This window comes from Muscardinus avellanarius (genome assembly GCF_963383645.1).
Source record: "Muscardinus avellanarius genome assembly, chromosome: 15".
Classification (NCBI taxonomy): domain Eukaryota; kingdom Metazoa; phylum Chordata; class Mammalia; order Rodentia; family Gliridae; genus Muscardinus; species Muscardinus avellanarius.
The window spans coordinates 33447465-33519553 of record NC_137801.1 but is presented as its reverse complement, the minus strand read 5'-3'; the positions used below and the strand labels follow the sequence as shown (position 1 = coordinate 33519553).

Sequence of the window (72089 nt, the reverse complement as noted above, 5' to 3'; positions counted from 1 at the left end):
CTGATGAAGGAAATTGAAGACACAATACGTGATTATAGGATAACTGGACAGCCACTTGCAGAAGAATGAAATTAAACCCTTATATTTCACTATATACAAAAAGCAATGCAAAATGGATCAAAGACTTACATGTAAACAAAAAAACTGAAACTGTAAAGGTACTAGAAGAGAAATATGGGGAAATTTCTATGACATTTGGTCTGGGCAATGATAATATGTAATATCATATATATATGAACATAAAAGTACAGATGAGATTGCATCAAAATGAAAAGCTTCTGCACAACAACAACAAAAACAATCAGTGGTGTTAAGAGACAGGAGAGAACATTTGAAATCTGTACTTCTGATAAAGGGTTAATATTAAAAATATGTAAGGAAATCAAAATCAATAGCAAGAAAACACCCTGATTTCAAATTAGGCAAAGAACTTGAATGGACATAATCAAAACATCTCATAGAAATGGCCAGTAAGTATAAGAAAAATATTCAATGTCTTAATCATCAGAGAAATGCAAATTAAAACCTCAATAAGATATATCACCTCATGCAAATTAGAGTGGCTACTATCAAAAAGACAAAAGATGACAAGTGCTGGTGAAGATGTGGATTAAAAGGAACTTTACTACATATATATATATACACACACACACATCTATGGAATCTAAATATGTAGAGTAGAATGATATTTACCAAGGGCCAGAGGTGGAGTAGAGGTGCTAGAGATGTGTTGGTGAAAGAATTCGGAATTTCAGTTAGATAGAAAGAATAAGTTCAAGACATCCATTGTACAACATGGAACTAGAATTAACATGCTACAACTGTGAAAGTTAATGAGAGAGCTGATTTTTAGTGTTTTCTCCACAAAAAATAAGTTTGCAAAGTAAAGAATGTTAATTGACTCAATTTAACCACAACATATAGACATTTCAAAACATTATATTGTACATGATAAAAAATATAGTTTTTATTTGTTGACTTAAAATTAATCACGTAGCAAATTTCTTAAACAAAAAAAGGAAAGAATGCCTGTGGGGTAAGGGAACATAAGGTTGGAAATGAGTATAAAGTAGAATTAATTAGTGCAAAAAAAGCAAGCAGTGTAGAAAGGGACCTTGCAAGGACAAAGTAATATGAACTGGGGGATAAGATAATGCAACTTTCTCCATCTGTTTTCAAAGTAGCAATCCCAATAGGAAAGGAAGTCCCCGCCTGTCATTGTGAGCCTGCAATCATTCTCCCAGCCTTGCATCCTTGTCTCCCTTCATCATTTATGTGGCTTTTGTCTAGCATGTCCCTCTTATCCATCACTTACTCTCATTCTCTTCCTTCTACAGAATTCTCCTTCCATCCTCCATTTCATCTCCCTCCTCTTTCTTTTCTCTTTCTGTCCTTGTTTATTTCCTCTTTATCTCCTTTTTTTCTCTTTATTTTCCGACTATTTTCTTTTTCAGAATGAAGACTTTTAGCATGTAGATATCACAAATTTCATCATTGTAAACAACAATAGTTAGCATTTTGTGGCCGTGTTGTATTCGCCAAGCACCAATCCAAGTTCTTTATATATACTGATCCTCATACCAACTCCTAGGGTTTTAATTGGTACCATGCAAAATTCAGTGTTGCCAGTGTGACAGTATTAAAAAGTGAGGGCTGGAAAGAAGGGAAAATTAAATCAAAAGGCTCTCCCCTCGGGGGTGAGATTAAAGAGTTCTTTTGCCCCTCTCCCATGCCATGTGGAGGCTGGGGATTTTACCCTCAGCAACAAGGTGCCGTCTCTGGAGCAGATTGATGCCCTCATCACACAACCATACCCGCCAGTACCTTGATCTTGGACTTCAAGTCTCCAGAACTGTGAGAAATAATTTGTTCTTTATGAATTTCCCCATCTGTGGTCCTGTTATTGGAGCCCAAAGTGGACTTAGATGCCTCTCAAGTGTGCACTATCCTCAGACTCATTTAACTAGTGGAAAGTAAAGCACAGAAAGTTACAATAACTCGCTCAAGGACACATACCTAATAAGGAGCAAATAAAGAGTTCAAACTCCAGGCAGCCTGGCACCAGAATCCAGGCTATTAAATTACTATGCTGTGCTACCTGCCCTAATCTGCAGTTACACTCTCAGTAATCCTGAATAAGAAGGTACAGTGTAAGAATTTGCAAAATAGGGGAAACAATACTGATATTAATCTAAATGTTCACTAATAGCTATCTAAATGCCCCCATGTTCAGTATCCCAAAAGAATAAGCTAAATCAGCTTGTCTTCACATACAGACCTAAGATATTAAGGTGAAATGTGTAAGGTAAAAAAATTGTATAATATGATTTTTGTATAATTTCCATTTTAAAAAGATGTGTGTGCATATATGCATGCATGAAAAATTGTATGTATACCTGCAAAAATATCTGGGGGTATGATATCTAGGAATATGTTCTTCCAAATGTAACATGGAAAACTGATCTGTGGTCGAAAGAAAAATTTATTTTTTGTTTTCTTTCTCTTTGCTTAAACTTTCTAACCATACTCATATTATTTTGTCTTTTAAACAATAAATATTACAAGAATTATAAAGCTGTAGGCTATCTTTGGCCTATATTTTTTGTACTAAAGAAAAACCTAGTAAGCATTATTTGAAAAAATAGGTGTGCTTTTTGAAAAAAAAATGCATTGATGGCATAAATCATCAGTGTTTTCATAATCTAAATTTTACTTTGTGTTTGAAATTGATTACAAAACTGTATTGCTGGTGCAGAATACAGTTTCATGGAGGATTAAGAAAAAAGTGGCTTCTTTTCACAAAAGGCTTGCAGGTCCTGGCCTACTGATGTCGCAGGCAAGCAATGGCAGATCTCCAATAAGACAGCATGTAGGCTTTCAAATGGATTGATAGGGCTGAAAACACTCCTTTCTAATGAGACTATGAAGCTGGGGGAGGAAGGGAGGGAAAGAGGGAGAGAGGCTGAGCTGTGAGGGATTCAAGTGCTTCAAAAATCCTTTGCAAATCCATTTAGGGGATTTGAACACTTTATTTGCCAAAGACTCTTCAGGAAAAATAGATGTAAAGTATGAACATTACAAATGACCAGCATGATATCCAATGTCCAGGAAGCTTGGGCAGCCAACCCAATAATGGTCAGTGGTTCCCAATTAGCATTACACTCAGGCACAACATCATAAAACTTGAATTCAGGTACAAGACAGAACAAGACATCCAAATCTGTTCACTGTTGGTCAGTCAGAAAGAAAACTAAATAAATATACTCTTACCTTACAATCATTACATAATGTTCCTGGTGCCAATAAAAATTTTCCTCTAAGAAAGCTGGAAGGTGACCTTCTGTTTTTAGCTAACCTTTTTTCTCTGTAATATAATTTTAAAACTTGATAAATATTAATTAGTATGTTGTGCCTTTTTCAATGAAGTTTGAAAGAAACTGATTTTAGTATTTTAAGAATTGCCTTTAAATCCAACCAGTTAGAACTTATACTAGAAGAAAATAACTCCATTTTCAACTGCAACAAAAAAGACAAAAATGATTTGCAAAACATATTAAGAGAAAAAAATACCCCTAAAAAAAGATAAATAGAAAATATTTGAAAAATCAAAGTAAGTAGTAATAGTAATTATCTTCCAAGTTAATCTGAGACAATCTCCAACCAAAATACCAACTCTGTATTTGGAAGCTAATTAGAAAATGCTGTCAAAAACTTAAATGCACACACAAATTTTACTTCTGGGAATTATTATACAAATATACTAAATCACTACCCATTTTAAAGGTCATCCACTATGACATTGTTTATAAAGGCTGAAGATTGCAAACAACTTAAGTGATCATTACTAGGAAGAGGACTAGTTTAATGAATCACTGCATATTTATCCAGTGAAATGTTACTCAGATGATTAAAAGCAGTATTACAACCTTTTTAAAGTGTGATGTTTTATTATCAATAATAATGTTAATTTTAAACTGAAAGCACTCTTTTAGACTGATTTAGTTTAATTATCAATCGCCACTATGCATACATTAAAAAGTAAATAAAGTAAATTAGTTATGGGATTCAATTCTCTTTGCAAAATTCAACTTTTTTGAATTACTTTTAGGTGTGGAGTTGTAGAAATCTATGTTTTCTCATGGAAGATCATCCCCTGTGCTCCACTTCCATCTCCAAGACCAACTCCAAAAGTGCAGAGCCAGGACTCACTCCTGTAACTCCTGTAACCAGTACTGGGAAGCTGAGATGAGAGGATTGCAGGCTTGAGGCCAGCCCCAGCAACTTAGAAAGACCCTGTTTCAAAATAAAGAAATATTTTTGAAATATATTTCTCAAACATATATAATTCAGTGTAACTTGGAAGCAGAAGGCCCCTAGGTTTAAACCCTAAAACCAAAAAAAAAAAAAGAAAATATGCAGACACACAATATTATTAGCTTTGATACTAGAAATGTCTTAATTTTTATTAGAAAAGAAATTGACAAGCCGGGCATGGTGGCACACGCTTTTTATCCCAGAGAGGCTGAGACGAGAATCGCAGTTCCCAGCCAACCTCAGCAACTTGTGAGGCCTACCACAACTTAGTGAGACTTTGTTTCCAAATAAAGAATAAAATAGGGTTAAGATGTAGCTTAGAGGTAGATTACCTTTGGGTTCAATCCCCAGTACAAAAAAAAAAAAAAAAAATTGGCAGGCTTTCAGACAGACTAGAATTCACATTTCTTCTGAGTGGCCTTTCAGTGTTGTGTTAACTTAAATATCAAGGAGCCACAGCTCTTTGGCTCATGCCCACAGATAGCAATGGTCACATCGTGATTGCTGCCTATTGACGGTGTGTAAGATGCTGCTGATTGTCTCACCTTAGGAGCTGCTAAAACATGAACAAAGATTGCCTCATTCTTGTGGAATACACTAAAAGAACAAGGTGTCATATGATATATAATGTAAACCAAGTTGTGAAAATGGGATTAAACAATATTTACATATAATTATGAATGCATAAAATGTCTCTGGAAGAACACACACACACACACACACACACACACACACACACAATCTGATGTCTGGGGATGGGAGCATGATAACTAAACGTGAAATGGAAATGAGAAATTCATTGTAGAGCCTTTGCGTCCCACGAATCTTAAACAATGGGAATGTGTTATCAATTTTAAAATAACTACAGTAAAAAAATTACAGAACTGCTTTTGCTGTATTGAAAGTAAACTTGGAGGTGAGGTGTTATTTTTTTCTTATAGCATATAAAAGCAACTATTTTCAATGCTAGATAGAATGTGTTTATGTAAGAAGTTGCTAAATTTATTGCTTTATGCAGTTATTTCAAGAGCTAAGAGAACCCCAAAGGATATATTACCACAAGTAAAACCTGCAGAAAAGTACAAATCATTTGGTGAGTCACTCCAGGGCCACCATTTACACTTGCTAGTTAGGTTCAAAAATACACTAAAAAGCTGTGCACCACAGAGAAATCGAAAAATGCCTTTCCTCTGAACTATATGTACACATAAAAAAAGGGACAGTAGTTCTTCATTGAATAACCTACTGGATGGCTATTATGGGAATAGAAGGACCAAAGTACTGACCTCAAGGACCTCAGATTCTGGTGAGGTTAAAGGATAAGATCCTGAGATTCATCTCAATGGAGCAGTACACACAGTGCAGTAGGAACAAGAAGGATGTTTAACTTAGGAGTATATAAAGAGGCTTACCACCAAAGACTGAATGTTTGTCTCCTCTGAAATTCTTAAAACTTCCAATGTCTAATGTGATGGCATTACAAGGTGAGGCCTATGGGCAGTGATTAGGTCATGAGGGTGGAGACTTAATAAAAAGGCTTATACACTTATAAAAGAGGCCCCAGAAAATTCCCTACTGCTTCAGTAATGCAAGGATACAAGAAAACTTCTATGAATCACGAAACTGGCCCTCACCAGATATCAAATCTGCAAGCACCTTGATCTTAGATTTCCCAGTCTTCAGCACTATATCGGCTGCTATGCCTGCTGCCTTCACTCTCATTCTTCTTACCACCTCACCAATAAGTGCTCTTGCCCATGTAGCCAAAGTGCTCCTGACTGCCAGTTCGTTTAATCCCTTACCATATCTTCTTTGACCCCTTCAGCTCCTTTTTTTTTTAGCTTCTTGAAGTTTTCAATGACATTCTGCTGAATTTGTTGATTGGTTCTAAAAGCTTTCAGTTTTGCATTAAAATGAAGAGCTTCTGTGCAGCAAAGGAAACTATCAATAACCACAACTGAGAACCAACAGAATGGGAGATTTTTGTCCAGCTATTCCTCTGATTGAAGTTGAATATCTAGAATATGCATCTCAAGAAAGTAAGGCACAGCCAGAAAAAAAAAAAAAAAAAAAAAACCTAATCAAAAATGGGTAAGTGGCCGGGTGTGGTGGCACACGCTTGTAATCCCCACGCTTGGTAGGCAGAGACAGGAGTCTGGATCGCGCAGGTTCGAAGCCAGTCTCACTGGCTTAAGAGACCCTATTTCCAAATAAAAATATAAAATAGTTTTGGGAGTGTAGCCCGGATTTAGAAGGGTTCCATCCCCAGTATCACCCCCCCCAAAAAAAAAATGGGTAAGTGAACAAAATGGCCAATAGATATATATAAAAAAATGTTCAACACCATCAGCAATCAGAGAGAGGCAAATCAGATCTATCCTGAGATTTCACCTAGCCTTTATTAGAATGGCAATAATTAAAAACTCAAACAAGCCGGGTATGGTGGCACACACTTGTAATGCCACTACTGGAAGGCTGAGACAGGAGGATCCAGATTTGTGGACAGCCTTGGCTACTTAGTCGAGGCTCTTTGCAACTCAGTGAGACCCTGTTTCAAAATAAAGAATAAAAAACAGGGCTAGGGAATAGCTTGAAGGTAGAATGTCCCTGGGTTCCAACCTCAGTACTGCAAAAGAAAAAAAAAAAATCAATAACAAATGCTGGCAAGGATGTGGAAAAGTGGGAACTCTGATACACTTCTGATGGGATTAAAATTAGTGTAACCACTTGGAAAACAGTGCGGAGGATTCTCAGAAAAATTGGAATGAATCTATCATATGACCCAGCTACATCTATACCACTCCTGGGTATCTACCCAAAAGAATGGAAACCAAACTACCAGAGCAATACATGCATGCCTATGTTACTAGTTGCACAATTCACAATTGCCAAACTATGGAACCAGCCAAGATATCCATCAACAGATGGATGAATTACAAAACTATGGGATATACCTCAATGGTCATGATGTACATATACAAATTTATCACAGCCATCACTGTGGGAGAGGAGGGGAAAGAAACGGAAGGGACTGGGGAAAGAAAGGCTCAATGAGTACTGTGTGCATGTATGCCTCTATCTCCCTGAACTTCAACAAATTGTATGATTATAATGCACCACTAAAAAAAAATAAAAATAAATGTCTCACTAAAAAAAACTAGAAAGCTATAAAATCTATATTAAAGTTAGGGGTGATTAAAGTGAATGTCTGAAATATTTTCATGCTTTGTAAAGGCAAAAATAAGAGTGAGAGACAATAACAAAGGGTTAGAAGAAATAGAGAACAAAATGGCTAATAGAGAATTTCAGATGGTCTACAAGTCTTCCAAGACAGTATGTCTGTCTTTGCGTACATACTCCTAAAAATTATTAGTTGTACAAAAGCACTTTTTTAAATGGTGCATTTTTTCAGCTAAAATTAGAAGCCATTTCAATCAAAGGACTCAAATAGGGATAGGAAAGATACTATCTCAATCCATTAATCTTTTAAAATACCCCTAAGCCAGCCACCTGAGAAAGAGAAAAATACACCCTATTTCAAAGACCTCAAGAGAAAGATTTTACATGCCTTCTTGGTGATTAATTTCAGGACTTCTATGAATTAAATTAACTATCATTCAGAACCTTCAGCATTCTTTTTATAAGAAGAGAGAGAGAAAGAAAGTAATTTAACTTAAAACTTAAATCTTTTTTTTTGTTGTTGTTTTTTGTTTTTCCTCCCAAAAGACACAGGTATCGCTTGAGCTTAGAAGGTTGGCAGTATGGTGCCCTGTTAAACTCTCTAGCAAATCTCCCCACAAACAAACTTAGGAAAGTAGAAAGTTGCTGAAAATAAAAACAGGAAGCACATTGTTCTTTATCATCGCTGCTTGACAGTTCTGGTATGGGTGCAAGAGTTATGATGCCAAAGTGAATTGCTCGGCTTTGTGGAAATCAATGGAAGTAAAATTCAATTTAAACTTTTTTATTAAAACAGCATAAATTGTCAGATATGTCTTTCCTGTCATAGTAAATCATCAAGAGTGGTAAGGATGACTAGGCGTAGAATCAGAAAATCATCATTCACACACATAAATTATGACCCTGCAAGAAGACCATTGGCCGTTTGGGGCTTGTCGAGAAACCAGAATGCAAAGCAACGCCATAGACCACAGGCACACTAAACTGCAGTGTAGCATTCTGCTTGTGTTAGCAGTTGCTGGAGATGGTGATTGCTGTGGCCAAGTTAGACAGCTATGTGGATCAATTATCAACATTGCCAAAATTTGGAAAGCATCCATGTTACAGATTGTCCTTTTCAAACACAGTGGTATAGCTTATACAGACAATAGTATAAAGGATTTAGATTTGTGGCATAACACTGAACTAGACCGTGTTGCTTTCTTGAACCCAATCATAAAAAAGGAGAAATTAAATGCATTTTTAAAAACTAATATAAAACCTATAAAAGACACTTGAGAATTCAGGAGGCGGGGAGGAAATGCCAGCCTAAATTTTCTAGGGTTTGAGCTTGGATTCCTCTCCAAAGATACTCTCATGATGAGTCAAAGTAGCTGATCCTGTCAGCATTCTCCCAGCCGTAATCTAAAGATCTGACCACATGACTTAGAGGAGAGATTCCTTTTCTTATGGCTTTGGGCTCAGTTCATGTGAGGCCCGGGACCTCGGATCTCAGGGAAAGGTGGCAGGAAGCAGAGAGAGGGAGAGCACCTGGGCTGTGCTCCCACATCATGGAGACAGGATGCAAGAGAATGAGCTGGGAGCAGAGGGACCAAATATAACCCACAAGGCTGCACACCCTGTGGGTGTGCTGGGTACCTGGGTACCACCCAGGCAAATTCATTACAATGGATTTATCCATAGCTGGAATTATAACCATCAAGACTCAATTATATCAACACCAAACACCAATTTATTAGCTCTTCAAGGGGTCATTATGTATCTAACCATAACAATAGAAAATAGCCCCCAGAAGAATATAAGCTTTTTCCCCAGAAGGAAAAATGTCATATGAAGGACATGGCACTATAAACAAAATACAACAAGTAATAAGACAGGTGAATCAATGAATGAAACAGGTTAATAATTCAAGGTAAGTGTGAAATCACAAATTGGTTTCAAGATGCAGAAACAGGAATTTTCAAGAACCAGTGAAGAAACATGAAAGGAGCATGGACACAGTAAAACATGAACTTAGGTAGCTGGAAGCCAAGTAAAACAGCCATCGCAGAAGGACACAAGCATGAACTAACAGATGGGGTGGATGTGGGATATTGTGAATGTATGCACATGATATGAATGTGACCATCTGTTGAAGATATAATAAGGCCTACAGAATAAAGATAAGTCAATAGAAGAAAGTAAATATTTGAAGAATCGATGACTAGCAGCTTCCCAAGATTAAAGATGGAACACCTCAGAGTATAAAGTCTCATAGAGTTCCAAGGTTTGAATAAAAGAGAAAAAGGGAAAAGAAATCCAAAATCTAGACCTCAGTGGGGAAAATTCAAGGATTTCAAAGTATAAGAGATAAAAAGTTTCCAGAAAGAAATAACAATTCAACTATAAAGAATAAAGTAGATTGTTACCAGTCTTCTGAGACAAGAGAAAAAAATATTTTAAAGTGTTGCACAACAAGAACATGGTACATAGAACCTTATGTAGAGTAAAGCTATGGTTTAAACATGGCAGTACAGATATTCTTTGAAGGCAGAGTTTCAGGAGATTAACCTATTGTGAAAACACACACACAAAAAAAGTAGTGTAACCAGAAGAAAAATAAACAATGCCATATATATGAAAAGTTAGCATGGGCAAATGTCTCCGTAAAGTTATTTTATCTAGAAAAATAAGGGCAAAAAAACAAAAACAAATATAAATAATAAGCCAGAAGTGAAAACAGACGTTACTAAATGACTTTCTTCAGGGAAGAGGTGGGAAAGCTGGCGTTAGAGGAAAGTGAGACTCTGTTTCACAGATAAGGAAACTGAGGCACAGGAAGGTTAAGAAATCTCTCCAAGAGGCAGTGTCAAATTCAAAATCAGGTAGTATGACTCAACATCTATTGTCTACTAGGGGGGTGTATGTACAAAGACATTTATGTTGATATTTATAAAGCCAGGAACTGTGAAGGGAAAAATAAGCATAAACATAGGTTTTACTAAGTCTTCGGTAACTACCAGATAAAAAAAAATTTATAATGTATAACTACCTAACCAACCCAAGAAAAGTTTTTATAAAATGAGAGGAAGGAGCTGGGCGTGGTGGCGCACGCTTGTAATCCCCGCGCTTGGGAGGCGGAGACAGGAGGATCACGCAGGTTCGAAGCCAGCCGCACTGGATTAAGAGACCCTGTTTCCAAATAAAAATATATATACATATAAAAATAGGTCTGGAAGTGTAGCCCAGAGGTAGAAGGGCCTCCAGGAACCCCAGTACCACGAAAATAAAAGAGAGAGAGAGAGAGAGAGAGAGAGAGAGAGAGAGAGAGAGAGAGACTGACCCTGTTTCCAGGGTTTCCAGGAACCCCAGTACCACCAAAAAGAAAAAAAATGAGAGGAAGGAGAGGAGAAATAAACAAACGAAAGGATGATAATAAGATAATATGATTTAAATGACCTCAATAACTCCAAATATGACAATAACTAAAATGGTTAAACTAACCAATAAAAGATTATTGGTTAATCACCAGCCAGGCGTGGTGGCGCATGCTTGTAATCCCAGCATTTGGGAGGCTGAGATAGGAGGATTGCAGTTTGTGGACAGCCTCAGCTACTTAGTGAGGCCCTCTGCAACTCAGTGAGACCCTGTTTCAAAAAATAAAGAATAAAAAATAGGGCTGGACATGTAGCTCAGAGGTAAAACACCACTGGGTTCTACCCCCAGTACCACACACAAAAAAAAATAGGGTATCATATTGACTTCGAAACAACAACAAAAAAATAGTATGTGAGGATAAACTATCTACAGAAACACTTAAATACAGAAAAGTTGAAAATGAACAGGAGGAAAACACTATCAGAGGCTAGTATAGCCAAAAGAAAACCAGAGAAGCAATTATAATGTCAGGCAAGAGTGAATTCAAAGCCTAAATAGCATGGGAAAATATGTATCTTATATATGCATAAAAAGGATGCAAATAAAAGGTATAATATAGCTTTTATATACCTAGATGTATCAGCTCAAATAATTTATCATAAACAATATCATCTCACATAATCATTATTAGCATATATCAAGTGCTTGCCATATCACAAGCACTGTTTTGAGAGCTGTACATGTACTAACTCATTTAATCCTCAGTACCCCGATGGTGTAAATATTATTATTCGCATTGTACAGAGGATGGAACTGAGGCCCGAGAGCTTAAGAGACTTATATGAGGATGCTTTCAAACTATCTTGACTCAGAGTTGACCTTCCCAACCTCTATCTTCTCCTGATACTATAGATTATAAAGTAACAACTGAGCCGGGCGTGGTGGCGCACGCTTGTAATCCCAGCATTTGGGAGACTGAGACCGGAGGATCGCGGTTCACGGACAGCCTCGGCTACTTAGTGAGGCCCTCTGCAACTCAGGGAGACCTGGTTTCAAAACAAAGAATAAAAAACTGGGCAGGGGGTGTAGCTTGGAGGTCAAATGCCCCTGGGTTCCATCCCCAGACCCGCAAAAAATAAAATAAAATATAAAGTAACAACTGACAGACTTCTAAGAAGAGAAATCAAAAATAAATTATTAATTTACTTGAAAAATTTATCACACTCTGCAGAAATGGATAGATCAGATAGATAACAAATACACAAAATAATGGCCGGGGGCAGAAAAGAATGACTTGCAAGCTGATTGCCTGTTTTTGTAAATAAATTTTTATTGGAAGACAGCTATGTTCATTCACTTAAATACTCCCTATGGCTGCTTTCCCATTATCACACAAAGATGAACTGTTACAACAAAAACTCCACGATGTGCAAAGCCTGGAATATACTAACAGTTCTTTGCGTGCCACACCCACTGCAGAAAACTTACAACAAAATCACCTCAACCTCAGACATAGGGAGCACTTTACATGCAGAGAAAAGGGTCCGTGCATTGCCCGTAAAGTACATCAAATGCATTGCTGTAAAGCTCTTAATTCTACCCTCCTTTCACAATACCACAGCTATTCAAAATATAACCCTAGCCACAGTATTAGAGAATAAAACAAACAAAAGGACCAGGTAAATAAGATAAAAATCATACCTTCAGAAAAGGCATTTGAGTATAACAAAGATCTTAAATGCTAGAGGTCTAAATTAATAAAATCTCAGTGCAACTGTGAATACTTGCCAACAAATTTTAGTAAGCATTTTACTACAGAGTTACTTGAAGCCTCTATTGCACGTCTTATGTATGTGGTGGGGCAGGGTGCTGGAGATTGAACGCAGGGGCATATATTGCCAGACCTATTTTTATTTATTTTGTATTAATTAATTAATTAACTTACTTATTGGAGACAGGGTCTCACTAATTGTGAGTCTCCCTAAGCTGCTGAGACTAACCTCTTTTCTGTGATCCTCCTGTCTCACCCTCCCGAGTACTGGGATTACATGTGTGTGCCACCAGGTTCCTATGCACAGCTCTTGAAGGAGACTGAAGTGCAGTGGATAAGAGCTTGGGCATTAGGGTGGAGCAGCAAAGCCCCTTATGGAGTATGCCTTTGGAAGAAGTCAGCTGCCTCTGTGCCTCAATTTCCTGATCCATGAGATGAGGCTGATGATAGCACCCACCTGATTATAGTTATTAGGAATAACAAGTGAGATAATGCAAATGAAAAGGCCTTAGCATACTTCTTAGCACAAAGGAAGTTTGGGGTAGATGCTGTTTAATAGTGTCTACTACAGATACCATAAATAACTGAGAAACCACCATGACTTTAGAAACAATGTACTATGAGATTACTTTCTTTTATCCTTTTTTTTTTCTGATATAGAAACTGAACCAGCCATATTCTGAGAATGCAGGGTACCAGTATCCACTATGTTTTGTTCACCAAGAATATCAGTATATAGAAACATCAGATGCTCTCCCAAATATGCAGAAGCTAGGGAGGAAAAGGGTCATAGGAGTAACTCTAGATAAAGAAGAAACCATAGATGAGCAAATAAGGCGACCTGAGAGGGATGGGAGAGGGGAAGAGGGAAATTCCCTAATGTATATTCACAAAGGTATCAAAGTCAACCAAGCAAGGAGGGAGGGGAGAAGAAATGGGGTGGGAATTAAGGAAGGACTAAGTGAGTGACATGTGCATGTATGCCTCTACCATCTTGTATTCCATTAAGATGTATGACTATAATGAACCAATTACAAAATTTTAAAAAACTACTATTAACAAAATAAATGGAAGCCTTGCTAAAAAAAAACAATGTTTTGGATATTGGATCTTGTATTTCTACTTGAATCATTTTATAATTGAAAGTGTATATTATAGAAAGGTCTAATTCCATTAATAGATATAGTGAGATAGTTCCCTGTCCAATTTCCTCCTTCTAACCTCATAACTTTTTATACTTTTATTGGTGAACTGTAATTATATATCATACTGAGGTATAGATTAATAGGAATATAGATGCATACATCACTTGGAGCATTTAGTTTTCCTGGAGTGCTTGTCTGGGAGTCAGGACAGTGATACTGGGTCTGGTTTTGCCAGTCATTAGATGTGGGCTCTTCAGTCCTGCTGAGTACAGGTACTAGACTAGATTAGTTCAGCACAAAGGTTGAGGATCCACTGACCCCTGTGAGAATCTTATGGAAACTACAGACCCTTTCCCTAGAAAAATACATGTACACAGATGGACAGATCATTTGGAATACACATTCAAGAATATATCAATGCCAGCCTATTCAAGAATTTCAGGTTTAAAGTTATGTACATATGTGATAATATCAATGCCAATCTCAGTATAATGTTTGGAGAAAGAAAGGGAGTGAGGAAGAATTCTTGCAGGGGGAGCTCACCAAGTGCTGTGTACATGTATGTTACTAGCACTCTGAACTACATTATGATGTGAGACCACAATGTACAATAAAAGTATATAAAAAAGAAACATGAACACTTTGGGGATATATATAATATATATATAATATGTAATTATATAATATATAACATATTATATATTACTGCTTGACTCAAAGCTGACATTGTGTCATGGGTTTCATATGATCTTGGACTCCATGGGAAATATGGGAATCTCCTAGGACATAGCTGGGAACCTTTAAGCCCAATATTTTTCTAAAGCCTTTTTTCCACTTGTTATTCTTCACAGAGCTGCTTGCTTCATTAACTCATCAAGTCTAGTCAGTAATTGCCAGAATTGGTCATTTCAATTCAGACCATTAACTTAAAATTATTTCCAAAATAAATTATGAAAAATTAATAGCTTGAGTTGTATCATTGTTTTTGTCCAATGTTAGACTGCTTATATTACAACCTGTATTTAAATAAATTATACTATCAACTCCAAAGCAAAAAATAATTAGAAGTATTTCATTTCAACACCCCATCTACTGATCCACCTTTCTTAAGGTATATAAGAAAAAGATTTTCTTTGGTTTCTAAGTATTTTTACTGAAGTGGGCCTAGCCATGCACAAAATATATAGCTGTGTTCATTTTAAAAACCATAGGCACAACACCAAGCATCTTGGAACTTAACACAGATTTTGCTCTGACATTTATTTACTGAAGTATTTATTGAATAGTAAAAAAATAAAATGTCTCACTACAAAATCTCATTTCTGTGGGCAATGCTAGTGCTAATGCAAGCAAATGGAATAAACAGGAAAAAGCTTATGAAAAACAGTTTCCAGATTGATGGTTGTTTTGTAAGCTTGTTCCTTGGGTTGTATCTTATCACATTTCTGTTTACACTTTATCCAAGATGTTAGATTGGAAGATTTGCCTCTGTCAGATGTTGAAGCCTGGGTATAATAAACTGTTTTCATTTTGTACCATAAAACTTCAGAGCAGAAGGCCATCAAAATAACCAGGGATTAAAAACAAACCCCAGACTAGTCCAAACAGGACATTTTTATTCTTCTTTCACTTTGTAAGACCAAACTAGGCTGAAAACACACAGTCATGAACGCACCCTGGGAGAGGCTGGCCTCCAAAGATTCTGTTATTCTATGTGGTTTTCTCTTAAACAAAAGCAAGGGGGAAGCTAGAGAGTAATCAGGATACAAGAGGGACTTTAGATAATAGGAAAGAAATCCCAGTAGAGCAATGGAGGAGGTCTAGGAGGACAGTGAGAGGCAGAGGGGAACTAATGACATTGTGTGTGTATGTGAAATGATCAAAGCCAAAGTCAGTATCAAGTATGGGAAAGAGGAGAGAGAGGGGAGGGAGCTGAGGAGCTCACCAAGTGCTGTGTGCATGTGTGTCCCTACCATTCTGAACTACATTAAGATGTGAGACTGCACTGAACCAATAAAAGTATATAAAAATAAATAAAAAGCTAATGCATGCAAAAAAACCCAAAAGCTTATCATTATGAGTTGCCTAATGACTTTTTTTTTTTAGAAAAATAAAATCACAGTTAGCTAGTGAAGAATTTCCCCACCGGGTCCACTATAAGAACCTTAATGTTTAGATGACAGCAATAAAATATCAGCAATATTTAAGATAATGACTGTGTAGATCTTGGTATTTTTAAAAATAACTAGCTTTTACCATTGTCTTAAAAATTATTTTAAAAAAATCTTTTTAAAGGCTTTATATAAAAATTTAAAATTTATACACTAAAAATGTAGCTCTGAGCCAGGTGTGGAGGCACACATCTGTAATTTCAGTACTTAGGAGGCTGAGACAGGAAGGTTCACAGCCAGTCTCAACAACTTAGCAAGGTCTTCCACAACTTAGTGAGAACCTGTTTTAAAATAAAGAATAAGGACTTCTGGGAAGATGGCGACCAAGAAAAGCAGCATTTACGAGTCCTGCTAACACTCAATCTCTATTGCCACAAAATCAGCACTTTTCATAGCCAGAAAACACTATCAGCAGAGAAATAAAAAATGTAAACACAAGAGACAGAGAAAAAGAAGTCTAGAAGAAAAACTAGAGACCAGAAAAGAAACCAGCTCACAATGTGGCAGCGGAGCCGCACCAGCGCCATCTTCTCTCACAGCACCAGGCTCCAGAGAGGAAAGGTAAACATGGAGCTGAAGTGAGCAGCTGTGGATCATTCAGGTGTAATTCAGCAGTTCTTCCAGTGCAAAGAACGTCTAAAACTCCCAGTGGACAAGATCATCACACCTTCCAGGGACTCAGAACGGAGCTCAAAACCAGAAAAGAAATATGCCAGCCTCATGGCCAAGGGCGTGGCAGTGGCACCATATGGCAGCAGCGGCGGCAAGTTCACAAGGCCTGCAACAGCTCCAGATTGGCATGCACCATAACCGTAAGTAAAATTGTGGCCCCTACAGGAGAAATCCCAGCACTGCATGCCCAGGGACTTGTGCGTCTTTGATAATCTCCCTGTTCTGAAATTTTACAGACCAACCCAGTGAAGGAGTAGTAATGGCAGAGATCCCATACCCTAGTTGCAACTCCCCATGGGAAAACTCCCAGCCTGGCACCCCCACGGTCTCATGCAGCTTCTATTAACTCCCTGGGTCTGAGACTTTACGATAAAACCCAGTAAAGGAGTAGTGGCATCTGAGATTACCACAAACTCCAGATTCAGAACACCCTAAGTGAATTCGTGGTGACCAAGGGAAGAACCCAGAGAAGGCACAAACTTCCAAAATCATGGGAAAGGGGAACAACAATAGAGCAATGAATGCCCAAAACCCCATAATATCAGAACCTGATAACACAGAAATTCAGAGACCTCCAGAAGATCAAATCAGGAATATAACTGTAGAAATAATACAGGACTTTTGAAAAGAATTTAGAGAGAGTCTAAAATAAATAAAGGATGTAATCATTGAAGTAAAGGCATCAATTCAAAGTTGAAACAACAGATTAGACCACATGAAGAATAGAATCTCGCTCCTAGAAGATGATCACTCCAAAAGCTAACACATAATTAATAACTTAGAAAAAAAAAACCAGACAGCAAGAATCTGACATTGAAGAAATATGGGCCCATTTTAAGAGAGATAACCTAAGAATAATTGGAATAGAGGAGGGAAAAGAAGGTGAAACCAAGAGAATCAATAATCTCTTCAAAGAAATAATAGCATAAAATTTTCCAAACATAGAGCAAGAGGTCGATACACAGGTCCAGGAAACTTATAGAACTCCCTTTAGATAGGATCAGAGAAAAGGTTCCCCGTGCCATATAATTGTTAAAATGACCAAGGTAGAAGCCAAGCAGAGAATCTTAAAGGCAACAACAAACACAAAAGGCCAAATAACATCCAGAGGCAAACCAATTAAAATCACCCCAGACTTCCCAAACCAAGTCATGAAATTCAGAAGGGCTTGGAGTAACATATTCCAAACTCTGTAAGAAAACAAATTCCAGTCAAAAATTTCCTACCCAGCAAAACTATCTATCAAATTAGATGGGGAAATAAGAAGCTTCCATGACAAACAGAAACTGAGGGAATTTATGTCTTAAAAACCAGCACTAGAGAAAATACTCAAAGAGATTAACTACAAAGAAGAAATAGGTAATACATGCCAGAACCAAATAAACAAGATTTCCCATCCAGCAGACAACTAAGCAAAGAAGAATAAACAGTATCTCAAAAAGAAATAAAATCTTAACATGTTAGGAATTAAAAGTTATCTCTCAATAATCACACTGAATGTAAATGGCCTCAATTTCCCAATAAGAAGACATAAAGTGGCAAAAATGGATTAAAAACCAGAATCCATCCATCTGCTGCTTACAAAAAACACACTTTAGAAGTAAAGATAGTAAAAAAAAATTCAAGGTAAAGGGCTGGAGCAAGGTAATTCATGTTAAATAGCCATCCTAACAAATGTAAATAATTTTTAGGATTTCTATTTGGAATATTAATATACCTTCAGATATAGCATTTGGAAATATTTTATCCCATTCTGTCAGTAACTTTTAATTCTGTTTGTATTATCTTTGGATGTACAATTTTTTTTTATTTTTTGGAAGTTTGTTTATTCTTTTGTTGCCTGTTCCTTTGGAATCATATCTAAGAAATCACTGCCAATTTCAATGTTGTGAAGTTTTATGACCCAGGTTTTCTTCTAAAAGTTTATATTCTTAAGATATACATTTAGGTATTTAATCTATTTTTATTATAAACTATTTTTAAGTTCTTATTTTTTTAATTTTTTATTGGTGCATTATATTCATACATCATATTGGGGTAAAAAACGTGTGTACATACATACATATACACATCACTGATTTAACCCCTACCCAATTCCCACCCCATTCCCTCCCCGTCCCTCCTTCCCTTGCTTGGCTTAGTGGTTGACTTCGATATGTTTAAGTACATTGTGTGTTTTAGAGATTTTCCTCTTTCCCCTTCCTTTCTCCTCCTTTAGGTTGTCTTGTTTGCTCCTCTATAGGATTTCCTTTTTCAAGAGTTCCTTCTATGACCCATTTCTCCCTAACTCTCACATATTAGGGAAAGCATCTGATTTCTTATTTTTTGTGACTGACTAATCTCACTTAGCATAATGTCCTTCAGTTCCATCCATTTCCCTGAAAATGATGTAATTGAGTTTTTTTTAATGGCTGAGTAAAATTCCATTGTGTACATATCCCACAGTTTTGTAATCCATTCATCTGTTGATGGACATCTTGGCTGGTTCCATAGTTTGGCTAAGGTGAATTGTGCAGCTATGAACATAGATACACATGCATTAGTTTGGTAGTTTGGTTTCTTTTCTTTTGGGTAGATACCCAACAGTGGTATTGCTGGATCAAATGGTAGATTAGTTCCCATTCTTCTGAGGATTCTCCATACTGTTTTCCAAATTGGTTGAACTAATTTGCAATCCCACCAACAATGTCTTAGAGTTCTTACTTCTCCACATCCTTGCCAGCATCTGTTGTTGTTTGTGTTTTGAATGATTGCCATTCTAGTTGGAATAGGTGAAATCTCAGGGTAGTTTTGATTTGCATCTCTCTGATTGCCAGTGATGTTGAGCATTTTTTCATGCATATATTGGCCATTTGGATTTCTTCTTTTGTGAAGTGTCTATTTAGTTTTCTTGCCCATTTTGTTATTGGATGCTTTGTTTTCTTAGTGTTGAGTTTCTTGAGTTCTCTGTATATTCTAGATATTAGTCCTCTATCGGTGGTGTAGGTGGCAAAAATCTTCTCCCATTCTGTTGGCTCTTGATTGAGGTTCTTGATAGTTTCCTTTGCTGAATAGAAACTCTTCAGTTTCATGCAATCCCACGTATTGATTCGCCTTTTAATTTGTTGTGCCTTTGGGGTCTTGTTGAGAAAGTGTTTATCTGTGCCTATGTGTTGCAGTGTTGGACCTATGTACTCTTCAAGGAGCTTCAAGGTCTCTGGTTTGATTTCCAAGTCTTTGATCGATCTTGGATTGACTTTTGTACAGGGTGAGAAAGTGGGATTCATTTCCAATTTTCTGCATATAGTTACCAACTATGCCAACACCATTGTTGAACAGGCTATCTTTTCTCCAGTGTATGTTTTTGGCTTCTTTGTCAAAAATCAATTGGCTGAAAGTGTGTGGACTTGTTTCTGGGTCTTCTATTCTGCTCCAATAGTCTATGTATCTTTTTTTTTTTTTTTGCCAGTACCATGCTGTTTTTATTACAATGGCTTTGTAGTATAGTTTAAAGGCAGGTATTGTGATTCCTCCAGCATGGTTTTTGTTGCTGAGACCTACTTTGGCTATTCTGGGCTTTTTGTTATTCCAAATAATTTTAAGAACTGATTTTTCTATGTCTGTGAGGAATGATCTTGGTAGTTTAATGGGCATTGCATTAAATCTGTAGATCACTTTTGGAAGGATGGCCATTTTAATGATATTTATTCTGCCAATCCATGAACATGGAAGGTCCTTCCATCTTCTAAGATCTTCTTTGATTTCTTTTTTCAGTGTTTTATAATTTTCTTTGTAGAGATCTTTTACCTCCTTGGTCAAGTTTATTCCTAGGTAATTTATTTTTTTGTGGGAGATCCTGAGTGGAAGCGTTTTCTGAATTTCTTTTTCAGTGGATTTATGGTTGGTGCACAGGAAAGCTTCTGATTTTTTTAAGATTGATTTTGTATCCAGATACTTTGCTGAATTTGTTGATCAGTTCTATAAGCCTTTTGGTTGAGTTTGTTGGGTTTTCTAAATATAGTATCATGTCATCTGCAAATAGTGAAAGTTTGAGTTCTTCTTTTCCTATTTGTACTCCTCTGCTTTCCTTTTCTCGCCTTATTGCTCTGGCTAGGGTCTCTAGTACTATATTGAAGAGAAGTGGTGATAATGGACATCCTTGTCTCATTCCTGTTTTTAGGGGGAATTCTTGAAGTTTTTCCCCATTTAATATGATGTTGGCAGTGGGCTTATTGTAGATTGCCTTAATAATGTTGAGATATGTTCCTTCTATTCCAATTCTCTGCAGTGTTTTTATCATAAATGGATGTTGAATTTTATCAAATGCTTTTTCAGCATTTATTGAAATGATCATGTGATTTTTGTCTTTGATTCTGTTTATATGATGAATTACATGGATTGGTTTTCGTATGTTGAACCAGCCTTGCATCCCTGGGATAAACCCTACCTGGTCATGATGTATGATTTTATTGATGTGGTTTTGAATGCGTGTTGCTAGTATTTTGTTTAATAGTTTTGCATCTAAGTTCATCAGAGATATAGGCCTGTAGTTTTCCTTCCTTGAACTGTCTTTATTCGATTTGGGTTTTAGTGTGATATTGGCTTCATAGAATGTATTAGGGAGAGTCCAGGTTTTTTCAATTTCATGAAATAGTTTGAGTAGTATTGGGGTTAGCTCTTCTATAAAGGTTTTATAGAATTCACTTGGGAAACCATCTGGTCCTCCTGGGATTTTCTTTGATGGTAAGGTCTTTATTGCTGTTTCAATCTCTTTGATTGTTATTCATTGGTTTAAGTGTTCTATATCTTCTTGACTCAATTTAGGAAGGTTGTATTTATCTAGGAAGTTGTCAATTTCCTCCAGATTTTCCATTTTGTTGGAGTATAGTTTTTCAAAGTAGTTTCTGATAATCCTCTGGATTTCCACACTGCCAGTAGTAATTTCTCCTTTTGCATCCCTTATCTTCATAATTTTGGTTGATTCTCTCTCTTTGTTTTTTTTTTAGTTAGGTTGGCTAGTAGTTTATCTATCTTGTTAATTTTTTCAAGAAACCAGCTTTTGGTTTTGTTGATTTTCTGTATTTTTTTAATTCTCTATTTCACTAATTTCTGCTCTAATTTTAATAATTTCCTGTCTTCTACTGGTTTTAGGGTTCAATTGTTCCTGCTTTTCAAGGGCTTTGAGGTGTGTCATTAGGTTATTTATTTGAAGATTTTCTGTTTTTCTTATGTGAGCACTCAGTGCTATAAATTTTCCTCTTAATACTTCAAAGTGTCCCAGAGGTTTTGATATGTTGTATCTTTATTTTCATTTGTTTCTAGAAATTTCTTGATTTCACCTCTTACATCCTCTATGACCCATTCTTTATTCAAAAGTGTGGTGTTCAGTCTCTACATGTTTATGTTATTTCTCTGGGTCTTCTGATAGTTGATTTCTAGTTTCATTCATTATAGTCTGAAATGACACAGGGAAGTATGTAACATTTTTAAAATTTGCTAGTGCTCATTTTGTGTCCTGCCGGAGCCAGCCAGCAAAAGTAGGGGTTCTGAAGTGAGGCGTGAGGATGAAGAGTTTTTAACCCTAATGTGAGAGAGCAACCAGCCTACACTCTCTACTGGTCGACCCCTATTCGTGGGTCAATATTTCCTATGGGTCGACGACTATGTCTTGGTCAGTATTCTCTATTGCGCGGACACTCCTTGCCAATGCAGCTTCTGGGTCAATCCTGTCTTTATAGCGCCAACGCCGACTTTGTTTTTCCAGAGGTATTTATACACAGCTACAAGTCAATCAACATTCTCATGCTACCACCACCAGAATACAATAAAGACCAATACAAAACACATATTACAGATAGGCCTATCAGTACCCTCATGTGATCACCACCTGATCCTCTCTCAGACCTCTTTGAACTTTCCATAGCTCCAAACCTTGTTGACGCTGGGCGAAGGACAGTCAGCTGAGTCAGAGACACCAATATAGGGAAAGGCCTTAATGGCTCCCAATAGTGTCCCAGAATGTGATCTATTTTGGAGAAGGTTCCATGAGCAGCTGAGAAAAATGTAAACTCAGCTGTAGTTGGGTGAAATATTCTATATGTGTCCAACAGGTCCATTTGGTTAATGGTGTTCTTTAGTTCTGAGGCATCTTTACTGACCCTTTGTCTGGAAGATCAGTCTAGTGTTGTGATAGGTGTGTTGAAGTCTCCCAGTATTATTGTAGTGGGATTTATGTGTGACTTCATGTCACAAAGAGTTTGATTTATGAAAGTACCTGCACCTATATTTGGGGCATAGATGCTGATTATTGTTATTTCCTCTTGCTGGATTATTCCTTTTACCAGTAAAATATGACCTTCTTTGTCTCTTCTAATAAGTTTAGGTTTGAAGTCTAACTTGTCTGATATCATAGTTGCTATTCCTGCTTGTCTTCAAGTTCCATTAGCATGGATTACCTTGCTCCTGCCCTTTACCTTGAGTTTGTTCCTATCTTTACTTGTAAGGTGTATTTCTTTTAAGCAGCAGATGGATGGATTCTGGTTTTTAATCCATTTTGCCACTTTGTGTCTTTTTACTGGGGAGTTGAGGCCATTTATATTCAGTGTAATTATAGAGAGATAATTTTTAATTCCTAACATGTTAAGTTTTTATTTCTGTTTGAGATACTGTTTATTCTTCTTTGCTTAGTTGTCTACTTGATGGGAAATCTTGTTTCTTTGTTTCTGGCGTGTATTATCTATTTCTTCTTTGCAGTTAATCTCCTTGAGTATTTTCTCTAGCTAGTGCTGGTTTTTAATACATAAATTCCCTCAGTTTCTGTTTGTCATGGAAGCTTCTTATTTCCCCATCTAATTTGATAGATAATTTTGCTGGGTAGGAAATTTTTGGCTGAAAGTTGTTTTCTTTCAGAATTTGGAATATGTTACTCCATGCCCTTCTGGCTTTCATGACTTGGTTTGGGAAGTCTGGAGTGATTCTAATTGGTTTGCCTCGGAATGTCACTTGGCCTTTTGTTTTTGTTGCCTTTAAGATTCTCTCCTTGGCTTCCACATTAGTCATTTTGACAATTATGTGTGGGGATCCTCTTCTCCGATCCTGTCTGAAGGGAGTTCTATAAGTTTCCTGGACCTGTGTATCGACCTCTTGCTCTATGTTTGGAAAATTTTCTGCTATCACTTCCTTGAAGAGATTATTGTTCCCTTTGGTTTCACCTTCTTTTCCCTCCTCTATTCCAATTATTTTTAGGTTAGCTCTCTTAAAATAGGCCCATATTTCTTCAATGTCAAATTCCTGCTGCCAGATTTTTTTTTCTAAATTAGAGACTATGCATTCATTTTTGGAGTGATCATCTTCTAGGAGCGAGATTCTATTCTCCATGTTGTTTAATCTGTTGTTTATACTTTGAATTGAGGCCTTTACTTCAATGATTGCATCCTTTATCTCTTTTTGACTCTCTCTGAATTCTTTTTGAAATTCCTCTATTATTACTACAGTTATTTTCCTGATTTGATCTTCTAGAGATATCTGAATTTCTGTGTTATCAGGTTCTGATGTTGTGGGGTTGTGGGTATTCATTGCTCCATTGTTATTTCTCTTTCCCATGATTTTGGAAGTTTGTGCCTTCTCTGGGTTCTTTCCTGGGTCACTACAACTTCACTTAAGGTGCTCTGGATCTCAAGTCTGTGGTATCTCAGTCACCACTACTCCTTTACTGGGTTGTATCACAAAGTCTCAGACCCAGGGAGTCAATTGAAGCTGCTTTAGACTATGGGGGTGCCAGGCTGGGCGTTCTTCCATGGGGAACTGCAACTATGGTGTGATATCTCTGCTGCCGCCACTCCCCAACTGGGTTGGGCTGCAAAAATCTCCGGCCCAGGGAGGCTATCTGTGCAAGTCCCCGCGAGTGCAATACTGGGATTCCTCCTCTAGAGGCCGCAATTTTACTCATGGTTGTTAAGTACACTGATGGAGCTGTAGTGGACTCGGTGAACTCGCTGCTGTCACCACTGGCAATGTGGCACTGCTGCCACACTCTCCGCTGTGTGGCTGGCATATTTCTTCTCTGGTTTTGAGCTCTGCTCTGAGTCCCTGCAGGGTGTGCTGAGCCTAGACCCTGGGAGCTTTAGATGCTACTTGCGCCAAAAAAATTGCTAAATTCCTCCCAGCTCTTCTGCAGCTGCTCACCTCAGCTTGCTGTCCACCCCTCCTCTCTAGAACCTGGTGGCTTGTTGAGTGCGCTGATCTGGAGCCTTCTGGTGAACTCGCCGCTGCTGCTAGCAGTATGGCACTGCTGCTGCATCCTTGGCTGTGAGGCCGGCATATCTCCTCTCTGGTTTTGAGCTCAGTTCTGAGTCCCCCTCTTCTCTGGAGCCTGGTGCTGTGAGGGATGATGGAGCCAGCGCAGCTCCGCGCCGCGGCTCTCGCCGCAGCATTGCAGGCTGGTTTCTTTCCAGACCTCTTTTTCTCTGTCCCTTGTATTTACAGTTTTTATTTCTCTGCTGATGGTGCTTTCTGGCTATGAAAGGTGCTGATTTTGTGCTAATAGAGATCGATTGTTAGCGGGACTCGTAAACGCCACTTTTCTCCATCACCATCTTTCCGGAAGTCCGTATTTAATCTATTTTGAGTTAATACTTGTATATGGTGTTAGGTAAGGGTCCAATTTTATGCCTTCTCATGTAATTGTTATTTTTCAACAATATTTAGAGAAAAGATTATTATTTCCTTCACCAAATGTTCTTGGAAACCTTGTCAAAAATAACTTGACCACCCGGGCATGGTGGCACACGCTGTAATCCCCATGCTTGGGAGGCAGAGACAGGAGGATCACACTGGTTTGGAGCCAGCCTCACTGGCTTAAGAGACCCTGTTTCCAAATAAAAAATATAAAATAAGTCTGGGAGTGTAGCCCAGAGATAGAATATTTTAAGGACAAAACAATCTGTTTTGTTCACTAATGCTTTCTACATGCTTATCTAAAACAGTGCTGGCATAGAGTTAACGAACAATAAGCAATTGCTCAATGTATGGATTTTATTTTTTAAAATTAGATATGCCAGCCAGATGTGGTGCTGCACATCTGTAATCCCAATACTTGGGAAGCTGAGACAGGAAGATACAGGTTGAAGGACAGCCTCAGCAAGTAGTAAGATTCTCAGCAAGCTAGCAAGACTCTGTTTCAAAATTTAAAAGAGAGAGAGAAAGAGAAAGAGAGAGAGAGAGAGAGAGCGCGCACTGGGGAATGTAGCTTGAAGAGAGAATGCCCCTGGGTTCAATCTCCAGTACCACAAAGAAAATAAAGTAAAAACAAAATTATAGATGCCATTCCATTATGTTTACAATAATAACTAGAAATATGAAAACCTAAATGCAAAACTTAGTAAGAATTACAGCATTGCCGGGTGTGGTGGCACACGCTTGTAATCCCTACACCTGGGAGGCGGAGACAGGAGGAACATGCAGGTTCAAAGCCAGCCGCACTGGCTTAAGAGACCCTATTTCCAAATAAAATATAAAATAGGTCTGGGAGAGTAGCCCCGAGGTAGAAGAGTTCCATCCCCAGTACCACCAAAATAATAATAATAATAATAATAATAATAATAATAATAATAATAATAATAACAGCATAACCCACCATGGTAGTTTTATAGTAGCTTCAGAGTGCTCTATGAGAAATAAAATGGACGTCTTAAATCACAGTTATATATTTAGGCAAATTGTTTTAGAGTTTGGGCCAGGTTTTCTGAAAAACATTTCACCTTGAGGATTTATCATCCATCTTTTGAGTTTGGTCTAGGATAATCTTTATTTCAATTCAGAATGCTTTTGTAAGCAAGAAATTACAGAAGACTTAAGGGGATTAAACCATAATGACCTTTATTGCTTAACAAGAAAAGGTAGGCAGTTCCAGCATTCAGCAATATTATTAAGGCCCCAGACTGCAATTTTCTTTTCCCATTCTTCACTTGTTAGGGATTTGTTTTGTTTTGCTTTACTTGGAGCCTCATGGTTCCAAGATGGTTACCATGGCAAGGGCATAGGCATACTCAAGACAAGAGAAAAAAAAACGAGGATGGTGCAGCACCATCAAGTTCTCTGGCATCTGTCTGTTTTTTTTTTGTTGTTTTGTTTTGTTTTGTTTTGTTTTTTGCTGGTCTGGGGATGGAATCCAGGGGGATTCAACCTCCAAGCTACACCGCCTGCTCTATTTTTTAAATTATTTATTTTGAAACTGGGTCTCACTGAGTTGCAAAGGACCTCACTAAGTAGCTGAGGCTGTCTTGTGAACCATGATCCTCCGGTCTCAGCCTCCCAAATGCTGGGATTACAAGCGTGCGCCACCACGCCCGGCTACATCTGTCTATTTTAAAAGAAAAGAAAAAAATCAGAAGATCCAGTAAAGTAACACTTGCCAGAACTAGGTCACATGGCCACCCAGAGGAAAAATATTATGAGGCAGAAGTATTATCTGAGTTGATGAGAATAACAGGGCAATAGAGACACAAGTAGTAATTGAAAATGCAAATGTTATTATCTGTTTGTGACATAAAGTTCAACTGGCATAGAATAATTTCAGGTATTACATCCTATTCTGAAGTTATTTTTTGAAAGATTCAAACGATTGCCTAAAGTGATGCCACAGGTTGCATGCTTTCATTTTTATCTAAACTGTTTTCTGCTTAGCCAGCTGACTCATACTTATTACATAAAGTTATAGCATTAAGTATAAACATACACGGTATATTTAAATCAACGTTTCAAACTTTTTAAAGGGAAATTGTTAGAAGATAAATCTGACTATGTGTGAAAATGTATTAGAGAGATGTTTTCAATGATGCTAAAATCTCTTTTCCAAAACAGAACAAAATGTGTGTGGGCAGCAAGGAATTATCACCCTTCAATAAAGAGGAAAACAGAAAGAGATGAATAAATTTATAGTGGGTATGTTTGCTTGTGCTATACTCTATGTTCAACCTTTCAGGACTCCAATGAGAGAATCAATTACTCTAGTAAAACAGTTATAATAAATTGTTCACATCTACTCTGTCAAATACCATTTACATAAGCAGGGTACTCTCTATGCATTTTTTAAGAGAATAAAACCTACCCCTTGGTTGTTTTTATTTGCAGACCACATCTTGAGTTTTAAGGTTATATATTTTTTCAATTACCTTAAAGAAAAGATGCTAAATAAATGATCATATACTAGAAAAGAGTGAGACTTACAGGAAAATAAAAGGGGGAAATACCTGACTATGGGTAACCTTGCTGGTTTTGAATACTCTGAGGCTTTCTTTGGTCTAAGAAATAAGAAAAAGAACTCTGCACTGGTGAGCGCTTGTAGTTCAATCTACTTGAGAGGATGAAGCAGAAAAATTTCTTGATCCCAGGAGTTAGATGTCAACCTGGGTAACATAGTAAGAGCCCATGAAAGAGGAAGGAGGAGCCAGGCTTGGTGGCACATGCTTGTAATCCCAGCATGGGGAGGATTGAGGCTGGGGAGGCTGAGGCTGGAGGATTATGGCTCATGGATAGCCTCAGCTACTTAGCAAGGCCCTTCACAACTCAGTGAGACACTGTTTCAAAAATTAAAAGACTAAAACATAGGGCTGGGAGTGTAGCTTAGAGGTACAATGCCCCTGGGTTCCAGCCCAAGTACCACACAAAAAAAGAAAAAGGGAGAGAGAGAAAAGGAAAAAGATAACTTCAAATTTCTAAAGGAAAATTATTCATATAATTATAACCACAAATGTTGCAAGATAAAAGGAATATTAAAATAACAGCCTGAATACAGTGCACCTAACTGCAAGAAGAAAATAGCTTTATTTTATTTAGGTAATATAGTTCATTCAAGTAAATTGAAGAAAATTGCAGATTCAGTCATTCGCTCATTCAACAAATATATTGAAGAAACAATTTCCATACTCCCTTCCAACTGAGGCATTATAAGGGTCTATCAGAAATAGATACAGTTTTATGAGCTCAAAATATATTTAAACAAAATTACATCAAACAGCTTAGTGTTTTAAAATATTCACTAAATACATGGCATGCTTTTCAGAAAAGGCACCTGAAAAACTCCACTGTGTTTGTACATCAAAATAATTTCATTCATTGCATAACCAAAGCCAATTTAACACATAAGAAAGAATTGTCTCTCCAGAACAGAGCATAAAGTTGGCGTTTTTAGAATTTTGATGCTACCTTAAAACTACTGTGATATAAACACTAGTTAACAAGTACTTTTTTTTTAAAGATGGCATTTACATATAATATGCAACTATTTTCTGCTGAATTTTCTCTTTTTGACTGTGTGTTCAAAGAAACGCCACTCGAAGTGACTGTGAGCATTTAAGTGGTTTAAACAAGCGATACGTGATGTGTATCCTTCTCCCAAATGGCCTGCAATCACAGTCATAAAAATATGTCGAGTCTCTTTTTCACTGACTTGGTAGAAATGTGACTGTTTGATAGATTTGTGCATCTGCATCTGAGTCTTTACCACAAGGTCACAATGCAATTGAATTCCAAAAATTTTTATAAAGTCCTACTCTTTACAAGTTACTCTGGCCTTGTGTGGGTAGGCATGCTTACAAACAAATGTAGAAGAGATGTAGGCTAACACATGTCACAGTGAGAGAAGAAACTCAACTGCTCCTACCCAGAATGAGTGCATGCATACACCAGTCAATACTCCTGTGGCAATAAATAGATGCTGTCTCCAACTGACAATGCAAAAGAAAGCTGGTTTTTTTTATTATTATTATTAATTGTATGACTAAATTGCTGGGCAGGCTGGAAAGCCAACCTAGAGGCTGAGCTTTCAGAAACTGGCCTGACCAGAAAGTCTCTACTGACAGGCTACCCCTAAAGGTCAGACGCCCTAGCCAGCGCCCTAAGAAATCAACATTGATGGTGGGGAAGACCCTTTTCTCCCAAGTGGGTCATGCTGAGTCATATGAGCTTGACTGGCAACATCTAGATAACATGACTATATCCTGGCCACAAAAGAGGCTCCACTTTGAGCAGGTGGGCTTCATAAGCACAATACCCAGACCTGGCAAAGATGCTTAAAGAGAAAAAGGCAAAGGCTCATGAAGCTTCAAAGCAGATTTCTGCATTTAACCTCATCTATTAAGTGGTTCAGTTCCTTGCCTGGGTTCCCATATATCACATGGTCTTCATATCCTTTATATATATCAAGGTGCAGCTCCATCACCATTACCTCCTGTTAAACTGGAAGTTTCTCAAAGGCCTTGTTATGTAAACTGATACACTGCCATGTAATCATAAATATTTAAGAATGAATAAATAATTTATTAAGGGGTAATATTATACAAATAAAAGGGCGCAAGAAAGATAGTAAAGAGCATCACAGAAAATGTGTCATCCTAGCTGAGGCGTAAAGAGAGGAAGAAAGCAGGGGAAAAGAAGAGTGATCCTGGCAAAGGGGCATTCCAGGTCATCGTGAGAAAATTCCTGGCTATTCTTATTAATGAACTATTAAGTGTGGGGCACGGATGAGGAGGGGGAAGTAGCAGGCCAAGTTGTGAAGGTCATGTTTGAAGTCCTCTTACAGCTTAATTCCCTGTCTTTCCTTCCGGGTTGGCCTTGCTGCCTTACCCTTATTCCCACATCCTTCTCGCAGAGTCCCCGCTACTATGAAGAAGCACAACAGTCCTCCTAGGTGAGGGAGACTTCATGTGTTTCGTCTTCCATTCAGTTATATCCAGTTAATTCAGCTCACACTGACTAAGAGCCAACAGTGTACAACTATGGGTAACCAGATGATGTCATCCATTCCACAATCAAAATAATCTGAATTCTAAGTATATACATTAAACACTTTTCAGAAGAACTGCCAATCACATAAAAATAAGGAGATTACCTTGAAGTAATGGTCTTGCCCTTATTCCCAAAACACCCCACCTAAATGTCCATCTATCCTAAAAATTTTTTTCTTGTTCCAATATGTTGAATATGTAATATTCAAAGAGCAAATCACAGCTGGATATGCTGAATTTGTCTATACGAATCAATGGCTCTTTTGCAGTAGAGACTTTTTTTTATTATACAAGAAGAAAAAATGATGGAAGAAAGAGGATTTGAATAATGGGGGAGAGAGTTCCAGGAACTCTCCTCCTAGAAAACCATTTATCTCCTTGCTAAGTAGGCAGAACCCCACCAAGTCCTACTCACTGCAAGCATTTGTGAAAGGCACTGGTGATGTGCTACAACAAGATCCAAAGGTGAACAAATATGAAACCACAACTGGAGCAAAAGCAGCCCCTGATTTTGCTGACCCAAGCCTCCTGCAGAGAGGACATAAGAAGAAGGACAAGAGGAAGGTTGGCTCTGTAAGACTTCAGCCTCAGCTCAGGTGTGGTTGCATCCAGGAGCCCACACTGCTGGCCCATGCCAGGCTAGACAGTCATTCTTTGAGCATCCGAGGATCCTTTGGCACTGACATAACCGGACCCTCTCCCTAACTGTGTTAGTCAGCTTTCCATCACTGTGACAGAACACCAGAGACAAACAACTTAGGAGGAGGAAAGGCTTATTTTGTCTCATGTTTTCTGAGGTTTCAGCCCATGGTCACTTGGCTCTGTCACTTTGGGCCTTTGGTGAGAGAGAACATCACGGTGGAGTGTGTGGTGGGGCAGAGCTGCTCACCTCATCATAGGTGGGAAGCAAAGAGAAATGGAGAGGAAGGAACCAGGCTCCCAATGCACCCCTCAAGGGCACATCCCCAGTGACCTACTTCCTCTAAGTAGGCCCCATCTCCTAAAATTTCTACCACCTCCCCACAGTACTGCCAGCTGGGGCCCAGCCTTCACACATGGGCCCTCGGGTGACGTTCCAGATCCAAACCATAACAACACTTCGCCACCTTTATCTCTACCTATCCCTCAACTCCTCTAATTGATGCTCTTTTGACAGCTAACTGCTGCCCTCCACCCCACAGCCTCAGACCCCCACCTCTGCTCCCTCTCCCACATCCCCGGGGCTGGGCCCAGGGGTGCGTTTCTCTAGGAAGCTCTCCCTGCCTCCTCCTTGGCAGTGCCTCTGTGGCTCCCTGGGTGGGTCCTTGGGAAGTCAGTGAACTCCACCATCCTCTAAGCCTCTAAAATTCCAGACTCTTCCTTATCACCTCCAAATCCCCGAGATAGCCTGGTAACCACAGACAGTAGCTGTCCCAGATTTGTTGAACTGAACCGAACGTGTTGTATCTGTGTGTTTACCCTCTGAGATACAGACTGTTGGGAGTACTAAGGAGGTTTCAAGATCCTCCTAAGAGGCATTTGAGAGTCAAAACAAAAAAAATAGAGAATATCAAGTGAGGTATGGCAACAGCCACCAGAAAGAGAACAAATTGAGAGGGGGAAGAAATAATTTATCAAAATGGAAGGGTCCAAGAAGTCTTAGGACTGAACCTTTGCACGTTTATGTCATAGGACTCCATAGAAAAAAAATTTTTAAATGCTGCCCCAGTAGATCAAGAGCTGGGAGAGTGGGCAAGAGGTCAGGGAGACTAGTTATCCATTTAGTCTAGTTATCCATCTAGCTTCTCGTGGAACTCCACTGAGAAGCATACGGAAAGCACCTGCCAAAGAGAGAGAGTCATTGAACAGTTTATCTCTGATTCAATATATAGTTACAGAGCTAATTTAAGGTTGTCTGTTTAGTGATCCTACTCTTTTCAAGTATTATTTTCGTTGTTTAAATTTCAGATGTTGCTAGGAGACCCATTCAAATCAGGTGGCCTAAAGGAGAGGGCCCATTCATTCATTGCCAAGCAAAGATATGGGATCTGTTTTAGGAACAAAAAGGCATTTTCTCTGAGAACAGGAGTCTCTGCTCTTGGAGCTGGTTCGCAGGGTTAGCCCCATTCTTGGTGAAGACAGAGCAGGGCTCCTTGGGTGGGGATCTGAGAAGAGGTGATAGGAGAGGAGGGAGGTGGAAAGGACCGAGGACAGAGACGGAGCGACCTCGGTTCCAGCCCCAGCTGCGCTGTCTCTTGGCCTCTCTGAGCATCCGTTCCCTCTATCCGAAAAAAATAAGTCAAGAAGATGAAGCGATTGACGATTGCACGCATGATTCTGGGCAGTTCAGGCCGCCTGACTCCTCCCGGAGTTTCGGTGCAGTTAACCGCGCAGACCGGCAGGGGTCGCTCCTGCGCCCGCCGCGCTCGCGCTCCTCCCCGCGCTGGCCTAGGACCCGGCCGGCTGGCGCGCGCCCGCGGGGGGATCCGGGAGCGCGCCGCGCGCGCCCGCGGCCACGTGACCGAGCCACGCGCGGGGCCGCCATGGCGGCGGCGCGCGGGGAGCCGGGGCCCCGGCCTGCGGGGGGCGTCCGCTTCTTCTGCACCGCGGGCCGCGGCCTGGAGCCCTTCCTGATGCGCGAGGTGCGGGCGCGGCTGGCGGCCACGCAGGTGAGTCGGCCGCCGCCTCCCGGCCGGCGGACCGCGGCCCCCTCCCCGACACCAGGCCCCAGCTCCGAGACAGCGGCGCCCCCACCAGCCACCCCTGGATCCCTTAAAGGGCAGCCTCCGAGACAGCCGAGGACTGGAATGAGGCCAGAGTTAGAGCCCTCCCTCCCTCCCTCCCTCCGTGAAATGCAAACAGTGGTCAGGTTCCGCGCCCGAGTCGTGTTAGTTGACGGTCGCCCGGTGTCCCACCTTGGGCTGTGCTGAGGATCCAGGATACTTGAGGCTACTCGGAGCACGCCTCATCCACGCAGTCATCGGAGCCCGGAAAAGCAGCCACTCGTGCAGGCCGCTCTGTGGTTTCTGTGGCTCATTTCAGTGACATGAACAAGGTTCTAAACAGCCTTTGAGGTACTAGAACGTGCCGACTGGTTCTTGAAAGCAGAGGAAACAGGTGTAATGTAAAAGGTGTCTTGGTGGTGTAGATAGGACACTGAATGATTGTGCTTGGAAAGGGAAGGCTGGCAAAAACAAGCTGACCATTCCCCTCGGGGGCCCCCTACAGTGTTGGAAACCCACAAAAGGAGTTTCTGCAGTGGGGTGTGAGGGTGGGCCCCACACAAAGTCCTGAAGAATGGGATTATTCATATTAGACTACCTGGCATTTGTGCTTTGTCACAGAATTTAATGAAGTATTGAATGTAGTTAACCGAAAATAGTCACCGTGTCATAATAATTGCTGGCATTTATCAAGCATTTAATGTGTCAGGCACAGGCTCTTAGGTCCTTACCCCCAATTTACTTGCTTAATTTCTATGACCCTCCGAAGTAGGTGTTCCACATTTAACAGATGAGGAAAATAAAACAATAAAATAATTGATTCAGGTGTTGTACCAGAAAATGGCAAAGGTGAGATTTAAACCCAGGCTTCCTGTGGAATCAAGCATGAGTATATAATCATGTTTAACCCAGGCCAGTGGTATGGCCATACATAATGCTGACTGCATGTTTTAATGTTAACTTAGAGAGCTTGGTCTGAAAAGTAAAAGGCTTGATTCCATTAAGGTATGTAGGATTGCTCGAAAAAAAGACACTCTCTGCTCATTCATCTTCTGTACTGACAAAATGACATAGGGGAAACCTTAACAGCATGAAAATTCAATAAAGTATGGGGTTGGGGGGGAATGCCTTGACCATAAGAGTAGTTAAATGCCAGGGGAATTTCCATATTCTCTTCTTGTATGTTGTAGGGGTATGAGTTAGCTCTTTGTAACTGATTAGAATGCCTTATGCAAACAACTAAAGACACAAGGTTTATTTTGGCCCCTGACTTCAGCCTGCGGTTGGCTGGCTCCATTGCTCTGGGCCTGAGGTGAAGCAGAACATCATGGTGGCAGCGCACGGTGGGTTAGAGCGGTGGGTTAGAGCTGCTCTGCTCATGCAGCCTGGAAGGCGGAGGGAGGGAGAGGAGAAGGTAGTGGGGAGGGAGATAAACCCTTTAAGAGTACGCCCCCAGGAACCTTACCAACTAGGTCCCACCTCTCCTCTCCGTAGTCCGTGCAGCTATTAATGGGTTCATCTGTAGATTGGGTTCATAGCCCTTATGATCCAATCATTTCCCTAAAGTCCCACCTCTAAACATCGCTGAACTGAGAAACCAGGCCTTTGATACATATGAGCCTTGGGGACACCCCAGATCCAGACCATAGCAGGACAGATATACCTGGAAATGAAATCTGAATAACCCCTGAATTTCCATTCCAGTTGCTCTAATAGAAAGTGATCTCAAAGTTAAAGGAATCCTGAAGTATAATGTTATTAACTAACATTCACTAAGCACTTAAAATGTTAGATACTATATACATGTTATGATTTAATCCTCAAAAGACTGCTATTGTTACTGAACTCAGGTGCTTTGATCCAGAATTGAAGAAAGAAACTCTGGACCCTGAAAGAATTTAATCACAGCCAAGGCTTTATGGGGAGGGGGGTGTCTGCTTGAGCAAAAGAAGCCAGCATTGGGTGACAGAAATTCCAGGCTACTTACTGCAAAGAACACAGGGGAACAGCTTTTATGGCATCTATGGGGTAGGCAGGAAATCGGTTTCCTGATGTCATCACATGTAGAGGTGGCATTTTTGGTTTTCCTCATGATTCGTAATGCATCTCATGTCTCATAAGAGTCCACCGAGGAGTCTGCGTTTTACTGTTATTAAGGTAAAGGCCACTGCAGGTTACTTTGGTGACTATTCTACACATGCTTTGCCCCTCACCACCTGGAATTTGCCCTTATCATCTGGGAAAGCCTCTGATATTATTTTTCAGAATAGGGCAGACCCTGCTTTGTCTGGCTTTATCTGGCATTTCTGCTGAGCATGTAGTCTCAGAAGGCCAAACTGATTTTTCTAGCCTCCCCTGGCTTATTATCTTCTATAGCCTTGAGGAAGATTCAGCGCATGTCAGGCCAGGTCTGAAGAGCTCAGGGCATGGCGGCAGGAAGGAGGAAGAGAGATAATTAATATGAACATGAATGGGAATTAATATAAATGAGCTCTGCTCTCAGGTGTTGGAGGCCAGAAGCAAGAGAGAGAGCTGGAGGAGAAGGCACCTCATATAATCCCAAGGCCACACCCCCCCATGGACTGCTGAGCAACCAGGCCCAGCCTCCAGCATTGTTGCCTGGTTGCCCTGAGGCTAGGGGGGCATTAGAAATCCAAACCAGCACAGTTCTTAAACCGATAAGAATGAGAGTTAGCTTGGTTGTCATAGTTCCCCAGGGAGGTGTTTATTCCTTACTCCTAATGGGCTGACTTCATGAGGGCCCCTGATTATGCCACCCTAGATGACATTTACCTTCATTTTACATAGGACTTGGGAGAAATCTGGTGCAAGATGATAGGAGGAAGACTTGTACATACGTCTCTCCAGCTTTGAAGCCCATGTGTTTTACCACTAGGCTAAATTACTATTATCTCTTGGTATCTGAGAGAGTATTGGTTCCAAGAGCCCTCCGGGATACCAAAATCCACAGTTTCTCAATTCCCTTATTTAAATGTTGTAGTGTTTGCATATATGCTATAGATATCTACCCAGATACTGTAAATCACCTCTAGGTTACTTATAATATTTAATACAATGTAAATACTATATAAATAGTGGTTATACTCTAGTGCTTAGGGAATACCAACAAGAGAAAGAACTCTGTAAATGTTCAGTACAGACATTTTTTCCCCCCAGATATTTTCCGTCTTAGATCAGTTGAATCTTCAGATGGGGAAGCAACAGAAACAGAGGGTCGACCGTAGTGTAGGAAACGTCCCCATAACATGGGGTATAGGTTATGTCAATAATAGCATGGTAAAGAGCACACGTGGGCTCTAGATCAAGACTCATGTTCAAATCTTAAATCACCCTTTAATAGAGCTGTGTGTTTGGACAAATTATCCAAATTTCTAAGCCTCAATTTTCTCAGATTAAAATAGAGATGATCATACCTACTTTAAAGGGTTAATTCAATCATTATAATAAGGATAGATCGGCGGCACAGTGTTTGGAAATACTTGGGTGTTGTCCCTATAAATCGAGTCACACAGAAGTACTTCAGATCAGCCTGCAGTGACAAGAGAGACTGTCAGAAACTACTTTGCTTCAAGAAAATTAATATTCAAAACTATGAATTTACAAACAAATTAATTCAGAAGTGATTGTTTACTGTAGAAAGTAATCACTCAATTTAATCAGTACTTTTCCAATTTCAGTGAACATAAGAATCACCAGGGGAGCTTGTTGGAAACACCATATCCCTGAGTGCGAGCCTCAAAAGCTTTTCTTTCAGTAGGGCTGCGGGTAAGCCCAGGTGTTCCCATTTGAACATGAACGTGAGCTCCCTTCCCAGGTGACTCTACTGTGGAAACTTACGCTAACACACAGCTTACAGTACAAAATTTCCTGTGCGTTCCTTTTAGCTTTTTTATGGAAAATTCCACACATATAAAAAGTAAACAGAACAGTGTAGTGAATTCTATATACTCATCAGCCAACTGCGAAATGATCAACCCATGGCGAATTTTGTTGTCACACCTCCCACTGCTCCTTACCCCATTATTTTAAAAGATATTCCAGGAATCATTTCATCTGTATTTGCTTATATCTCTAAATTATAAGGCTTCTGTTTTATCTATGTATAGTATAATATAAAAGAGATAAACCAGATGGTGATGCACACTTATAATCCCAGTCCTGGGGAGGCTGAGACAGGAGGATCGCACAGGTTCGAAGCCAGCCTCAGCTACTTAGAGAGGCTCTCAGCAACTTAGTGAGACCCTGTTTCCAAATAAAATATAAAATAGGTCTGGGAGTATAGCCCAGAGGCAAAAAAAGCCCCTGGGTTCCACCCCCAGTACCACACACACACAAAAAAAATTGAGATAAGGACCATTAAAAATGTAAGCCACATTATCATTGTCACAGCTAAAAGTAATTCCTATCATCAAAAATTTAGTCCTTGAGCCAGATGTGGTGGTGCACACTTGTAATCCCAGTACTTGGGAGGCTGAGACTGGAGGATCACAGTTTGCAGACAGCCTCAGCTACTTAGTGAGGCCCTCTACAACTTAGATCCTGTTTCAAAATAAAGAATGAAAATTAAGGATGGGGTGAAGCTTGGAGGTAGAATGCCCAGGGCTCCAACAAAAAGAAAAAGAAAAAAAAAGAATTTAGTCCTCAAATTTCAACTTGACTCATAAATATTCCTTTTGTTTTTAAGTTGTATATTTGAATACAAAATTGAATACCATCCACACTTTGTGATTGGCTGGTATCCTTTGTTTTTATTTATTTTGTGTGTGTGTGTGTGTGTGTGTGTGTGTGTGTGTGTGTGTGTGTTACTGAGGATGGAATCTCAGGGTCTTGCTAAGTTACTGAGGCTGACCTTGAACCTGTGATCCTCCTTTCTCAGCATCCCAAGTACTAGAATTACAAGAGTACACTACTACTCCCAACTGCCTGGTGTTTTTGTTGTTGTTTTTTTTTTTTTAAGTAACTCATCTTTAGATTTCCTCTCTGTATCTCTCTTTTTTCTCCTTGCATTTTGCTTGTTAAAGACATTGGGTTTTTATCTCATAGTCTAGAGCTAGAGTCCACAAAGTTTTTTCTTGTAAAGGACTAGGTAGTAAATATGTTAGGTTCTATAAATCACATATAGTTTTTGTTATATATTCTTCATTGTTATTATATTTGTATTCCTTTGAAAAATATAAGTCATTCTTAGCTTTAGACCTAATGTTCTGACACTGGGTTTGGCTACACTGTCAATTTTGATTACCACTAACCAAAGTGGCTATTTGAATTAAAAATACAATTAAATAAGAATTCACTTTCTCGGGTCACATTTCAGGTGCTCCGAAACCATGTGTGCTGATGGCTACTGTGCTGGACAGCACAGTTATAGAGCCTAACCATCACTACCAGTAGTTGTTAGTAGTGATAGTTTCCCCAGTCTAGATTTTACCCATTGCATTTCCATGATACAGTTTAACATGTTCTATTTTTATCATTTTTATTATTATAACAGTACTGAAGACTGGGTTAATTTATAAAGAAATGTATTTCTTATAGTCCTGGAGACTGAGAAGTCCGTGAATGAGGGGCCCTATCTGGTGAGGGCCTCTGGCTGCCTCGCAACATGGCAGAAGGCATCCTGCACTGACAGAGAAAGCAAAAGGAAAAGCAAGCCTGCTTTCTGAAAAACTAGTGTAGTCCTGCAATAATGACATTGTCTACCCATGAGGGTAGAGGTCCGGCTTCCCAGCATTTGCAATGGTGATTAAGTCTCCAGCCTTTCTGAGGAGAGAGCACATGCAAACCATAGCCCTCTACACTCTGTATGTCCGGTAAATTGGAATCTTGTAAGATGAATATAGAGCCTGATCAGTGACTGGTGGTGAGCAAGCTTCTTTCTAGGTGCCTGGCTATTTTTAATATTCTTTTATACATACACACACACAGATATTTTAGACTAGTTTGAAGATTGAATGCCTTTTTGGAAATTAAATAAAATATATTTTAAATGCTTTCTTCTAAAGTGAACCAGAACAAATTTAAATACCATCCTAACACTGCATAGTTCTTTAAAAGAAGTTCTAAAACCAAATGTCACTTGTAAATTTAAGAGAACTTTGGTATCTCCCTGGAATACTATATGATTGTTACCTAGATTTAAACTTTTAATCTTTGAGTTAAACTACTTGAATCCATGAATTTTAAAAGGAAAGAAAAAACTGCTACCTGCTTAATATTCTAGCAGATTATAGAGCTGCTATTTAGTCTTCAGAAGTGTTAGATGTAAAATCAGCTGTTTTTTAGGCATTTGGTTATAGTTTAATTCCAAGTGGGAAAAAACAAAATCAAAGAATTTCAAGTAACAAATATTGGGATGAAATATTCTAAAATGCCACATTTCTAAGTATTGTAATTGAATATGATCACATATAGCAATAAACTGAAGGTAAAGGCAAATGCTGGCTTTAGCAGTTGATGAAGTTCTAAGCACCAAGTTTCATCCTCCCTGCTGCTTTAAGATGAACCCAGCCTTCACAAAGAGTAAATCAGACATGGCCACATGTGTAATTATTTGATTCTTACAATGACTATTTTATAATTTAGTAACATTTGAGTATATGCTGATTACTGGTAAAAAAAGAATGTTGGCTTTTTGTTGATTCTGTAAGGAGAATGGTGTTTCTGCTTTTGGTTTTGAGGAAATATTTGGCATTTTAGTGTGTTGACACATTCTTATGATTCAAAGCTCTAAATAAATTATACTCATTAAATACTTTTAGAAGATAATTTTAGAGGAAGTTCATCGTACAAAATGTTTTCTTTAATACATAAATAAACAAGATAATATCCTTGTATAATTACAAAACTCTAAACTGATGTCCAGGTCACTGACTACTCAGGTAAAATAACTGGTCTAGATATTTGTATCATGTTTTCTTGTTTTTAAGACTTAAATCTTAAAACCATACATTTTTAGTAAAATATTTAGTACAGTTTCCCCCAGAATCTTGGCAAGGTATTTTAGGTGTGTTAAAATGTCTTGAGGTGCCTCTAATATCATCTGTATTCTATGCCAGGTAACAAAATCTGACTTTTCAAAAATTTACTTTTTAAAACTTTGTTTTCAAAGTCTAAGCATTTTGATGTATAGATTTAGTTTCAGAAAATGTCACCTATGTAAGGAAAATAAGTAAATTTTAGAAACCAGAATTTCATTTGGATTACTTCACTATCCCCTTAAATACTGATTCCTAAGTGTTCCTTTCATTTCCCTATTTTTTTTTTCCTCTAATGTCATAGTCTTATTCTTTGTCTGTCTTGATCAGCTGCTTTGCTGATACCTCAGCTATTTGGTTTTAGCGGTACCAACCTAGGGTTTGCTGGGAAGCAAATTCTTCACCAACCTGGAATAGCAACCCCAAAAACTATCATCCCAAAGTCTGAATTATATCAACTCAGATACAAAACAAAACTCCTTGGGGCTCATGTTCCCATGAATTGCCTAAACACATGATGCCTTAGTCTATTTTGCATTGCTATAATAGAATACCTGACACTGGCTAGTGTACAAAGAAAAGAGGTTTATATGCTCACTATTATGGTGGTTGAAAATCCAAATAACATGATACCAGTGTCTGACAAGGGCCACCTCTGTCTGTATCACAATGTGGTGAAGTAGAAAGGGAACCAGCTGCGTGTAGAAAGGACATTTATGTAAGCAAGGGGACAGGAGAGCGGGGAGGGACCAAGTCTCTGATAACAATCCTGATTTTGAAGATAGTAATCCATTCCCATGAGACATAACCCACTCCAAAAGACCTGCATTAAGCCCATCCAGGGGTGGTCCTGACCCAGTGACCTCTCACAAAGCCATACTTAAGGTTCCACCACCTTTCAATAATGCCCCATGGCACACCAAGCTCCCTCACACAAACACACCCAGACCATACCCAAACACTAACACATGGGATGCCCCTCATGTGCTGCCTTAGTTCTAGGAGATAACTTGGAACTGAATTAGCCCATGGCCACTATGAAAAGGAGAATGCCAAGACAATCCGCATTTACCCTGAAATCGAGAGCTGGGTCAGCCCTCAAAAGCTCAGGATTCCAGTGGTATTGGGCCCCGTTTGCCACACCACATTAGGCTCCTCATAACGCCATGCTCTTTTCATTTCCTCTCTTCCCTGACTTTTTTTTTTTAACCATATACTCATCCTGTCTTCAAAGCCTGTTTCTGTTTGATGCATATATCTTGCTTCTATTCATTTTCCAGTTCCCACAGCCAAGCGTCTCACTTCTGTCTCAGTAATCTACTTCTCCCTCCAGCATCACATTCTATGCTCAGTCTTTTATGTCTCTTCCAAAGTAATTTTTTCTGCCAGTTAATTCAGTGCTGTCACTGTTTTCATCAAAATTCTATAATGGCTGACCATTACCATCTGTGGTACTCAAAATTTCATGACCATACATCACGCTGGCCAGAGCTCCACCATCCATCCACCTGACACCATCAATCAACATAACACAGAAAATGTTGCCAAGCTAACTCCCAGTTTTCCTCAGCCAGGGTTCTGCCTTTGCATCTGCCCCGATTCTATTAGAATCTCTCTTCCCAAATCTTACGGGACTCCTCCCCAAGATTTTCCGTGATGTTGGCGTCCATGTTCATTGCTCTTTACTGTACCTACAACTTATCAGTGCTTTAAAATGTTAAAAGTTTTTATGGCTTAATTCAAGGTATTATCTTACAAATTTTACATCTTAATCTGCATGCCTTTGTCTGTTTATTACACTGCTATTCAGAACCTATGCTGCTTGCTTCCTGGTAGACCACAAGCAGATGTTTAGTGTCCACCTTGAGATGGACATCTCATTATGCTATGCATTTGTGCTATGCATTATGCCTTCTTTTGTCCACTTTCAAATAGTGTGTGAGGTTTGGTAATGCAATTACTAAGTTATTTTATGTTCTGTTTTTCGTGTGTGTGTGTGTGTGTGTGTGTGTGTGTGTGTGTACATGTGTGTACATGTGTGTGCATGTGTATTTTACAAGAGGTAGCATAACATTGACTATGATCTTGGTCACTTTACAAATTACTTAACCTATCCTAAACTTAAGTTTCCAAATATGCAAAATGATCATGATAAAATCTAGCTTAAAGGGCTGTCATAGGGACGAAGGGGGGAAAATGTATTCAGAGTGCCTAGTATAGTGCTTAACAAATAATAGATGCTTCAGAAATGGGAAATTTTAAAATCATTAATCTAGGGGCTATGTTTTAGTCAATTAAAGGGGAAAAGGGCATTGTTTCTTACTCTGAGCTACTGAATATCTGTCTGTCTCTAGGTCGAATATGTTTCAGGGAAGGTTTTTTTTACTACCTGCTCTGATTTGAATATGCTGAAGAAATTGAGGTCTGCAGAAAGATTGTTTTTGCTGATTAAAAAGCAATTTCCAGTTACTGTTTCTTCTCCAAGTAAAGGTACTACATATATGCCTATTTCTTTTACCCACATGCTGTACTCCAGAGTTATCTGCATACTAACTAATATGTAGCCATTTCACATTTGTAAGGCTTATTCATATATGTTACATCATTAGTTATATATTTTTCTATATTTTCTGAATATTATCAGTTAAGTATAGTAGTGTCTGTCTCTTCTCTTTGCAATCTGCTGCCTGTCTTCTGAGATTTTAGTGACCTAAGCCCCATTTTTTTCTTTGAAAATTATTATCAGGCAACTTCTTAGAGATGAACAGGCCAGTTGTATTTACATGTATTTAGAAGCATGTAGTAAGCAAAACTGTATCATTTTAATAATAAAATGCTGGAAAGCTCTGAAAATAATTTAAGGGTCTTGATCAAAGCAGCAAAAATAGGAGAGAGTCGGGTACTGCAGGATTAAACACTGCCTTAGACCTCGACGTGACTGCTAATGTGCACAGAGATCATGTAATTACATAGTCTATAATAAACTCTTTCAAGAAAGATATAAATGATAAGAATCAAGACCCAGCAAGAAAAATTGTTATAAAGCAAATCCCAAGGTATTATATTGTGGGGTAAATATAATTTCATCCCAGTATTCCACATAACTTCATCTTTAGGAACTACTAATTACTTTTGGATCATCCTGAAGACCCTTGTTCATCATGAAAAGATTAAATTTTACTGAGGCTGAGCGTGATGGTGCACGCCTGTAATCCCAGCTCTTGGGAGGCTGAGACAGGAGGATCACACAGGCCAGCCTCATCTACTTACTGAGGCTCTCAGCTACTTAGTGAGACCCCGTTTCCAAATAAAGTATAAAATAGGTCTGGGAGTATAGCCTGGAGGTAGAAAGGTCCCTGGGTTCCACCCCCAGTACCACCAAAATAAATAAAAAATAAAAAAATAAATTTTACTGAGCACAGTTCCTAGGTTATAAATGGATTGCGTATGTGAACTTATACTTTATAGAAACTCATTTTAAGATACATGCTAATATTGTAGAGTCTGAAATGAAATAAACCCAAGATTTAACTACTCTGTTTCTAAGTCCCATCCTTTATCATTTATTTTCTTTTTTAACCTTAATTTTTATAGATAATATCACCATTATTTCAAACTCTTGATCTACTCACATATTGATGAGATAAATATATTATCATAGGAAATTAATTTGCTAAAGTATTACTAGTAATAACATGGAAATTTTAATAGTTTTAATGTTATATATGTAATATAACAATGACTTTTATTCTACACAATATTCTTAAAATTTTATAAAGTCCAAATGAAAGTGAAGTTGCATTCATGCAGCCATCCAGTGAAACTTACTTCAGTGAAATAAAGTAATGAAATTTGGTGATGGTCTTCAAATTTAATAGATGGTCTTCAAAGCTTCAAGATATAATAAACTGAAATTTTATTTATTTAGGAAAAATACTTAATGAAGTGCAAAGACTTATAAATAATGATCCAGGAAGTTGGCTGGAGGCCATTACAATTTGGAAAAGTCTTCTTGAAGTTGATACAGAAAAGGAAAAACTTTCTCAAAGAACTACTAAGCCACTAAAAAGAAAAGTGAGAGAAGATGAAATCATTATTTCTAAGAAACCCCAAATAGAAGAAATGCAAAAGACTGAAGAGAACTGTATGGAATGCCAGCTAAAGAAACAAACAGAAAAAGATGTCCTGGAGCAAAGAGATTCCACCACTAGAAGAGAGAGACTTCACAAAGACGAGTGCCAGGATGAGGTGCAGCAAGCGGCGAATACTCACACCCAGGCCGACTTGACCTTCAGGGTGTCCTGTCGCTGCAGTGGAGCCATTGGAAAGGCCTTCACCGCACAGGTATGCATGCCTCCCATGGCAGGGTCCCGTGTTCTAAAAGAACTAATCCATTACTCTCTAGAATCAACATGAGATTCAGACCTCTCTCAAAATAAATAATTAGTCCAGAAAGATGATTAGGCCTCATTCCTTATGATTAAGTACCTTTAAAAATGCATTTCCCTTTTTAACCTAGACTCAGGTGCCTTAGGAATGATATGCCATTCTATGCAAAGACTTTATTTTGTGCCTAAGAGTTTCCCTAAATTCATAGACGTTCTTTGCATTTGGAAATATCATGGCTCTAAGCTTTGGAGAATTCTCTTCAGAACAGTTCTGTACTCTGCCCTGGGTTCTGTATGTGGGATCATATCCAGGACCTGGACCACAGATACACAAATACACAGAAGGTCTTGGCACTCTCAGGAAAGGCAGACACCATGGTCTCTATCACAGAGCATTATTGGTTGGCCCTTCCAGAATTTAGTTATATAAAGGGCATTGGTCTGAGTCGTTAGCCAACTTTAGAGTTTACAGACCCTGAAGTTGAATCTAATGATACCAATTTGCTAACAATCATTTGGCTTGTTTTAATTTCCTACAACTTGGAATGACCATGTTTATCAAGTCATGGTCTCACTATTTCATGTACCTAAAATTGCAAAAACAGAGATTATGCATGAATAAGCATTAAGGCCAAGGGTGTGTTAGGGATGGAGGAGGTAAAAATACAACCGTATTGCCTTGAATAGAAATTGCTTTAAAGTAATACTTTAATGCTAAAGCTCTAAGTTATCATCAAATAATCTATCTTGGTTTTTCTACATGGTTGTTAATATTTGCCTGTGTTTAAACTTAAAATTTTTATTTTTAGTATATTTTTGCCTTTTCTATAACTTGCTCCTTTCCAGGAGATAGGAAGAATAATTGGAATTGCTCTTATGAAGCAGTTTGGATGGAAAGCAGATTTGAGGAATCCAGATTTAGAGGTAATAAATATTCTTTTTAATTTATGTATCTGTAACCTAATTTTTAAAACACAGTGTTCTCTATTCTTATCGTACTTTTAACTTCAGAGTTTTAGAAGCATGTCTGCATGGATCCAGCATTCAGTTTTTCTCTTTAACAGTTGGGTAGTACAGACTGTTTTGCTAGCAATTTTTATTGGTTACCGTTGAAGAAGAAAAAAATATTTATTATGAGGTTGCAGAGGCACTGTAGTCTCTATAATACAAAATAAGGGTCTATAATAAGAAATTTTAGCTATTGTTTAAAGAAATGAATAATAACACAAAGGTCTGAGCAAAATTCAGTACCATTGTTACACAGGTAATAAAAATGTTCTTCACTTGATTTTCTTTTTTAATTAATGCATTATATGTAAAAGTAGGATTCGTTGTGACATATTTGTACATGCATAAAACATAATTTGATTTCATTCCCCAGTACTTCTCTTTTTCCTCATTTCTTTCCTCCTTTCCCACCCTTACTGCTTTTTCTGCTTTACTGGTCTCCCTTCTTTTTTAAGGAGATCTCTTTTTTATTCCTTTATCCTTTTTTATTTTTTTTTTTGGCCAAAATGGAGATAAAACCACCTGGGGGCATTATTCTACCTCTGAGCTCTATCCCCCCAGCCAATTTTTTATTCTTTATTTTGAAACAGGATCTCACTCAATTGTGGAGAGCCTCACTATGTAGCTGAGGCTGGCCACGAACCTGCAGTCCTCCTGGCTCAGGCTCCCAAGTACTGGGATTGCAAGTATGCGCCACCACGCCTGGCCCTTTATTCTAACTTCTACAAGTGTGAAAGAACATAGGACCCTGGACTTTTGAAGCCTGGCTTATCCACTTAGCATTTTTTCTAGTTCTGTCCATTCACCAGCAAATTACCTAATTTCATTCTTCTTTGTGGCTGAGGAAAACTCTGTTCTACACTTTATTTTGAAAACCATCTTATAAATTTATTGAGTAGCTAGTCATTTTCATGATTCATTAATTCATAAAGGTATTCCTTGTTACATAACTCCAAGTGGACTAATAACTGGCCAAAGAAATCAAAACACATTGTGTTTTTTAACTAGTTTTGGCTCTAGTTTTTGTTTTATTTGAAGTTTTTCACTTTTAAAAAGTTAATATCTGGTAAATATCTAACTTTTTATGCGAAATATTTTGACCCTCTGAGTTTTTTGACATGAGATGTCTTACTCCCATGCCCCCTTTCCAGTTCTCTTGTCTTCTCTCCCAGCTTTCTCCACCTCACTGTCAGAACTGCAGTATTCTCCTGGATTAGCGTGTGTGTGTGTGTGTGTGTGTGTGTGTGTGTGTGTGTGTCTCCACCACAATACAGTGGAAATAGTCACACAAAACAAAATTGGCAATGCTAAAATCACATGTAATAAAATTTGTAACTAAAAAGTTGACAGAATAATCAAATCTTAACAAATTTCTTTCTTAGTGCAAAAATAATAGGAAAATAATTCTGTAGTGGGTGAAGCTGTTCTTAACATTTGACATGTAAAGACAAGATCAATATATCTTTAGTATAAATTGTAAGCAGAAAAGAATCCTAATAAATGATTTTGCTAAAAGGTATAATACATAAAACTGGAAAGTTTGGCTGTGATATTTTAATTGATTGAGGAATTTAATTGTCTAAATGGAGTCACTTCAGACAGTTATTTTCTTGATGAAATGTGTCAACACTGCAATAATTTTGATTAAAATAGTTATGCTAAAAATAACTTTGGGGAGCTGTTTTTGTAGCTCAGGGTAGAGCATTTGCGTCACATGAATGAGACCCTGGACATGACCCTTGGGGTGACAATATCAGAGATCAAATATTCTTAAGATTCAAAATGGCATTTGAAATACTGTGTAAACCTTATCAGACCATAAAAGTAAGGAAGAGTCTAACAGTTTTAAATTTATGTGGACTACTAACTTTAGACATTTTAATTCTCTGTATGGCTTAACAGAAGAAAGGAAGTAACAGAAGAAAGGAAGTAAAAGACGCAAAAATTCATCTAGACACAGTAAATTGAAAGAATACCCTTGTTACCATATCGTTGGGCTAAAGAAACTTCTTTACCCCACAAGTATTTGTAAGCTATGATCTCCCTGTGTGACCCTATGTCTTAGTTGGGGTTAAAATTATGATATAGTTAGGAAGACTTCTTTAATACAAAATGCTGAAAAGTCTGATCAAGTTGTTTCGAAGCTACCTTCAGCAACTTAGTGAAGCCCTCACCAACTTAGTGATACACTATTTCTAAATTAAATAAATAAATAAAAGGGAGTTTAGCTCAGAGATAAAACATTCCTTGGTTGAAGCCTCAGTATCACACATACACATTAAAAAAAAGTTTCTTTGTAACATGGATTTCTTTGTAACATAATTCTCCATATAATGTATATACCAAATTGACTTCAGAATTTTTCTATGAAATGTACTTAAAATTTAATTTGCCTCTGCTTAAGAAAAAAAGATTGTGGAACATTTTTCCAGATGTGACAAATAGATCTTGAAATTTCATATTAAAATATAGATCACATAAGTTCACACTAGAAGTTTCATATTGTCAGTGACTTGGTAATGATAATTTCTTGTTCCATTTATAATTTTGTGTTTGTTCTTTCAGGTCTTTGTACATCTAAATGACATTTACTCAGTGGTGGGGATTCCTGTGTTCAGGTAATTATTATATTCTAAGTTTCAGGTTTGTCCCTTAAAAATTTGTGAAATTAAATACCGTTTTGTTTATACTGTGAAATATTGATATAACAGAGGCAACAGAGGGTCACACATTTGAGTTCTTTGCTTAGTTCAGGAAAGTGTTCTGATAGAGCTTAGGGTTTGTCATTTGATCTGACCAGTTAGAGCTGTTAAAGATTCTATCAGAGTCATTTCTCTGAGTATATGACTAATACTGAACTAATAACTATTCCTATTATCAAGTGATTTTTATAAGCCTATATTTAAGCCCAAAATGTTAAACTGTTGGCATTTTGAAGATTTAATTAAAATAGAAACTATAGTATAGTTCATCTTGAACATTCTCTAGATCCAATTGCCATTATTCTTTTATTGTAAGAAGTTATTGCTAGTTTTTAAAATCTTCAGATGTCTCCCTAGTCATGCAGAGTACTAAATAATAATAAATGCATATGATTTATTTCTTCTTTTAAAGTTTCTTAGGAGCATTGTAAATATTAATGGCATCTTCAAATATTTTGTATGCATGATCCTGCTTATGTTAATGATTCAGACACCCTTTTTCTACAGATGATTTTAGGCAATAGAATGCTTTAAAGTTCAGGAAAGTCCTATGGGGATACCACATTTGTATTAGTATTTATACATCTGAATTCTTGACCCAGTATATTTTTAACTGTCTGACATATAATTGCTTTGATCTAATGGTGAGCTCTAGCAGTTGACTAGCACAATGACAAGAACATGGTAGATGTCTAAGAATATTGAGTGAATGAGTTCCTGTAGTCTTCGGGTCCTATGGTAAGCTTGGCCGGTATCACCACCTCAGACACCCTGAGTTAAATAGCGTCTCCTGTGAGGTCATCACGTGCCTCGCCCTGCAATTACCCTTGTTCCTGTCCACCCCAATATTTTGCAAGTTCTTCCAGACCAACCCTAACCTGCTCTTCTATACCATACCTGAAAGGTTTCCAAGATATCCTACTTCAAGTGCCTTTTGGAGCCAACCATAGGCCATAATCCCTGTGAAATAGTCATAAAAGTGATTGAGTTTAATTTGAAATGCTTTTGCCAGACTTTTAAAAAATTCCATAATCATTGATAGGATGGATAGAGGAAACTGAAAATTGATCATATTTGAACTCAGTATACTGATGGTCACCAAAACAAGATAGGAAAAACTAGCAAAAGAGAAAAATAGGCTTTTAAAAGAATTCGTAGCCAGGTATGGTGGTACATGCCTATAATTCCAGGACTTGAGAGACTGAGATAGGAGGATTATAGGTTCCAGGCCAGCCTTAGCAACTTAGTGATACTGTATTTTAAAATAAAAAATTTAAAAGGGTTGAGAGTTTAGCTTGGGGGTAGAATGCCCCTGGGTTCAATTCCTAGCCCTTCCCCCAAAAAAGCATAATATAGTTAAATTATTAATTAATTTTATTTTGAGGGTGAATGTTAGGAATCAAAACCAGGGCTTCACTCATGCTAAGCAGGCAGTCTACCACTGAGCTACATCTTCAGCCCCATAAACATTTTTTTAGTACTTCAACCCCACAAAAAGATGACTGTTTGGCAAATCAACTTATATCAAATATCTCATTCCTAGTAGCATCAAGTGCAACCATACTATATTTAGATTCTTAGAACCAAGTAAAAGAACTAGTTTTTATTTTTTTTTGGGGGGGGTGCTGGGGACTGAACCCAGGGCCATTCTACCTTTGAGCTATACCTCCAGCCCAATATTTTATTCTTTATTTTGAAACAGGGTCTTACTAAGTTGTGGAGGGCCTCACTAAGTAGCTGAGGCTGATTGCAAGCTAAGATCCTCCTGTCTCAGCCTTCCAAGTACTACTGGGATTACAAGTGTGTGGCACCACTCCCAGCTCTAAAATTTTTAATTATATATAAAAGTTAAGTTTCATGCCCATTTATGAACAGGTGTATTCAACGTTATAAAATGTTTTTGAACGTTATTAAATGTCTTTATTCCATGAATACACGAAGCCTAGCAGCATAGAAAACAGTGTCACTATCTGAGCCCCTCTGCTCCCCGTGGACCCAGGACGCCAGGTGATGCACAGCCGCCCAAGCTGTGTTCTCGGCCTCAGTGGCTCTGGCTTTCTTCTCCTGGGTTCTTCTCCTGAGTTCCTTCTCCTGAGTTCCTGCAAACTTATTCCACTGGCTTGAAGCAGCACCTTGCCTCCCGATCCCCTGTGAGAATGGTCTTGAACTTGGAGCTACGGTCTTTACAGAAACCTGTTGTCCACTCCTATCGCTTTCTGCTAGCCCTGGAAATTTGCCTTACCCATTTGTTCTGTAACTTGGGGGGTGGTGTTTTACATGTTTGGCTACAGAGACGTAGCTCCAAGTTCTCCCTGTGTGGCTGCTCGTTCATCCCAGCGCTGTTTGTGAAGAGCCCGTCCTTCCCCACTCATCTCCAACGCGGACATCAACCACTTGCCCTGTGCGCAGGAGACCGTGCACCAGCTGCCTCTTCTCCTTCCTTAGCTCATCCTTCCTGCCCCACACTGACATAACCATGGGGGTGTCCGCCTCACACTGCCTCCCAATTGATAAGACATACTTATCCAACTCATGCATTAGACCTGTTTTGGCTTTTCTTGGACATGTATGTATTAGAATTGGTTTGTCAAGTTCCATGATCACTTTGACTGAAATCACATTGCATCTACATAAAATATTAATCTTAAACCAAAAAAATAAATTTCATTATTCCAGATTATTTACATGCATATAGAAACACTCCAAGAGTCAGACTTAATGCATTTCAAATAGTAATTGGTAATGTACCTAAAAGCTTTTCAAATAATAATTGGTAATGTACCTGAAAGTTTACAAATATAAGACATGACCGAAATTAAGACTCAGATCTTGCATGAGCCGTGGCTGTAAATAAGATTATGTTTAAGTCAACTTGACCACCTCAGTGGAGGAAGAAAACACTCTCAAGGATGTGTGTAGACTAAGAAGAACCATTTTCTGGGATGTGAGCAAAGGGGAGACAGGAAGATGGAGAGCAGAGAGACTGGACACAGTGAGAACCTGGGGACCCGGCCGCAGGAGAGGGCGAGACCATGGCAGAGAGACAGGGCGGGAGATGCAAGCCGCAGGGTCACAGCACAGTGTGGGTCCTAGCAGTTCCTGAAGGCTGTGTCCATGATACAGCTGAACTTTCTTTAAAGAAAAGAAGCATTTGGATATCAGCGGCCCATGCAGCTTTAACTCTACATATCACTAGTATAATATGGCACAATGGATAAGGACTATGGACTCAAATTCTCCCTGCCCTTCAAATTGACCCTTCAGGTTTGGGCAAATTATTATTTCTATGCTTTCTATAAGATCAGGAAAATAAAATTACCTATATTATAGTTTTGTGGTTGGATTAAATGAGGTAGCTCCTGTAAAAAAAAATGCTTGGTACTCTTTCTAGGATGCAGTAAGTGTCAAATAAATTTCAACTGTTTAATTTTTTAAGCAGTTCAGCAACTGATGAGGGAAGAGGAGCATTTACTACAGTAATATTAATTCACTCAATTAATTTCATTTGAAATATTAGTTGTGAACTTTTATATGCTCAGCATTGTGCCAGCTATCCAAAGTTCAAAGATAAATAAGATGGTTCTTAGGTCTAAGGAATTCAGCTTAGTGACAGAACAGACTTTATGATAAATGCCTAAGAGATATGAGAAGTTAACAAAATAAATAAATACATGCTTGGCCAGAGTTAGAGAAGTGGATTTACCTAAAGAGGGACACATAAGCAAAAGAACATAGAGAAATATCACTTAAGAGGAGACTTAAAGGGAATAAGTAAGGCTTCATCAGTAGATAAGAGGAAAAAACAGATCTTATAGATAAGGGGTTGCTTGTCAAGACAGGGAGGTGTGAGGAGGCTTGATTCATGTGGGGGAGGGCAAGGAGTTCCAGGGTAGATGGGACAGAATACATAGAGAGAGTGGCAGAAAATTAGACTGAACAATTAGAAACAATCCGTGAAGTGTCCTCTGTACCGTGATTAACAGCTCGGATTCTGTTCTAAAGCAGTAAGAATTTGAAGCAGAAGAGTAATGTCAGGTTTGTGATTTCAAAAAATTACAAAATAAATGATATTTAAAAGTGAAAAAGAAAGAAGTAAATTCTTACAGTAGTCCAGGCAGTGAATGATGAGAGATTAAACCAGCGTGAAATTGGAGGTAACAAAAAAACTGAATTCAAGAAAAAGTCTACATTTCTGATCTAGGCAACTATTAGACACTGGTGCTAGTCACTGAGATACAAAATATAGAGAAAGGAAACTGTATCCAGTGACAAACGTCCAGGGAGAGATTTAAGGTCACAGATCTGGAGTTCAGGTGAGGAGGCTAGATTGAAGATAACAGATTATGGCCCTGATACACAGATGATAAATGGAATAAGAACACGAAGAACTGTATGAAGATATTAAACACAGGGAAAGGAGATCCTGTTTGAATTTGCACTACTTAACCTCTAGTTAAAATGCCTGAGTGCAGCCAGGTGTGGTGGTGCATGCTGGTAGTCCCAGCATTCAGGAGACTGAGACAGGAGGATCACAGTTTGTGGACAGCCTCAGCTACTTAGTAAGGCTCTTTGTAACTCAGTGAGACCCTGTTTCAAAATAAAGAATAAAAAAATAGGACTGGGGGTGTAGCTCTAAGATAGAATGCCCCTGGGTTCCATCCCCAGTTCTGGGCCGTATTTGAAGATAAAGATCTGGTGCTTAGGTGACAGGTCAGGACTAGAGACTGGGGATTTCTGAGTATTTGTCTTTGTGGAAAATAGTGTGTAAGAAAATAAAGAAGAAATGCAGCTAGGTGGAGAAGGGAGCCAAAACCCACTTTTACTTTGAACTATGTAAAAGCCAGCTAAAGCCTGATTTAAAACACTAGGCAGGTTCTACAACGTACACATTGTAATTGATTTTAAAGAGTTCACTGGTGGCTACTACTTTCCCTGTATAGTTTTATTTTACTGATTTTAATGGGACCCATTTGTTGAAGTGATAGCAGAGTACTTTGACCTAGGTTTAGCAAAATAAAAACACATTCACATTTGTTACATATTAGCAGAGTTGACTCCATAAAATAAAATGTGTTAGTAAAAATATATACTAATTGTCAAAATCTTCAAAGTCAGCAGGGCGTGGTGGTACATGCTTGTAATCCCAGCATTTGGGAGGCTGAGACTAGAGGATAGTTCCCAAACAGCCTCAGCTACTTAGGCCTTCCTCAACTCAGTGAGAGTCTGTTTCAAAATAAAGAATAAAAAATTGGGCAGGGGGTGTAGCTTGGAGGTCAAATGCTCCTGGGTTCCATTCCCAGACCTGCAAAAAAAAAAAAAAAGAAAAAAGAAAACTTCAAAGTCTCCACATAAATTTCCTGCTGCTTAGAAATGGACTTGTAGTAGGCGTGGTGGCGCACGCTTGTAATCCTCACACTTGGGAGGCAGAGACAGGAGGATCCCGCAGGTTTGAAGCCAGCCGTGCTGGCTTAAGAGACCCTGTTTCCAAATTTAAAAAAGTATAAAATAAGTCTTGGAGTGTAGCCCAGAGGTAGACGGGTTTCCAGGAACCCCAGTACCACCAAAAAAGAAAAAAGAAAAAGAAATGGACTTGTAATATGCATAGTTAAACACAATTTTCTATAACTGCCTCTATTTTTGTATCTAGAGTACAAATTTTTTTTTTTGTATCTAGAGTGCTTTATAACACTCAAAAGAATTTTTTGTATCTAGAGTGCTTTATAACAAGTTAGTTACCAAGCTTACCTGGAAGAAGCAGAATTCATTGATCAAAACATTTTAGTCTTTCTCCCTATCAGTTTATATCCTTGATCTTAAATCTATAGATACAATATTATTTACAATGGGAATATTATTTCCTGAAAAAAACTATTGAAAAAGCTAAACTCCCATGGGCTTAACATACAGAACTTCCCCACTATAGCAGTAAGTATACAATCGTACTTTTTTTTTTTTATTTGAAAGGGACACATCATCTAATTAAAAGAATTTAAAAGGTTTTAGTAAATACAAACAAAACAGGGTAACAAACTCAAAGAAAGATGAGAAAATGATGCAAGATTCCACGCTTAGTAAATTAACTACCTGAAATTCTGTTGGAAGTCTTAAAGAAGAGTTTGGAAGATATTGTGGCATTGTGTACTGTTTGTAGCCCTCTTAGGGGTTTGAAACAAGCTGACCTCAAAACAAACCTGCATATATTCTTAAAATCATAACTTTATCTCTTCCACAAATTGTGAAGCAAACTAAAAAGAACATGAAAATTTCCAAGATGTTGCTTGCTCATTGCATAAGAAAGATAGAAATAGTACATAATATTTCAACATATTTTGAAAATTTCCTTCAAATCTAGAAACATTGGCTGAGAGTAGCACTGAAGAGGTAGAGGATTAAGTATGAAGTGATGCAGAACAGAGACTCACCTGGGAGATGCCTGCTTTATTAGTTCAGACAATGCTTTGCATGCTTCCTTTCATCTTTTGAGAAAGAAACAAAGGAGCAGAAAGCAAATACAGATTATCCGTTTTTATAGGAGATAGATTTGAGAGCCTGCATTCAGCTGCTCCCATGTGGCTCCCTCCTCACAGAAGGGTGTCCCTCTTGATGGCTCTAGAGAGGATCCGTTCTGTGTGGGAAGAACTAAGAAAGGCCTCCCTCGTTGGTGATTCACTTTTTATAACTTAAACTGAATTTTAATTTCACTTGTCTAAAATGTACATTTCCAAGGTGTTGGCATAATTTACCTTTCTCGTATATTTATTTTATATGCTTTTATTGGTACATTATAGTCTCCCGTCATAATGTAAATCGTGTTGACAGTGACATACACGCACACAGCACTCGGTGGGCACGGCCCCGACCTCCTGATACCCCCTTCCCAATACAGAGTACTGAGATTAACATTGGTATCTTCACATCTGTACACAGAGCTGATGGTAGGAATTCCTCCAATGAACCTCACTCTTCCCCTCTCCCTTCCCTTAGGCCTCCTCCCTGGCTCCTCTGAGGTTTCTCCTCCATTATCTGGAGTCCCTCTGGTATCCCGATTACTCCCTAGTTTGTACATATTGGAGAACACATATGACCCTTCCCTTTCTGTGACTGGCATTATATCCTGTTCTTCAGCATGCATTCGTATTTGGTATATAAGCCGTTTCTTCTTTCATAGGGCCCCCTTAGCCAGCAGAACTTACATCAAGACGGCCGGACTGAGATCTACCATAGCTTGGGCAATGGCATCTCTCGCAGAAATTAAGGTAAGGAAATTATTTTGTTCTTAATAATAGCCATGTCTTTCCCATAATTAACTTATACAGTCTCTTACTAGTGTACATCTTGGTTGCTTGCTTTCTCCTTTCTCTGTTTTGCTTTTGTTTTGTTTTTCTCTTTCTGTTTTTATTGTGTGTTGTTGCCATTGCATTAAAGAGCTGCTACAGTGAAGTTTTTATTTATTTGGGCTATAAAAAAGCTGAGTCAAAAGTTAGCTACATTTTATTATTTCTGATTTTGTGTGTTATAACCCCAGACTGTGGCCTGTGAAACCTCTACATGGTAAAAGTTTGTTTTTCTTTATAACCAAGATCTTGATCAATCTTTATAAATGTCCCATAACCATAAAAATATTTAATTTTCTAGTTAAGAAATGTTCTCTGTTGCCTTTACTTACTATGTTATTATCTGCTCTATTTCAAAATCCCATTACATTGTTAAATTTTTAATTAGATTTTTGCATTTTTATTAGTTGCTGCATTATTTAGCTTCTGTGTGGTTTGGTATGTACACATTATTGCTTCGTTGTGAATCATGTCTTTTCATGGTCACATAAAGTCTTCTTAGTCTTGATGAGTGAGTTTAAATTTAAATCCCACCATGCCTTATTAATATTTTTTACTCCTTTCTGTTTGCATTTGCCTGAAAGTTCTTTACTACTACTTTATTTTCAAATTTATTTTCTTACAAACACAGAGCTTTTGATCCTTTCTATACTAGTCTGATGGTCTCTGTCTTTCAGTGGGAAAATCTAGAAAGTAGTAGGACAGCCCCACCTGATTGTCCACCTTCTTACTCTGTTTAGTTTTTAATTGTTTGCAAGTTTAATCAGGTTACCTGATAATCGTTTCATTTTTCTTCTTGCAGTTGGAAATTTAACTTAGTGTTCTATTGTGCAAAGTTCCTTTTCCCAGAATTCCCTATTAAACACATCCAGCGCCACTATTATTTTAATAGGATGTCAAATGTTTCATTTGTGAAGGCATACTGCTTTTACCACCAAGAAGTCATTTCCCCTAACTTCCCCTTTCTTCCCCATCATGAGGTGAGACCAATGGAGAAGGACTTTTCCCTATAGTGAGACATTGGAAACGTGTGTGTGTGTGTGTGTGTGTGTGTGTGTGTGTGTGTGTGTGTTTACCGGGAATGGAACCCAGGGGCATTCTCCAAGTGACACCCCAGCCCTATTTTTTATTCTCTATTTTAAAACAACGTCTCACTGAGTTGCAAAGGGCCTCACAAAGTAGTACCTGAGGCTGTTCGGGAATCCTGATCCTCCTGTCTCAGCCTCACAATTGCTAGGATTACAAGGGGGCGCCACCACACCCAGCTTCTTTGCAAACATTTTTACCCCTTCCTCTCCTAACCCCCAGCTACTAGAGTAAACTAAATTATTCATTATATATCAGACTTCCCTTAAAGTCCCTTCTCTTTCAAAAGTTTTAGTTGTCACTTAAGTTAACACAGCTTATCCTTAATCTTTGAAATAGAATTTTTATCACCCACATTTTTTTATTCATACACATGTGTGTTACAAGATGCCAGATCTGGGTTGCTCCTTACCGTTTCTGTTCTCTACCTTTTTCCATTGCAGCCTCTACTCTGGTATACATGTGTTGCTTGAGTAAAGTCTTTTTCAGGCATCTTCCTCATGCATGGTATTTGACTATGGTGCCAGGTGAATCCCTTGGTTTCATCAGGTTCTCCCTGTCTCCCTGGCTGTGCCCATCTTATCTGGGCAGAAGGTTCTTGAGTTACAGCACTTCCCTCTCAGTGCCACAGCTGCAGTTCTCCTGTCCTTCAGCTTCTGCTCCATGCCAAAGAATGATGGGCACATCATTCTTTCTGGCCAGAAGTTTTAAAGTTCAGCAGCATTGCCAGAATCTCTTTATGTGAATGTGTATTAGTCTTTTCACAGCTGTAATCCAAAATATATTTGATCCTGTCACTTAGAGGAAGAAAGGTTCATTCTCCACAGTTTTCCTTTTAGAATTTGGGGGTTCAGTCCATGTGCGGCAGGGGATCACGGATCTCAGGGCATGGCAGCAGGAGGCGTGGAGAGGGAGAGCACACAGCTTTGCTCCTCATTTCCCAGAGGCCAGAAGCAAGAGAGTGAGTGAGGGGAGGGGAAGGGAGGAGCAATCCCCAAAGCCACACCCCCTGGGGAGGAGCAATCCCTGGGATTGCAGCCTTTGTGACTCAGCTATATCAGCCCTGAATATTAATAAATGAGCACTTTAGGGGACATTTTACATCTAACTATAACAATATGTCTCTTCTATTCAGCCCAGAGTTTTCTGAGTGTGACTGCCTAGATCCTAATCCAGCTCCCGTACTTACTAGTAGGCCAGGGAGTTTGGGGCAAGATATTTTATAGCTCTGCCTCAGTTTCTCATTTGCAATATAGAAAGTGTTTTATAGGAACATTCCAAAGTTAAATGAATTAGCATTAATACAACAACTAGAATAGTACCTGGTATATAGAAAATATGTATTAGTTTCTGCTATGTAATAGTAACTAAAATGGTAATTATTATATGGGACACAAGGTTATTATTACTTAATAGCTAATTATCACTTATTCTTTCTCCAACCCAGATATTCTTTCTCCCATTACTTATTGAATTGTTACTGCTTCAGTTGCTCAGCAGATTTTACTTTAAACTCTTATCTTTTCTTACTACTACAATACCAGTTATGAAAATGCTAAGCTTCCTGGCTCCGCCCTCCAAGTCTCTGATTCTCTCTTCTGTGGTTTTCATCTTCTTATATTTTGGCTCTGCATTTTGAGTTATTCTCAAATATCATCTTCAATATTATAACGAGACTCAGAGATATTTCTACTTAAATTCATTTGTTGATATTTTTACTTTAAAACTCATGTGTCAGAAAGTATGTGTGTCACATTTGAGTATCTCTAAAAGCTCTGACTGTCTTTATTCAGATATTCTCCTGCCCCCTCCAGCTCTTATCACTAGGGAGAAACCTCCTTCCCCTTAGATGTGCGGTGATTTTTCTTTGTTGACTCAGTAGGTCCAAAGTCGTGATTCCTGAGCAATCACGGACCCAGATCCCCTGCTTTCCTTCATTGGATTTAAGTCTTTATCCCAAATTTCTTTTAGTGTAAAGAGAGAGAGATGATTACAATTCATTCGTTTCTAAAACACCAATGGTTTCAACAGTTTATATTTAAACATAAACCTATATAACTACCCATAAACTTGAAGTGTTACCTTTATCTTAATATAAATATACATTTTTCAGAAAAAAATCAAAATTAAGTGGTCAAAAATATCTAAAGGTAATGCTTAATCATTTTTCCTTACTGTCCCTTTGCCTTGCTTAAACCAAGAGTCAAAAATGTCTGTCCAGTTGAAAGCTGTAAAGGAGGCCTGAGGAAGGAAGGAGGAAGTAGTGCAGCAGAGTGCCTGTGGCAGGAGGGCCATGCCCCACGACAGAGTAACTGGTACCAGCTTGCTCAGTGCTCTCTGGGAGTATAGACCCCACGCAGGGCACGGACACCTCAACCTTGGATTTCCCAGTGCATCTTAAAATTAAATTTTAAAATTGGAATGTCAGATTTTTTTTACATTTTCCATAAGCAGATCTCCTTCCGGTATGCCATAACAAGTAAGGAAAATCAAGTTCCACATTTAGTTGTTATGGTGAGGATTCAGAAATATTACTCTACTTCTGGGGAGTATTCTGGGTCAGCAAACATCATGACTAGAAAAGATTCTAAGGTAAAAGTAAGATACTTAAAGTTATCAAGGGTCAGATTACCTCACTGAAAACTGGTATTAAGAGAGGAAGAACACAGTGTTTGGCACATATTAAGGTCTTAATAAAAGCTCTCATATTATTAATTTTAAACAAAACCATCATTTAAATCATTATATTGTTACTGCTTCTGCACGGTCTAAGTACCTTTCCCTTAGAACTTAGTACTAGGAAAAAGTGTTTGTCTCCTGAAGGACACTTTGCTTCTTTCCACTAGGTACCCTTTTGGCTCTGCCTGATACCTGGCTGTCCACTGAGGATCTGCTTCCTCTGTAGACATATCAAGTGATGGATATTTTTTCTCCCACATCTGAGTACCACTGGGCCCGAAGGTGGGGTAGGTGTCCTGCTTGGCGCTGGTTGCCCTTTATGTATTGATTGATTGCTTCCTTTTGCCCAGAGCCTCTCAGTGTTCTTGAAGCATATGACAACAGATTATCCCATTCTTATAGATTATCCCATTCGTGTGTGTGTGTGTGTGTGTGTGTGTGTGTGTGTGTGTGTGTTTTTACTGGGATCAAACAATCCAGGCTTCACACATTCTAGGCAGGCCCTTTCCAACTGACCTACATCACTAGTCTCATAATTCTTTATTATCTCTGTAGCCAGTCATTAACCTGCTTATTAGTTTTTTGATTTCCCTACCTCTAATCATCTGCCCTAGTCACATCCTAGACCTTGCTGTACCCGGATTTCTCAGTTTCAAGAATCCTGTTCTTAGCCAGGTGTGGAGGTACACACCTGTTGTCCCAGATACCCTGGAGGCTGAGGCAGGAGGGTCCCTGTTGTAATAGAAGACAGTTCTCTCTTAGCCCATGCTCTTTACCCTCTGCCTTCTTGGGCTCCCTCATGAGTTCTCCAGGGACCTCCAGTCGTTGAGCCGCTGCTGGTTACTCATCCCCGGCCTCATCCCTTCTTCACAGCTTGGATTTTATGTTCCATCATGGTCATCCCCTTGTCCACACTGTTAACTCTTCCTTCTTTTGGACAAAATATTAGAGTCAGAACTTAGAGAAGGCCAGCACATTCTCCTCACCAAACCTACCCACAAATCAGTTAGCGCCCACATGACTTGTCATGGCATAAACAGCCTGTTCTGTTCCAGTGCCTGGGGCCTGGATTCCTCTCCTCCTGCATACTTAAGGACCAGTGGCATCAGCAAGGACACCTGCTACGAGATCTCACAACTTGAAGAAACAGATATCCTTTCCTGAACCCACATGTTTCCTTGGCTACCACCCCCTTTTTTGCTTCCCTTTATAAAGAAAAACACAAATAACTGTCCATGATTGCTGTCTCTGCTTCCTGTCTTCCCATCCTTCATGAAGGCTGAATCACCAGGACCCCGCTGAATAAGCTCCTCTTCCTCATTAGCACGTGGACTCTGGGATCACAATCCTGGAAACAGCTTTTTTCTCTTTGTTTCAGAAGCACCACTCTCGGTCTCCTCTGCATTCCTACGTGCTTCTCCGTACGCACACCTGGTTCTTCATAACATCTGTATTTAGGACATCACTGGGGCCTAGTCCATGACTTTCCTCTTTTCACTTCCCTTGCTTCCTAGATGATCCCATCCAAGTCTGATGAGTTAAACTGACTCACACTGACTGTTGCCAAATTCATATCTGTAAACTGAACCTTGAACCCTTGAACTCTAGATTCATATATCCCTACTTGGAGGACTGAGAGGTATCACAGAACTAATGTGCAGAAGTATACTCTTGTCTCCGAATCTTTTCCTCCCCACCTCTTTTCTTATCTCATAGACAACTCTTCCCCATTGTTCAGATAAAGAAAATTTAGTCATCCCAGACTATTGGTTTTCTTTAATATTCCATAGCCAATCCTTCCTTTTGGACTCACTATTTAAAATAGATCCAGAATCTAGCCACTTCCACCAATACCACTCTTAATGCAAGCCACCATCCTCCCCTGCCTGGGCTCCTAAGTAGCCTTCTTAACACTCTCGCTCCTCTGTGGTGTGTGATTGGCATTGCAACCAGCTGATCCCCTCCAAAGAGAATACAAGTGCCTCCTTTACTCAGACCCATAGTTGCCTGTCCTTAGAAATCAAACCAGAATCCTTAAAGTACCTGTAAGATTTGACATGACATGACATGATCCCCAGAGTGGGAGAAATTGGTTTTTCTCCAAATTCCCGTTCTCCTCCCAAGTGCAATTTGGCACCGTGCTGTGCAGCCTCCCACTTTGTCCAGTGAGGTGCAGGTGCAGGGTTGTGAGTCACCTGCGGGTGGCACCTTGCAGAGCAGAGCTCCGTTTGTCATGTTTCCCTCCCTCTGCCACATAACTGCGGGACTGCAGTCATGACTGCTGGTCAGCCTGGACTCAGGGAGGAGCAGAGGCCCAGGGGCCCCATGGGCGTGGAGCCTGAGCTTCATGCCTCTGTCAGGGTGGTTGCACATGCAGCATGCCCTATAGCCACCCATATGGCACCCCTGGCTAGCTCCCCCTCACTGTGCTTTGGCCGCAATGGCCTCCCTCATCTTCAAACATAGCAAATGCATTCCTGCCTTAGGGCTTTAACTACATGAAATTTCTATCCAAGTATAATAAGATATCTGCACTCTTGAAATATTGACTCCTCTAGGTTTGGGTTTCTTTTTTAATAGACCTATTACGGTAGGCTTAATAATATCAAATTTATATTTCTGTCTATAGGCTGGTGCATTTGTTTTAGATCCAATGTGTGGGCTTGGAACAATACTTTTGGAAGCTGCTAAAGAATGGCCAGTAAGTCATAAAGATTGTAAACTAAGTAATATGTTTACTTTAATCAGCATATATAGTCCCCAATTATTTATTGGTATCTATTTGAGGATTCTTATTTTAGTTATATGAGTTACCAAATACTGTAGTTAAAATAGATGATAAAGGATTTTTTTTAAATTGCTTATGTTACTTATTTTCTCTGTGAAAACTTAGGAAGACATGACAAGATTCCAATAATAATTCCAGTAATCCAGTCTTGACCTAGATTATACTAAGACCAAATTCTTTAATCAGTTATAACTATAAAATATTAATAAGTTATGCTGGGCATGGTGGTACACACTTGTAATCCCAGTACTTGGGAGGCTGCGACAGGAGAATTGCTGGTTGAAGACAGCCTCAGCTACTTAGGCCATCTGCAACTTAGTGAGACCTTGTTTCAAATTAAAGAATAAAAAATAGGATTGGGGGTGTAGCTCAGAGGTAGAATGCCCCCGGATTCCATCCCCAGCGCCACAAAAATTTTTAATTAATCAATTATAAAATTATAACAAAAACTTTTAATTTATTAAGTATTTTTAGAGAACAAATTTATTTTAACTTGAATTTTAAAATATCAATTTAACTTTCACCATTTGAAAACATGCTAGTAGATTTTAACTACTAAAATATCTAAGCCGGGCATGATTGTGCATACCTTTAATTCCTGAACTTGGGAGGCTGAGACAGGAGGATCACAGGTTTGAGGACAGCCTGATCAATTTAGTGACACTGTCATCAACCTAGCAAGACCCTGTTTCCAAATAAGAAATAAAATTGGGCTGGGAGTATAGCTCAGAGGTAAAATACCTCTGGGTTCAATCTCCAGTACCACAAAAAAATAAATAAATAAATAAAATACATAATAATTTTATTTATACTTAAAATGTGAGTTTCTTTCCCCATAGGATGCATACTACATGGGTGCTGATGTCAGTGATGCACAGTTACTTGGTGCATGTGACAATCTAAAGACTGCTGGCCTTGAGGATAAAATTGAGGTACTTAAAGTCTCTGTCATAGGTAAGATACTAAAATCAAGAATCACTTTCTATATGTAAAGGTTTAACTTTTATGCTCTAGAATAGCTCTGTGGGGCTAATACTCAGTTTACTCCCAATATTATAACTATTATTTTTCAAAAGATTCATGATTAGAAAGCAAGTTTATATAGTTTCCTTGAGCATTAAAGTCAAACCATGCCCTTTAAGCGGTATTTGTTGCATCAGGATCATGGCTTATTTCATAACCAGGAATCACATAATAAAGGCATAAAATAAAGAGAGTAGTACAATAATTATTATTGAAATTTCTTCCAGATAAGCTATTGAAGTGTTCTGAATTATCTTACCTTTTTTTAAATCTCTCACTGGGCACTATCCCTGATGTACCCAGGAGTAAGATAAGCACCTGCCCCAGTTTGCCAGGTCAGTACTTTGAGGGAGCAGGAAGGTTGAGGGCAAACCAGGATGGTTGGCTGCCTGTGAAGTAGATGAAATCATTCCCATGTTTACTGATGGGAAATCAGCAGTGACAGATGGAACCAGAATCAAATCCGTAAGGTCCAGTTGGAATAGCATTCCCTGATAACCCAGGGAACGTAGAATATTTTAGAGCTTCACATTCCTTGTTTCTTTGTTGGTCCCCTGGTGCTCCTCTCCCCTTTAAAAATGTCTGCATATTTAATTCCCAGCTAAGGAAAGTGTATTCTCTTGTCACTAAATTGGCAGCAAACCTATAACCAAAAGGAACAAAATGCCCTTTTAAAAAATTTTTATTATAGTGGAAAAAATAGCAAAGGTGAAGTGTCAATAAAAGAAGATACTAGGATAACTTTTGTGTAAAAACATAATTAAACCAATGTAAAGAAGTGTGGTTGATTGAGATTTCATAGTTGTTTGCAGCCAATGACTACTTTTTTAGCCTCTCTGCTAGATTTTTAATAGGATTCTTCTGTGCATAGGACACAAGTCTATAGAGAAAACTTGCTAAGTTGCTGAGGCTGGCCCCCAACCTGTGACCCTCCTGTCTCAGCTTCCCATGTACTGGAATTAAAGGCTGGGCCACCTCTTCCAGCTTGGTTTTACCTTTAAGACCTCTGGTCATAAATGAAATTTATAATGCTGGGGGCTGGGAATATAGCTTAGTGTTAGGGCACATAACTAGCATACAGTAATAGGCCCTGAGTTAAGTCCCCAGTACCACCAAAAAAAAAAAAAAAAACTAAAAAAGTAGTGGAATACCAAGGCCCATGAACCCCCTTTTTTTAACACTGACAAACTTATCTCACACTTTTTACTATAGTAACTAAGAGCATACATGGACTTTATAACCCAATAGATCAAGTATAAATTCTGAATTTACTTTTATTTCTTTGCTGTGTGATCTTCAGAAAAGAAAAAAAAAAAGAACTCTCTATCTTTTGTATCTTTGTGGTACCGGGGACTGAATCCAGGGGATTCTACTTTTTATTTCAAAACAGAATCTTGCTAAGTTGCTAAGGGTCTCTCTAAGTTGCTGAGGTTGGCCTGGAACCTGCAATCCTCATGTCTCAGCCTTCCAGGTACTGGTACTACAGGTGTACATCAACACACCTAGCTCTTTTCCTTTATTTTATAACCCTCTACCAGTATAAAAAGAGATGATCATTTTACATGCAGAGATCATATATATTTATGTCTTAGTTTAAATCATCATGACGATTTGGAATCAAATGAATATTATAAGTTATTTTAAGCAATAACAGTTATGCACTAGTTAGGCTTTTTTTAATCTATAAATATATGTACATTCTTAGCATAAGATGGAAGGTATGATCTATACATTTAAGCAAGAAAAACACATTTATGATTTAATTAAAATGCAAAAAGCAGAGCCATGTAAAGGAAAAGTTTTCCCTGCTCCCAATTAGCCATTCTGCAGCCTGTCACACATCACTCCAGTGACAGTTGATAACAAGATTACTGGCAACAGCTGTGCTTTGTTTGCAGGTGTCATTTACTGTCACTTTGCAGTACGACATACTTTTTTCCAAAGCATCTACAAATGCCCTGTACTGTGGTGCGCTTTCCTTCATACCAGCATCCTCCTCTGAGCGGCGCCCTGCCGTCTTCTACAAGATTCATGACCCTTCGGCCACCCATTTGGGGATCCAGAGAAATTTGAACACAATGATATAACAGTGCAAAGAATATGTGTAGGAAATAGGGGATAAGCTTTTTCATTTGTCATTTGGCATCATTTATTATATTATTGTGTGGTATCATTTTATTGTTTGATAACACTTCTGTTTTGTAATCTACACTTTCTACAGCAGTAAGTTTTTTAAAATGTAATTTAAATGAAAAAGTAAGGACTGAGTTCAGTTCTCAAGAAAACTAATGGCAAACACATAACTCAAGTAAATGTCTGTTGACATTTACCGTCTACTATGAGAGTGGTGGTGATGTCACTTACCAAATGAAACAAGTCTGTTTATAGGAGCATCTAGTATTTACTTCAAAACTTAGTAGTAGTTATTTTAAGGGTGCTTGGTTCAAAGGCAGCTATTTATCACATTCAGCTGAAGAAAATGCATTTAAATATCACTCTGCGAAGCATGACTTTTCATTTAGCTTAAATGAATAGTCTTCTAAATTAATTTAGCTCATTTCAATTCCAATGTGTTTATGCACATAAGCAAAATGAAACTATGGCTATTGATATGTTGGCTCCACTAGAAGACCTTCGCAGATGGTTAAATATTGCCAGTTTTGCATCAACATCAGATGCTTTAGAAAGAAAATCAATTAAGCCAATTCCAGTAGTAGTTCAGCTTCTTTCTTACCAATTCTTGAAAACTTAGGATTTTTTTTTCCTTTGAAAGATGAACCATCTTTGTGAATACCACTTTAAATTCAGTTCAGCATTGCATGCGTCTCTGTTTGTGCAGTAATTCAATGGGCCACATGATAAAAATTAATATTCTTACCAAAACCTATGGAGAAGTGTGTCTAGCATTTTATATAGTACCATACAATTCATAATTACCTCCAAATGTCTGCAGGATCCTGTCAATTGAAATAGAAACTCAAGTTGTCAAAATGATCAGCACTTTTATTTTTTAAACATATATAGAGTAACTGAACTGCAAGCTATTAGTGATGAAAATGCCTGAATGCAAAAATACACTCTCTCTCTTTGCTTTCCCATCATCAACTGGGTTTAAGATGTTTAAGCCCAGCCAGGTTCCATGGCACGTACCTATAATCCCAGTACTTGGGAGGAAGACAGGTTCATAGCCAGCCTCAGCAATTTGAAGAGGCTCTCTGCAACTTAGTGAGACCCTGTTTCAAAAAGAAAAATAGGTATATGGATGTAGCTCAGAAGTAGAACACCCCTGGAATCAATCCCCAGTACCACACACCAAAAAAGGAAAGAAAAAGAGAGAAAAGATTAAGCCTTTGAAAAACGACTTTGTAAAGCAGCCCTACAATCTAGGACTACACTTTCTGTTTTGAGTAAAACAAGTTTCCTAATTTTGGTTGAATTTTGTTCAAGTGCCTTTGGATATCTATAATCAAAGGATTCAATAAATGGAGTGCCAGAAAACTTAAGCTTTTGAATTTGGGGATGAATCGTAGTGACAAAGTTGGCAACGTGAAGATGTTGAAATCTACCCTTACGTGACCAAAGAGGCCGTGGACGAGTCATTGCAAACTCACAGTGCACAAGACTGGACTCGGAATCCTGTAAATAGACGTGGCCTGTCCTATTAGAAGAAGCTTTGCAAGACTTTCACTTTAATTGGACATATGTGTATTATAGAATGAATTAGAATGAAATTGAGAAGGTTTTAATTTTATAGCATCTAAATTTGGTAAAGCAAAAGAACAGTAGTGACAACCTGAGTTTTGTGCTATGAAAATATTTGTCAAAGGCACCCTGAATGGAAGAACTGTGAGCTGGAATATTTACACTTTCCATATGAAAGAAACAGAATTGAAAGTGTCTTCCATTTAGCAGAGTTTGCTTTGAGCTCTATAATTACTTTAACACCTGCAGACAAAATGTTTTCTCAAAGATATTGTAGTATAAAAGGACTTGAAAATGAAATGTCAAAGATCACAGGTAGTTTTATGAAAAAAAAGTTCTTTAAATCCATATTTTAAAAAATACTGTGCTCCTCAGAAAGTATCCGTGATAACATGGGATTAGAGACTAATACATCTGAGAGGCTGATCAGTGTATGAAGACATACTACAAATAATTATTTTGCTTATTTTTAACACTAAAATATTTTAAGTCTCAGTGTGCAGAGAAATGTGTTCTTTTTAGATCCACCATAATAAGCATATTTGCAGGATAGTATTTCAAAAGCATATGATTTTATTTATAGCAGTGTCATTCTGAACAGTGTTCCTAATTGGACTGTCAACTATATGATCACCTAATCTGGATGCCAAGCCACATTTTGCATGTTTAAGATTAATTATTAGCTAGGCATGGTGGCACACATCTGAAATCCCAGTACTTGGGAGGCTGAGACAGGACAATCACAGCCTCATCAGTTTAGCAAGGAGTGAGATCCTGTTTCAAAACAAAAAATTTAAAAAGGGCTAGAGTTTTAGCTCTGAAGTAGAATGCCCCTGGGTTCAATCCCCAGTAATAGACAGACAAACACACACGCACATAAACAAACACATACACTAAATTATTATAGTCTTCTGGGATACCATAGCAGATTAAAATTTCAATGAAGGATTTGCACACTCCTGACCTTCAATGAAATGAGAAAACAATAATAAATGTAAAAAAATAAACCAAACAAAGGAAAATAATAATGTACTACAGTAAACTTCAAAATTTATTTTGGCCACAATGGAAACAAAGTTATAGAACAATTGCCAATAGAATTGTATTTTTTTTACAAAGTCCTGAGATTGTATTTACAAAGTTACTTAAGCAGTATGTGACATAAATATTTTGCTCAACCAAACTGTCATTTTGGTGGTACTGGGGATGAAACCCAGAGGCTTTCTACCTCTGGGCTATACTCCCAGACCTTTTTTTTTTTTTTTTTTTTTTTTGGAAACAGGGTCTCACTAAGTTGCTGAAAGCCTCACTAAATAGCTGAGGCTAGCTTCAAACCTGCACGATCCTCCTGTAGCAGTCTCCCAAGCGCGGGGATTACAAGTGTGCACCACCACACCCGGCTTAACCAAACTGTCATTTTGAACAGACATTTTTAAGTAAGAAAAAGTTCAGTCAACATTTTACTAATAACCCCTTTTGGGGAAAAAATAATGATATCCAGACACTGAAGAATCAACTGAGAGAGAAAATCAAGACAAAATGAAAGGTGATGAGGATTGAATTAAACATAGAACTAATTTTAATCAACAATGAAAATTCCTGTGACAGAACGTGAATGTTGGAATCCTGGACACTGGAAAAATAACAGCAGAAGAACAAGGAAAGAAGATAGGAGTGGGTGTCAAACCCTGGGAAAGTCCTCAAGCAACTTAAGTATTTTGTTGAAATATATGCGTAAAAAGATACCTTAAAGGCTCCTAAAATCTGTTGGAAGAAAATAATCTTGAGGCCATAATCCTGCGTTTTAAGCAGTTTTTACTGATTTTTCTCCTGGAAAAAGGAAAAAATAAGGCAGTTTTCTTGTTCTAAATAACCAGTATTTTAAAACTAATCTTTTCATGCTTTTATAGAGATATAAAAAAAGAAATGATTTTTACTTGTTTTGAGCTACTTCTATTTTAGAATCTTATCTTCTTAGTTACAAGCAAACTATGTACAAGCAGTTCAAAACACTTAATAGTTTAAAAGGTTTTACCTAGCTGGACTGGGAGGCTAAGACAGCAGGATCACAGGTTTGAGACCAATCTCAGCAATCTATCGAGACTCTCAGCAGCAACCTAGTGAGACCCTGTCTCAAAATAAAAACAAAGATAAAAAGGGCTGAGAGTATAGCTTGGAGGCAGAATGCACCTGTGTTTAGTCCCCAGTACCAAGAAGAAAAACAAAAAAATGGTGTCACTGAGTGCTGAGGTGTCTGGGTTAAATGCTCATGGTTTAGGAGTTTCTGCTTCTAGAACTCTGGAATTGGGGCCAAGCATTGGTATTTTGCAGAAGCCCTTGAGTTGACTCTACACACCAAGTCAGGCTCCCGAATGATACTGATGCTGCTGGCCTGGGGCCCACTCCACGAGGCTGGAGGCCTGGAGAGTGGTGACGAAGCCCACCTTGCAGTGGTGCCTGCCTGGGCCTTGAAGGACCTAGTAGTGTGAAAAGGAAGCACTGGACTCTGCAGAGCTCGTCTCAGGACTCAGGCCCACTGGTTTCCACCTCACTCATCTCCTGCAGATGTCAGGGAGGACATTATAGGTAATCCCCTCAAGCAGCTAGTGGTCACTAACTGCTCCCGTGTGCCAGCACTGTTCTAAATGTGCCCCACACAGTACTTCATTTATCAGCTTCTGAGGGAGGTACTCCAGATCTACTTAGGAATCCAAAGCCAAGATAGTGCAGACTGTCCATCCCAGAGCCTCCACCCACCCACATCAGTCAAGTGCTCCGTCGGAAGACTGCACCGCTTAGTTCTGGAACTTTTGTAAACATTAGCTTCATCTACCCGTATAAATTGTATTCCTTTGACTTCTAAAATTATTTATAAAGCAGTTTGGCAAATTATATAATGCAGGAGCATTGCCAGTAAAAATGGAGGAGTAAAAGAAGGGAAAAAATTAACAGTAGCATTTTAGAAATTAAGTAGTTCACTGATGGGTAAATTATGTATGTAGTGTAAAGAAAAATATTTAGTCCTAAAGTCAAGGAAATTACTGACTGGCTCCTTATATATAAAACCCTTGATAACTATGATTTCCTTCAATGGCTGTTTAGTATCTTTAGTTATTTTACAAAAAGAATGGAAATAATTCTCAAAAGAAGGTGTTCTGTATCAGCAGCCTAAAACTAAGTGCATGGAGTCCAGTGTAACGGGCGGGCCCTACTCGGTGGTGCAGTGTTCGCCCGGCATGCACAAGGCCTTAGGCTGATGCTCAGCACTGGAAACAAACAAAAATGGACAAAAGAATCCCTGCCTAGGTTTCAAAGAACATTACTCTCTTCCTTTTTTCCAGCAATCTGCTACTCTGCTAATCTCATTCAAGGGTTAGATCTAGGAGAGAACTGGCAAGTAGCCATTAGACTTTCATAGGTAACAGGATTTTTTGTTTTGTTTTAGTATTTCCTGCCAACAAAAATTTATATGGTACTTATTAAAAATTACTTTTTCAGGTATTGTAGCACAAACCTACAATCCCAGTACTTGGGAGGCTGAGACAGGAGGTCTCAGGTTTGAGACCAGCCTCAGCAACTTAGTGAAACTTATTTCAAAATAAAAAATAAAAAGGACTAGGGTTTAGGTAGCTCAAGGGTTGAGCACCCCTGGATTTAATTCCCAGTCCCACACTAAAAAAAAAAAATTATATATATATGTGTGTATATATATATATATATATATATATTACTTTAAATAATCTATTTAAATTGTATTTGATTTCTGTAGATTTAGAACTATACTAACTTTATATACACTTACTGTAAGGATACTTCATTTAGGTTATGGGAAAGTAAAAGTAGAAAGTAGAAGATATACTCCGAATATGGGGTGTGACAGTTAAGTATAGTACCTTATTATGAACCTTCTGAGTTGAAACTGTTCAAATGAAAAGAAAATTTAGATTAATAATAAGATATTAAGCCAGGCATGGTAGCACACACTTGTAATCCCAGTACTTGGGAGGCAGAGACAGGCTTAGTGAGGCCTCTGCAATTTAGCGAGACCATGTTTCAAAATAAAGAATAAAAAACTAGGGCTGGGGGTATAGCTTAGAGGTAGAATGCTCCTGGGTTCAGTTTCCAGTACCTAAAAAAAAAAAAAAAAAAAAAAGAGATATTTCATTTTGTTTAATGATAATATTCATTTTGTTAATTACTATGTAGCCTTTTCTCTATTCTTAAGACTTAGATATTCTTAACTTTTTGAGTTCCCTTTAAAAATACAATGATAGTTGTGGATTCTCTCCCTTAAAAAGAAACAGAACTGACATACAAAATTTGATATATTAATGAAAAGAGAAATTAAAATTGTAAAATATAATTTTGTAAAAAGATATTCTAGACAATGTAATATATTTCTTCCTGGAGCTGGCAACTTTCTGTGCATATAATATGTTTAAAGAATTGAGTTTTCTGGTTAATTTAAAATTGTGCTTATATCATTTTATCATGCCTGAAAAACCATTTTTCAAAGAACCGAATACAGTAACTGTGCCATTTGTCTTTAATGCCTGAAAGCATTTTAGGGTCTTGTAATTCCATAGAGACAGTAAATTTTACTTAATATGCAAAAATAATTCTGTGTACTTTAGTTTTCTCATTATTTAGGTTGTCAATATTTGACCTTACTGTAATAGGATTCTCTGGTTTCTGTATTTCAGAATTGCCATTGCCTTCAGAAAGTGTCGATGTTATTATTTCTGACATTCCATTTGGAAAAAAATTTAAGTTAGAAAAAGACATCAAAAGCATTCTACAAGAAATGGAAAGGTGAGCTATTGAGTTTATTCCTATAATTTTATAGCTACTGGGCATTTAACCAAAATATATCATTGCTCTTAATGTCTGTTTCATTGAAGTAATTTCACAGATTTTTGCAGTTTAATTGTCTTAAGTTTTCAAGTAAAAAATTTATCATTGAAATAATTGTTACTCTATATTATCTGCCACTATAAATTTTATTTACAAAAATATTTTTGTTTCAGTTCACTGAGCAAGGTAATTTACATATTTGCTTCTAATATTCATAAAAACTTATCACTTGTATGTCAGTTCCTCACATTTTACAGATGAGAAACTGAGACCCAGAACCATGAAATTCCTCATGATCACACAGCTGCTAAACCAGAGAACAGAATTCTGTTAACATCGGGAACATTCAGTAACAAACACAGAAAGGACATTGGCTATGACACAAAAAAATGCAGAATATTGTTCATCTCCTGATTTCTGATGTTGATAATTTAATGGGCACATTTCTTAATTTA

At 38.3% G+C, this 72089-nt stretch overlaps 1 protein-coding gene across 1 annotated transcript; it reads left to right on the top strand.

Moving 5' to 3' along the window:
- Positions 1–32895: 32895 nt before the first annotated feature.
- On the top strand, positions 32896–71555 carry THUMPD2 (THUMP domain 2 tRNA and snRNA guanosine methyltransferase; the record flags this gene model as incomplete). Its single annotated transcript, XM_080711868.1, has 8 exons — positions 32896–33021; positions 42425–42560; positions 43999–44414; positions 45305–45382; positions 48032–48084; positions 55337–55424; positions 61897–61968; positions 71484–71555. 8 exons carry the CDS (start codon positions 32896–32898, stop codon positions 71553–71555), a joined length of 1041 nt encoding a protein of 346 aa, XP_080567994.1.
- Positions 71556–72089: the final 534 nt, after the last annotated feature.